Source organism: Macaca mulatta, chromosome 1 (genome assembly GCF_049350105.2).
Source record: "Macaca mulatta isolate MMU2019108-1 chromosome 1, T2T-MMU8v2.0, whole genome shotgun sequence".
Classification (NCBI taxonomy): domain Eukaryota; kingdom Metazoa; phylum Chordata; class Mammalia; order Primates; family Cercopithecidae; genus Macaca; species Macaca mulatta.
Window position 1 is genome coordinate 231,295,238 of NC_133406.1, and position 70,683 is coordinate 231,365,920.

The 70,683-nt window shown below is 50.1% G+C and overlaps 3 long non-coding RNA genes across 5 annotated transcripts; 2 read left to right on the plus strand and 1 right to left on the minus strand.

The window, feature by feature from the left end:
- Positions 1-25,506: 25,506 nt before the first annotated feature.
- On the minus strand, positions 25,507-40,241 carry LOC107000153 (uncharacterized). Of its 3 annotated transcripts, XR_013408460.1 has the most exons (6): positions 39,549-40,241; positions 37,178-37,307; positions 34,990-35,067; positions 30,128-30,570; positions 28,125-28,687; positions 25,507-26,051 (listed from the first exon to the last, which is right to left on the minus strand). It is a non-coding gene; the product is annotated as an uncharacterized LOC107000153 (long non-coding RNA). The 3 variants fall into 3 exon arrangements; XR_001447141.3 differs by lacking the exon at positions 25,507-26,051 and having other exon boundaries at positions 27,030-28,687; XR_013408461.1 differs by lacking the exons at positions 25,507-26,051; positions 30,128-30,570 and adding an exon at positions 32,007-32,914 and having other exon boundaries at positions 27,030-28,211.
- On the plus strand, positions 30,600-32,106 carry LOC144336577 (uncharacterized). Its single transcript, XR_013408469.1, has 3 exons — positions 30,600-30,864; positions 31,228-31,432; positions 31,801-32,106. It is a non-coding gene; the product is annotated as an uncharacterized LOC144336577 (long non-coding RNA).
- Positions 39,771-40,719, plus strand: LOC144336571 (uncharacterized). Its single transcript, XR_013408462.1, has 2 exons — positions 39,771-39,820; positions 40,342-40,719. It is a non-coding gene; the product is annotated as an uncharacterized LOC144336571 (long non-coding RNA).
- Positions 40,720-70,683: the final 29,964 nt, after the last annotated feature.

Sequence of the window (70,683 nt, forward strand, 5' to 3'; positions counted from 1 at the left end):
TGCTTCCTGGTTCCAGGATGGGCCTGGGGCATCATGTAAGCCTTGGTGATGTTTGCATGTTGGCTTCAAGTTGCGATGGTAAAATAAATAAGCAAGAGCCTTGGGGAGCTCCAACCGGTCCTGCCAGCTGTTCCCAGATTCCCATTCAAAGCCACAAAGGTGACTTAAGTATTGTGAAGCCTGGAACTCTCACCTGGGGAGCACAGGGGACAGGGGGCAAGTTAGGGGCTGGACGTGGCCTGGCTCCTGGACTCTAGACACAGCTCTGTTTTCTTTGCCCTTACCTTCTGAAGGCAAGCACGTCTCCTGACAGCAGAATTGTAGCTCTCGAACTCCCTCAGTGCCCATCCAGCCTTTGCAGGTTGAGCAAACTTCCCCATGCTCAGGATTTGCATTCCTGGCTGCTACGCTGCCAGAAAACCGAGCTAGGATTTTAGGAGAGTCTATTCAGAGCGGACATCTGCAGCCAGCATGGATCCCTGAGCATCCAGGACACATCCTGCTCCTAACCTGTCCCGCGTCCACCCAGGTGAGAGTTCCAGGCTTCACAGTACTTGAGGCACCTTTGTGGTTTTGAATGGCGACCTGGGAACAGCGGGCAGGGCCGGTTGGAGCTCCCCAAGCCTCTTGCTTATTTATTTTACCATCACAACTTGAAGCCAATATTTAAGCATCACCAAGGCAACGGCCCAAATCTCCCGGCCCTTGGCCCCCATCCAGCCCCACATGGTGGGGATGAGGGCAGGGCGAGGGGAGTAGGGAAAATGAGTCAACCACCCCCTGCCCCGCAACCACCTGGGAAAACAGTGACCCAAAAATCGAATCCCGGCTTCTCTTGCAGGGTCATTGCTCTTTTTTTGGGGTCCCTACAATGGCGCGCTTTTAACACAGCAGGAGTCTCACAAGACCTCGGTGCTAATATTTTATTTTTGCGTGTAGTTAGAGCCTACAGGTTTTAAAAACTTCTTATTGAAGTTTGATATCCATGTACAAAGTGTACAAACCATAAGCATACACCTTTCACCAACTGTGCAATTTTTGCAAACGGAACACGCCCAGATCAAGGGTAGGCACACAGCCAGCCCCCAGGAGTCCTCCTTACTCCCCAGTCCTTGTCACTCCACCCCCAAAGTGAGTGCCATTCTAACTTCTCACGGCGCTGGTTGCTGGTCAGTTTGTTTTCTGTTTCTTTTTTAACTTGAAGTTCTGGGATACATGTGCGGGATGTGTAGGTTTGTTACGTAGGTGAGTGGGTGCTGTGTTGGTTTGCTGCACAGATCATGCCGTCTCCTCATTGGCTACTTTTGCTTGTTTTTGTGCTTTCTATAAATGGAATCATACACTCTGTTCTCTTTTGGGTTGAAGCCAGTGGGATTTTTAGGCTTGAGTTGGTCTCCTCACCTCCAGCACCGGCGAGGAGAGAATAAAGGAAATAGAAAGCACTTTCTTATTTATTTATTTATTTGAGCTGGAGTCTTGCTCAGTTGCCCAGGCTGGAGTGCAGTGGCACGATCTCCGCTCACAGCAACTTTTGCCTCCTGGGTTCAAGTGATTCTCCTGCCTCAGCCTCCCAAGTAACTGGGATTACAGGTGACAGCCTCCACAGCCAGCTAATTTTTGTATTTTTAGTAGAGATGGGGTTTCACTGTGTTGACCAGGCTGGTCTCAAACTCCTGACCTCAGGTGGTCTGCCTGCCTCAGTCTCCCTAAGTGCTGGGATTATAGGCGCAAGCCACTGTGCGCAGCCTGAAGGCACTTTCCCTGTGCCCACAGGCCATGGTCTTGACTATTTTAAAAGGCCCAGCATCATTTTCCCTTGCACCTTGTAACTGGGGTTTGTATCCGCCTGGTGTCAGTTTGGGGGACGGAGAGTAGTACCGTATCACTAACAAGCCTGAGGCAGGTTGAGGGGTCTCTGGAACCCTGGTCCCCAAAGTCCTCATTTCTCCTGGCAGGATGCTGGGGGCAGCTCCATAGTCTTTGCAGTCAGGGCATCCCTCCACTGCAGGGCGGGCTCCAGTCACTCCTTTTTTTTTTTTTTTTTTTTGAGACGGAGTCTGGCTCTGTCACCCAGGCTGGAGTGCAGTGGCGCGATCTCGGCTCACTGCAAGCTCCGCCTCCCGGGTTTACGCCATTCTCCTGCCTCAGCCTCCCGAGTAGCTGGGACTATAGGCGCCCGCCACCTCGCCCGGCTAGTTTTTTGTATTTTTTAGTAGAGACGGGGTTTCACCGTGTTAGCCAGGATGGTCTCGATCTCCTGACCTCGTGATCCGCCCGTCTCAGCCTCCCAAAGTGCTGGGATTACAGGCTTGAGCCACTGCGCCCGGCCTTTTTTTTTTTTTTCGAGACGGAGTCTCACTTTGTTGCCCAGGTTGGAGTGCAGTGGCACGATCTTGGCTTGCTGCAACCTCTGCCTCCCAGTTTCAAGGGATTCTCCTGCCTCAGCCCCCTGAGTAGCTGGGATTACAGGCATGCACCACCAGGCCCAGATAATTTTTGTATTTTTAGTAAAGACGGGGTTTCACCATGTTGCCCAGGCTGGTCTCAAACTCCTGAGCTCAGACGATTTGCCGGCTTTGGCCTCCCAAAGTGTTGGTATTACAGGTGTGAGCCACTGCACATGGCCAGCCTGCCTGCCTGCCTTCCTTCCTTCCTTCCTTCCTTCCTTCCTTCCTTCCTTCCTTCCTTCCTTCCTTCCTTCCTTCCTTTTCTTTCTTTCATTTTTTTTGAGATGGAGTTTCGCTCTTATTGCCCAGGCTGGAGTGCAATGGTGCAATCTCAGCTCACTGCAACCTCTGCCTCTCAGGTTCAGGCAATTCTCCTGCCTCAGCCTGCCAAGTAGCTGGGATTACAGGTGTGCGCCACCATGCCTGGCTAATTTTATATATTTTTTAGTAGAGACGGGGTTTCACCATGTTGGTCAGGCTGGTCTCAAACTCCTGATCTCAAGTGATCCACCCTCCTCGGCCTCCCAAAGTGCTGGGATTACAGGTGTGAGTCACCATGCCCAGCCCCTATTTTTTATTTCTTTATGTTTTGAGACGGAGTCTCTCTCTATTGCCTAGGCTAGAGTGCAGTGGCGCAACCTCAGTTTACTGCAATCTCAGTCTCCCAGGTTCAAGCGATTATCCTGTCTCAGCCTCCCGAGTAGCTGGGCCTAAAGGCATGCACCACCACTCCTGGCCAATTTTTATATTTTTAGTACAGACGGGGTTTCACCACGTTGGCCAGGCTGGCCTCGAACTCTTGACCTCAAATGATCCGCCCACCTTGGCTTCCCAAAGTGTTGGGATTACAGGCGTGAGCCACCATGCCTGGCCTTTATTTCTTTTTTGAGGTAGGCTCTCACTCTGTCGCCTAGGCTGGAGTGCAGTGGCACAATCACAGCTCATCACAGCTTCAACCTCCTGGGCTTAACTGATCCTCCCCTGTGCCAGCCTCCCGAGTAGCTGCGATTATAGGTGTGTGTCACCACACCCGCTAATATTTTGATTTTTTTGTAGAGACGGGGTCTTGGTATGTTGCCCAGGCTGGTCTTGAACTCCTGGGCTCAACTGATTATCTTGCCTTGGCCTCCCAAAGTGCTAGGATTACACATGTGAACCACTGCACCCATCCTGCATATGACATTTCAAAAAATATAAGCAGAACAAACATGACGAGGGGAAAAAGGTATCTAAACGTTTCTAAGCGCTTACTCTTGATTTCTTTTTTTTTTTTCTTTTTTTGAGATGGAGTCTCACTTTGTCGCCCAGGCTGGAGTGCAGTAACATGATCTCTGCTCACTACAACCTCCGCCTCCCAAGTTCAAGTGATTCTTCTGCCTCAGCCTCCCAGCTGCCTAGCTGGGATTACAGGCACCTGCCATCATGCCTGGCTAATTTTTTGTGTATTTTTAGTAGAGATGGGGTTTCGCCATGTTGGCCAGGCTGGTCTAGAACTCCTGACCTCAGGTGATCCACCCGCCTTGGCCTCCCAAAGTGCTGGGATTACAGGTGTGAACCATCGCACCCGGCCAACTAACTCTTGATTTCTATACTTACACTGTGGCAGACTAGCAGCAAACCATCAGCCAACCAGGAGCAGTTCTGGGGGCCACACTTGGAGGCCACTGCCTTGGACCAGCCCTCTGCCCATGGCTGACCTGGAAGGACTGCAGTTCCATCTGCCCTGCGGGCTCCTTCCCGGCTCCTTGGTGTCCCCATCTTCATTCTGATTCTGTCTTTGTTGCTTTAGCTGAAGTGAAAGAGACAGAAACCTCTGCCCACCTCTTGTGGAGTCCTGGCCCCAAGGCCCCAAGCACCCAGGCCTTGCTGTCTTAAGTTTCTTCTAGATGCTCAGGGGTCACACGTGGCTTCTTTTGGCCTCTTGTGGCTTCTTGCTCTCTGATGTGGGACAAGTTCCCTCAGTAGCTGGATAGGACCACAATACAGGTTGACGAGGACCATGTCCCTGCCGATCCTCTCTTCCCCCCATGTCTTGCACAGAATCTTGTACCCAGTTTCTCTCCTTGGGGGCTGCTAGAGGCGAGGGAAGCGGCTGTCTCTGGAGGGTGGAAGAAGTATCTTTGCCCCCTCCTTGCTCAAGCATCTTAGTCCTGTGGTTCAATCCCAGGCCCATCCGTCCTGTAGTCTCTTAGGACTGGTGTGAGCCAGCAGCCTCATTCAGCCAAGGTCGCTGCCAGGTGCATAACCGAGCCCCCAGCGCCCTGGCTGCCCTCTCTATTCTTGCAGGAAATTCATAGCCGGGGTGCCTCTTCCTCCAGAGAGACCTGTAAGCTTCCTGTCCTCCCTCCCTGTCTACCTCTGTGGCCATCCACAGCCTCTTCTGGGGTCAACCTTCAGTCCCTTCCTCTGGCTCCAGGTACCACCAAACTCATCTTACCAGCATGTCACAAGTATGTGTGGGACAGAATATAGGAAGTGGGCTGGTGAGAGGAGGGAGTGCGTTTTCCATGTGAGATTGGACTTCTTGGGGGCTTCTTTTGGGACAGACCACCACACAGAGAGACACACACACAGGACCAGGGGCGTTTGGATTGGCGAGCTGTCAGCGTCCTTGCTGTTATACAAGCCTTCTTGCTTTTTCCTTTCCTCTCCTCATTCTTCTGCTTGCTTGCTTTTTTTCTTTTTAATAACCCTGACTGCATATTTTCTCTAACCCAAACCATCTGTTTACTAGCTTTTATAAGCAGTAATAAAAACAGTGAGGACCCGAGAGCTGTTTGGGTCCAAGGTACTTTCTCCGGCTGTCTCTCCGGGCAGCCTGAGGAAGAGGTTAAGTGCCGCAGTGCGGGCCTAGAGGTGACACTTCCAGCAGGGTCCTTTCCTTCCACCTGAAGTTGCCTGTGCAAAGCCGGTCTCTTTGGAGAGGCTCGGCAGAGCCGTGGCTGCCTTTCATTCGCTCCCTTTTCTGCCGTTCCAGCGGAGGACCTTAGGGTCACCTGCCTGCGGCAAGCTGCCTGCTGCGGAGGGAGCTGGCGTGGAGGAGCTGGGAAATGAGGTGGCTGTGCAAACTCGGGCTTCGGAGGTGCCAAGAGATCACTCGGAGGGAATGTACTGAGCTGTGAGGACGGGCGAGCCCGGGAAAACAATTCGACAACAATGCCGAGCGCCTAGGTGACAGGGAAAAAAAGGGAGTCTGTTTGGGAACGGATTTCAGCCTCCACTTCCAAAGCATTAGTAATTCAAGCAGCAGTGAGTGTAATATTTACTTGGGAAACTATGAAAAGTCATATAACAATGTTCTTTTAACAGCTTTCATCATCGGCTTGCTGGGTTCCGAGTGTAGTCTGCCACCTAATCATAAACAGAGGCTCGCGCTGCCATCTGGCAGGAGGCGTCCGTGCGCTGCTGTCGGCTGGGACTTGGGGCCCATCCTATGCGAGGCACAGAGTCGGGCGCTGGGCCCCAGGAGGTCACTGCGGTGAAGGACGGCACAACTCACCTCTTCCACCATGAAGAAATCAGAGATGGTGGCGTTGGCAGCTTCCGTGTCTAGCCTAGCAAGCAGGCCAGAGAGGAGATGAAATCTTAGTTCAACAAAACTCTGCTTTTTAATTAAATTACTTTTTTTTTTTTTGACAGAGTCTTGCTCTGTTGTCCAGACTGGAGTACAGCTGCCCAATCTCGGCTCACTACAGACTGTGCCTTCTGCATTCAAGTGATTCTTGTGCCTCCTGAGTAGCTGGGATTACAGGGGTGCCACCACGCCTGGGTAACTTTTGTAGTTTTAGTAGAAACGGGGTTTCGCCATATTGGTCAAGCTGGTCTTGAACACTTGGCTTCAAGTGATCTGCCTACCTCGGCCTCCCAAAGTGCTGGGATTACAGGTGTGAGCCACCGCACCCTGCCTAAATTACAATTTGTTTTATCTTATTTTATTTTTTGGTGGGGGAGAAGGGTAGGGAGTGAACGGTCTTGTGGCCAAACATCCCGCTTTGCCTGGGACTGGGAGGGTTCCAGGGCTACAGGACTTTCTGTACACAAACCCAGCGACTAAGTAAACCAGACTGAGTTGGTCACTGTGGAGGGAGGGGACGTCCACAGAGCGGGAAGAAGCACAGGCTTCAGGGTCAGCGTGCACGGTTTGTCCCAGGAAAATTAGGGAACCTCTCCAGGGTTTATCTCTGAAAGGCATATTTTTTGGGGTGGTGGAGGCAGGGGACAGGGCAGACATTAGGGTGTTGGGGCTCTGTGTGGGTGGCAGGCACCAAGGGGACCTGTGGGAGAGGCTCCTCCACCCTGCACAGCCCACCATCGCCAGGAGGGATGTGGACCCGGGCTGCCAGATGGCTGATTTTTAAAAAAATGTTTGTGAAAGCTACCAAATTCTGAAACGTTGGCTCACGCCTTCAGGACATCCTGTATAGGCCACACAAACACATCTGATTGCCAAGTTGGCCTCTGGGCAGCCGGTTTGCAACCTCTGCACTGTACCATTTCTAAGTTTCCTGTCAGTTCTAGAGTTCAGCGACTGTCTAAACTCCAGCCAGCCACACTCCCAGGCAATATGCGGTGTACTGTGAGGAAGAACGACAAATACACGTGCTTTAAAAGCTGATATCGGGCCGGCTGTGGTGGCTCCCGCCTGTGATCCCAGCACTTTGGGAGGCATGAGCCACCATGCCCAGCCTAAATTGTACATTTTAAAGTGGTGAATTTTATGGTATATAAATTATATCTTGACTTAAAAATATACCGTGGCTCACGCCTGTAATCCCAGCATTTTGGGAGGCCGAGGCTGGTGGATCACCTGAGGTCAGGAATTTGAGACCAGCCTGGCCAACATGGCGAAACCCCATCTCTACTAAAAATACAAAAAATTAGCCAGGCTGGTGGCGCATGCCTGTGGTCCCAGTCACTCAGGAGGCTGAGCCAAGAGAATCGCTTGAACCTGGGAGGTGGAGGTTGCAGTGAGCCAAGATCGTGCCATTGCACTCCAGCCTGGGTGACAGAGCGAGACTCCGTCTCAAAAAAAACCCAAAAAAACAAAAAAAAAAAATCATAAAAAACAAAAACAAAAATATACCGTTAGGATATTAATTCTCTCCAAAATTTCACTCCAAGTTGATCTACAGATATGTAACCCCAATTTCAGCAAGATTTTTTTCTGTAGAAATGAACAAAATTGAGCCGGGCGTGGTGGCTCACTCCTGGAATCCCAGCATTTTGGGAAGCTGAGGCGGGCGGATCACCTGAGGTCGAAAGTTTGAGACCAGCCTGGCCAATATGGTGAAATCCCATCTCTACTAAAAATACAAAAATTAGCCAGGCATGGTGGCGCATGCCTGTAATCCCAGCTAGTTGGGAGGCTGAGGCAGGAGAATCACTTGAACCTGGGAGGCAGATGTTGCAGTGAGTTGAGACCGTGCTATTGTACTCCAGCCTAGGTGACAAAGCCAGACTCTGTCTCAAAAAAAAAAAAAAAAAGAAATGGACAAAATTGATTTCAAAATTCGAATGGAAATGCACAGGACATAGAATTGCCAAAACAACTTCAGTAAACAACAAAGTAGGAGGGCTTATACCATCTGATTTCCGGTCTTATTATATAGCTATGATAATCAAGGCAGTACTGATGTAAAGACAAATAGATCAACGGAACAGAATAGAGAACCCGGAAATAGACCCACATTAAAAAAAAAAAAAAACAGATTTTCAACAAAGGTTCAAAGGCAATTCAGTGAGGCCGGGCGCAGTGGCTCACGCCTGTAATTCCAGAACTTTGGGAGGCTGAGGTGGGCAGGTGACTTGAGGTCAGGAGTTTGAGACCACCCTGGCCAACATGGAGAAACCCCGTCTCTACGGAAAATACAAAAATCAGCCAGGCATGCCTGTAATCCCACCTACTCGGGTGCCTGTAACTCCAGCTACTTGGGTGGCTGAGGCAGGAGAATCGCTCAAAACCAAGAGGCAGAGGTGGTAGAGCCGAGATTGCGCCATTGCACTCCAGCCTGGGCGACAGAGCAAAACTCTGTCTCAAAAACAGACAACAAACAAAAAACAAAGGCAATTGAGTAGGAAAAGTACGGTCATTTCAACAAATGTGCTAGAACAACTGAATATCCATATGTGAAAAAATGAGCCTTGATTCACACCCTGTACCATATACAAATATTAATTCAAAGTAGACCTAAATATAAGACTTAAAAGCACAAAACTTCCGGAAGAAAACATAGGAAAAAACTTTATAACCTTGAGTTAGGCAAAGGTTCCTTAGATACAGTAGCAAAAGTATGATCCATTAAAGAACAAATAGAATTGGACTTAACGAAAAGTTAAAACTTTTTTTTTTTTTTTTTTTTTTTTGAGACAGAGTTTTGCTCTGTCACCCAGGCTGGAGTGCAGTGGTGTGATTTCGGCTCATTGCAACCTCTGCTTCCTGGGTTTAAGCGATTCTCTTGCCTCAGCCTCCTGAGTAGCTGGGATTATAGGCACGTGCCACCATGTCTGGCTAATTTTTGTGTTTTTAGTAGAGACGAGGTTTCACCATATTGGTCAGGCTGGTCTCAAACTCCTGACCTCGTGAGCCATGGCGCCTGGCTGCTTTGTGTTTTTTTAAAGACAGTGTGAAGAGAGTGACAAGAAAATATTTGTAAGTCATATATCTGATAAAGGATTTGTATTAAAAATGTATAAAGGACTCTCAAAAGTTGGTAAGAAAACAGCCCATTTAAAAAATGGACAGGTTGGGCATGGTGACTCACACCTGAAATCCCAGCACTTTGGGAGGCCGAGGGATCGCTTGAGCCCAGGAGTTCAAGACCAGCCTGGGTAACATAGTGACCCCTTGTATCTACAAAAAGTCAAAAAATTAGCTTGGCATGGTGGCACATACCTACAGTCCCAGCTACTTGGGAGGATCATTTGAGCCAGGAGGTCGAGGCTGCAGTGAGCTGTGATGATGCCACTGCACTCCAGTTTGCGTGACAGAGCGAGACACTGTCTCAAAAAATAAAAATAAAAATGGACAAAATGTTTGAATAAACAACTACTTCTTTATTTAATAAGCCTATATTTTGCTTATTGGAAGGCCAATTAGCATATGAGAAGGTACTAAAATCATTAGTCATTAGAGAAATGCAAATTAAAGCCACAAAGTGATACTGCTATACATCTATTGGAATGGCTAAAATGGAAAAGAATGACCATACTAAGCACTGGTGAAGATGTGGAGAAACTGGAACTCTCATTCTTTGCTGGTGGGAATGGAAAATAGTAGGACCACTTTCAAGAACAGTTCAGCAGTTTTTTTAAAAAGTTAAACATAGCTGGGCGCGGTGGCTCCCAGCACTTTGGGAGGCTGAGGTGGGCAGATCACCCGAGGTTGGGAGTTCTCGACCAGCCTGACCAAGATGGAGAAACCCTGTCTCTGCTAAAAATCCAAAAAAATTAGCCGGGCGTGGTGGTGCGTGCCTGCAGTCCCAGCTACTTGGGAGGGTGAGGCAGGAGAATCACTTGAACCCAGGAAGTGGAGGTTGGGGTGAGCCGAGATCACGCCATTGTACTCCAGCCTGGGCAACAAGAGCAAAACTCTGTCTCAAAAAAAAAAAAAAAAAAAAAGTTAAACACACACCTGCCTTATGACCTAGGCATTCTACTCCTAGGTACTTACCTCATCGTAAGTACTTACCTAAGAGAAAAGGAAATACATGTCCACATGAAGACTTGTACACGGATGCGCACAGCAGTGTTACTTGTAACAAGCAAAAACTGGAAACAAGTTGAATGTCCATTAGCAGGTGAATGGATAAACAAATTGTGGCATATCTGTACACTGGACTATTAATAAAGAAAAAAAGAGTTACGGATGCATATGACAACATGGATGAATTTCAAAATACGCTGAATGAAAGAAGTCAGGCAGAAGGAAGTACATACCTGTGTTCGTTTGCTAGGGCTGCCAAAAGGAAGCACTGCCGACAGGGTAGCTTAAACAACAGAAGTTTCTTTTCTCACAATTATAGGGGCTGGAAGTCTGAGATAGCGGCGTCAAGAGGCTTGGTTTTCCGAGGCCCCTGTCTTCAGGATGTAAATGGGCCTTCTGGTGGCCTCACATCACTGTCCCTCCACTTGTCTGTGTTCCAATTTCCTCCTGTTTTTCTTCTTCTCCTCCTCCTTCCTCTTCTCCTCCTCCTTCCTCCTCTCCTCCTCCTCCTCCTTCTTCTTCTTCTTTTTCTTCTTCCTCTTCTCCTTCTCCTTCTTCTTTTTAATAGATTATGTTTTGCCTTTTTTTTTTTGAGACAGGGTCTCACTTTGTCATCCAGGCTGCAGTGCGGTGATATAAACACTGCTCACTGAAGCCTCGACCTCCTGGGCTCCAAAGTGATCCTCCCACCTCAGCCCACCAAGTAGCTGGGACTACAGGCACGCATCACCACACCAGGCTAATTTCTGTAATTTTTGTAGATACAGGGTCTTACTATGTTGCCCAGGCTTGTCTCGAACTTCTGGGATCCCAAGTGCTGAGACAGCCGGCATGAGCCACTGCACCTGGCCAATTTCCTCTTCTTTTTTTTTTTTGAGACGGAGTCTCGCTCTGTCGCCCAGGCTGGAGTGCAGTGGCCGGATCTCAGCTCACTGCAAGCTCCGCCTCACGGGTTTGCGCCATTCTCCTGCCTCAGCCTCCCGAGTAGCTGGGACTACAGGCGCCCGCCACCTCGCCCGGCTAGTTTTTTGTATTTTTTTTTAGTAGAGACGGGGTTTCACTGCATTAGCCAGGTTGGTCTGGATCTCCTGACCTTGTGATCCGCCCGTCTCCGCCTCCCAAAGTGCTGGGATTACAGGCTTGAGCCACCGCGCCCGGCAATTTCCTCTTCTTATAAGGACATCAATCATATTGGGTTGGGGCCCACCCTAATGACCTCATTTTAGCTTAATTACCTTTTTAAAGACACTATCCTTAAATACAGTCACATGCCGAGGTACTGGGGATTAGGACTTCAACGTATGAATTTCAGGGTGACATAAGTCAGCTCATGGCAATACCATATGATGCATTTACATCAAACTCTAGAAAATGCAAACTACTCTACCGTGAGAGGAAGGAGACCCCGGTTTCCTCAAAAGGGAGGAGCACGGGAGATGGAGGAAGGGATGACAGTGGGACTTGAGGTGACTTTTGGGAGTGCTGGAGGTCTCCATTATCTTGACTGTGGACATGTCTTCACAGGTGCACACCTAAGTCAAGAGTTATCAACTGTACGCTTTAAATATGTGCTGTTTATTGCATGTCAATTATTCATTATATATTATACCTTAATCGAACTAGATTTATTTATTTATTTATTTTTAATTTTTGCAGTGGAGTCTCACTCTGTTGCCCAGGCTGGAGTGCAGTGGCATGATCTTGGCTCACTGCAACCTCTGCTTCCCAGGTTCAAGCAATCCTCCTGCCTCAGCCTCCTGAGTAGCTGGGACTACAGGTATGCGCCACCACACCCGGCTAATTTTTGTATTTTTAGTAGAGACAGGGTTTCACTGCGTTGACCAGGCTGGTCTCGAACTCCTGGTCTCAAGTGATCTGCCTGCTTTAGCCTCCCAAAGTGCTGGGATTACAGGCATAAGCCACCATGCCCAGCCAATCAAGCTATTTTTAAAAAGCAGGATTTTGAGGTCTAATTCTAGAGAGTGGTCTCTGCTGAGTGCCCTGGGCCTGGGACCCTTCTGGCTCTGCCCTGTCCACAGCTGTCTCCCAGGGCCTCCATGGGTGAGGGGGTCTCCTCTGCCCGCTCACCCACCTCAGGCCACGCTGCCCATTGCTCACTGTCCTGCAGTCCAGGGGCCTTTCATTGCCTCACACAGACCTAGCCTCTTCCTCCTCCAGGGAGGATGCTGGCCCCTCTCTCTGGGCTGTTTCTCCTCCCATGGTCACGCCCTCATGGCTGCATTATGGCTTATGACATGGTTAACCTTAAGACTGGAAGATGGAGATCATCCTGCCGGCCAAAGCTAATTGCACGAGACTGTGAAGCAGAGAGCAGTTTTTGGCTGGTGTAGAGGAGGAAGCCAGAGAAATTCAAAGCGAGAGACAGACCCGAGGTGCCACTGCTGCTTTGAGGATGGAGGAAGGAGAATGCTCCCGAGTAGCTGAGGGCAACCCTCGTTGGTGGCCATTCCTGATCCCTCCAGGAAACTGTAGAAAGTTTGGAAGGAACCCCCCACATACGGCGCAGACAGGAATTCCTTCTGGATCCCCAGTGGCTCCAGGTTCACGCCCGGCGCGCCCCTTATCAATGCTGCAGAGCTACAGATGTGATTTATGGGAATCAAATCACCCAGCCTTGGATGAAAATCTCAGCCTGAGACCTGGAACTATCAGGCATGTAAGTCTGAGCTTGGAGAGATTTCTTGAAGCATTAGTGTCCCGTCCAGAACTCCCTACAACTTCCTTTAGGCTTTGAGTCGGGGCCTGGGAAGGACGGAACCCTCTTCTTTGGCCTTTCAAAACATTTCCACCAGACCCAGAGGGAAAGTCCTGGTGTTGGGCTGTCCCGAGACCATGCCCTTTCACAAGCCTTAGAACTCGTTTTTTATTTTCCCTGAGATTCTGGACAATCATGTTTGACAAGTACTTTTATTCCACATGAGAGATGCTTGGGTCAATTTGGAGGCTGCCTGATGTCTGCTCAGTCTTAACCTGGAGACAGGTTCTGCTGCTGCAATGATGGCTGGGTAAGATGGCATTATGGCCTCTTTTCCTGGGGCAGCACCTGGGGCCAGGGGGTCTAAGCCCCATTGGCCTTCCGGCTTTGGGTTGCTCTCAGCCCTTTGCAGGCCTGTGCATCTCCAGCTGGGATAAACACCTCTCTCCTAACGTGGCTGGAATCTAAATGAGCTCTTCCAACGTGCAACCACATCAGCTCCATGTGGCCCAAAGGTGCAGACTCCGTGCAAAGCTCTGGGCTGTGCACCACGGGGTCTTTACTGCAGAGGGACACCCAGGCCGGGCTCCCGGGAGGGACTCAGTCCCACTCTCGCCAGAGGGCGCCACACTCCTCCTTTATCACCATCCTGGCCTCGCTTCCGAGTTTCAGAGGCTCAGGAGAGGGGTCAGGCAGCCCTTCCAGGGAAGATTCTCACAGTTGCACCACTCTGCAAACGACTCCTAGGCGCTGCAGTTTCCTATCGGGTCACTGAGTGATTTTATGAGGGAAAAACAGCTGACCTGGCCATGGTTCTTCTTCCATAAAATAATCGATTTTTGTATTTAGCAACAGCAGACCACAAACTGAGTTTCTTCCTTGGCTTCCATTCCAGTTTATGAGTCAAAAATAATTTTCCCCTTTTGCAAGTCCAGCATCGATCCCACTTGGAAGCCGTGGTGGTCAAGAGATTCCTCAGAAATGAACCTGACAAAATGGAGCTGGTGACAGTTTTCCTTTCTCTAAAAAAGATCTACTGAAACAGACCCTATTAATTGCGGGTGCAGATACTATTCCAAGAAACTGCATGAAGACATTTTTTTTCTTTCTCAGTAGCTGTTCATCTCCGCGAGGGAGACAATGACAGAGGTTCCTAACCCAAGCACTGGGCTACGCAACCCCCTCCACGCTGCACGAGACGAGATTGGCCCAGGCACAGAATTTCCACGGCCCTAGCTGTCGCTGCGCATGGGGTTCATGAGTGAAAGCTGCTCGGAGCACTTTTTTTGAGGGAGCCCACAGCTCAGGAGTCCTGTGGGGTGAGTGGTGAAGCCAGAGACAGGGTTTCACCATGTTGGCCAGGCTGGTCTTGAACTCCTGACCTCAAGTGATCCACTTGCCTTGGCCTCCCAAAGTGCTGGGATTACAGGCATGAGCTACTGTGCCTGGCCTGGAATTCCATTTTAAAAGGCCAGAGGTTTAGGGTTTTTGGTTTGAAACGGCACATGAATGCGTATACTTCACCCTTCCTGTAAGCTCCATTAAAATAACAGTAAAGGAATTTTTAAAAACTGTAATCCTACGACAGCAGAGATTAGCAGAGGAGGTTAACCAATTTAATTTTGTTTTGTTTTGTTTTGTTTTGTTTTGTTTTTTGAGACGGAGTCTTGCTCTGTTGACTAGGCTGGAGTGCAGTGGTGAGATCTCGGCTCACTGCAACCTCCACCTCTCGGGTTTAAGCAATTCTCGTGCCTCAGCAGAAAGGTAGCGAGCTTGATTCCCTGACCAAGTGACTAAGAGGTAGGGGGTTGTGCCACAAAATATATGTGCCTATGAGCATGTGTGCATGTGTTTGAGTGTGTGGTGTGAGTGCACATGTGAGTGCATGTGTGTTAAAGTCGCATGGATGCAAATCAGGGGTTGCCCTTCTCCTAGCAACTGCCTGGAGGTGTGGGAGTTCACACACATGGGCAGTCTCCATTCTTGGCTCTTGGGCCTGTGTCTTTTGTAAATTTCCTGAAGGCGGTTGGTCTCACTGCACCTCTCCCTGTAGATGATGCCACCAGGGACAGGGGTCTGGCCCCACTGTGCTCTCCCACCCATGCGCCCAGGAAGCTATGGATGTCGGGCAGGGCAGCCCGGGAGGCCTCACAAGCTAGGTGTTTTGCTTGCAGGAGTTCCCAGGCCACTCCTGGAACAGCCTGGGTCCCTGGACCTCAAAAGCAGCGCTTGCATCCTTGAGGGTGTCTAAGGCTCAGCTTGGCCCCTTTGTCCTCTGGGGACCCGTGTTTTGGCCACCACTGCCCCGAATGGCACTGGCCTCTGTGCACACCATGCCCCTTGGCATGGTTTAAGCAAGTTTTTGTCCTTTGACATTTTTACAACAGAGATTTCATTTGGCGGTGGGAGTGGGGGAGGGCTATGGGGAGGAGATGGAGTTGGAGGCAGAACAACTCATTCCTCATCCTAGGCCTTCCTCCTGAAGCCCTCTCTGTAAGCTGCCCTGCTCATTTTATAAAAGAGAGGAGAGCTTAGCTCTTCCCATGGGATTACTTAATTTCAGAATAGATGACCACCAGATGGCCTTTAACTGGATGGACTACGTTTAGTTTGATGAGAAACCTCCTACCTCTGTCCTGTTCCTTCTCATCTCACTACACATCTGTGAATGTGTCCTCAGGCCCGGCGTGCCCTGCAGACCTGGGACCTCTCTCCCATGCACCCTCCCTCCTCCACCTCTGGGCTGTGTCCACCTCTGGTAGCACTTGGCATTGCTTTTTTGAAAGTTCACATGAATAACAACCTTTCCGTATCTCTGTACGCTTGTTCTAGTGCATTGCTCTGGTGCCACCAAACTGCTCTGTGGCTCTTTTGAGAACGTATGTGTGAGTGCATATGTGTGTGTGCATGTGTGTGTATATGTGCACATATGTGTATGCATGTATGTGTGTGCCTATGTGTGCACATATGTGTATGTATGTGTGCACACGTGTGTGCACACACGTGCATGTGTGTATGTGTGTATGTGCACATATGTGTATGGGTGTGCATGTGCGTGTGTATGTGCACATATTTGTATGCATGTGTGCATGAATGTGCATAAATGCATGTGTGCACACTTGTGTGCATGTGTATGCACGTGTGTGTGCGTGTAATTGTGCACACATGTGTATGCATGTGTGTGTGCATGTGTGTGTGCACACGTGCACGTGGCTGCTCCCTCTAGCCCAGCAGCATCCAGCTGTCTGCCTCCCGGCTTCCTCCACGAACCCCTGACCAAGCCAAATGGCTATGTGACAAAGAACATACCAAGTTAGTGGGAAGAATAATCTAGATTACCTGGAAAGCCTTCAAAGCATGCCAAGAAGAAACAGAGAATTTGAACCAAACACCTGTTAAAAGAAAATCCTTAGACAAATTATATTTAATAGAGGTTAATTGAGCAAAGAACGATTCACGAATTGGACAGCCCCTAGACCAGAGTAGGCTCAGAGAGACTCCAGTGTAGCCATGTGGTGGGAGACGATTTATGGACAGAAAAAGGAAAGTGATGTACAAAAAACAAAATTAGGTACATAAACAGTCGGATTGGTTACAGCTGGATGTTCACCTTATTTGAACCAGGTTTGAACAGTTGACTGCTTTTGATTGGCCAAAACTTGGTGATTGGCACTAGAGTAGGTTGCAGTCTGTTTACACATTCAGTGAAGTGACAGTTTACTATGCACGGAGAAACCTTTAGGCTGAACTTAGAATATGCAAGGAGGCAGAGTTAGGCTACACTTAATTGAACATACCTAAGGGTCACCAGTACACCAGGGCTTTCCAGCAAGTTCCTGATCCCTGTAGAAAGACAAGGTCCACCAGGAACTTGACAGCAACTCAGGGCCAAGGTTGGAGGGCTCTGCTGGTGGAAACACTGCTGTCTGCCAAGTACAGCCCAGACCCACCCGTCCAGAGCTCCTTCCGCTGTCCTGTCCTTGGCTGTGCTAGGCTCTGCTTGTTCAGAGCTCACAGACAATCGCAACCTTGCATGGGAGCCTCTCCAACTCTGTTTCCTCCTCTCAATGCATTTAAACTCCATTTATTTTCTGCTTCTCTTTCCATCTTCCTGATTTTGTCATTGTACTCTCCTATCCTCCCTATCCCTGAAGCTTAGCCAAGAGCCTTTCTTCTACTACCTCCATCATCTCCTTCTCTGAAAGCTGATAAATTGCCCAGGAGTGTTTTTGTTTTCGTTTGGTTTTTTTTGAGACAGGATCTCACTCTATGACCCAGGCTGGAGTGCAGTGGCTGGATGATGGCTCACTGCAGCCTGCACCTCCTGGACTTAAATGATCCTCCTGCCTCAGCCTTCCAAGTAGTTGGGACTACAGGCATGTACCACCACGCCTGGCTAATTTTTGTATTTTTTGTAGAGATGGGATCTCTCACTATGTCGCCTAGGCTGGTCTCGAACTCCTGGGCTCAAGCAATCTTCCTGCCTGGGCCTCCCAAAGTGCTGGGATTACAGGTGTGGGCCATAGCGCCCGGCCCTCCGGAGTATTTACCCTTCCCTTGTAAGGTCATTGAAATAGCTTCTTTCCTGTCCCCTAGGCTCCAGCCTGCACAGATGGGTCTCTTTCTTTGCCTTGGTACATATATATAGTTGTAACCACCCAGCTTAGTGAGTGATTAAATTCATGGGCCCCAATGATAGGACTTAGTTTTCTGAGATGAAGCTGCAGGCACAGGCTCAGACAGGATCAGAGTGGGGACAGGGGCAGGGGCTGGGCTCCGAGGCAGGTGGCAGCCAGGAGAAGAAGCCTTGGGGAGGCTTGGACCTGTCGCAGGGTCTGGGTGCGCTTGAACCCCTCTGGAAGGAGATAATGCCTACAGCTGCTGTCAGGCATGCAGCAATCTGCTTGGACCTGTTTCGGGGTCGGGGCCCTGAGGAAGGCCTGCCACACTTAGTGATCTTAGTGACTGTCTCATCTCATGGACAGTCTGGAGACAGAGATGCCACATGTGGGTCTGCTCCTTCTACAAGCACTTATGGAGCAATGGCCGTGCCAGGCACAGTGCCGCAGGGCATGGGGACACAGGGAGAAACCTGCTCACAGATCCACAGTTCTCATTGTTTCCTAGAATAAGAATCCCTTTCCTCCCTAGAAACCTTTACCAGCTCCTCCCGCCTAAAGCTGAAGTCTACCAAAGTCCACATTTGTGAGTGTGGAAGGTGACCCTTTGCAGCCTGGCCCCAGCTCACCTGTTCAGCCTCCTCCTCTGACACCCTCAGGAAAGCCCCTGCCTTCTGGCCCCATCTAATGCGTCTTGATGTCCCCAGAATGCATCGGGTAGGCAGCAAAGCCTCTGTTCCCTCTGCCCTTCTCACCTGGACCTCCCCCACCCATCCTTCAAAGCCAGGTGAGCCATCACTGGCCGTGTGGCTCACCTTGACCACTCCTTCCCTCTTGCCACCCCACCACCGTCCCCAGGCCCAGCAGCTGCCACCATGTGGCTGTCACCGGGCTGTCACGGGGTCTTGGCCTGTAGGGATGGAGTGGGTCAACACAAGTGGTTTTCCTGCACCATCGTAAGAGGTGGGCCTTGTCTTATTTATCTCAGTGCCCACTCAGTGCCTGGCACACAGGCCGCATCTGCTGGGTTGAGCTGTCCAGGCAGCGAGGATGGGGAACACGCTCATGTAAGGACGTGGGGTACCTTCCCCAGTGTTGAGAGGCCAGCAACATCAGTTATGGCTGCGGCTTCCTTTCTGGCTAATTTTCATCCAGCTCCCAGGAGAAATAGCTCCCTTTGCCCATATCAGAAAACCTCTGCTCCTACTAGCTGCCCAGTCATGTACCAACACTATAAATATCCTGGCTGGGTCTCCCCTGCCTTGGCAAAAGGGCAAAGTGAACTTGGAAAGAGTGAGCCCCAAGCGAGATGAGGGTGGCGGGTGTGAAGGAGCAGAAATTGCCCAAGGCACAGGCTGACAGTACTTCCCACGTGGGTTCAGAACCCCCCTCCCCCGCAGGATTCCTGGGAATTCGACAGAGACAGATAAGCATCAGCTGCTTTTGGTCTGGTGATTTTCAACATGATTGTCTGGTGCAAAGACCCACCTCATCTCTCAACAGCCAAGACATAGCCTGGAACTTAGTCTGAGCCAATCTTCCCAATTCCAGCAGGACGCCTGCAGGATGGAAAATGACAGGGGAAAAGAGTTGCTTTTCGTGCACATTTGAAAAGGAACTATGTAATTCTAGGCTCCTTGAAGCTACTTCTTATTTAATAAACTGGAGACCTAAATTCCACATCATATTTTGCTCTAGAACTTGCACAGATCTCCGAGGAGGTTAGCGTTTGGGAGAAGAGACCAGATAAACACTCAGGTTTCATCTAAAAATACAACTGTTCCCCGCACCCCGTGGGGATCACACGCCATGTTTATGAAACTGGCGAGTGACACAGGCAGGTTTGCGGCTACAGCAGAAGGAAACCTTTTCTTAATTCTCCAGGGAACGTTCAACACTAACACTGCTGGGTGGGGTGGGGGCTGCTTTGCCCCCAGTCCTAAGATGAAATCTCTCACAGCCACGTGACCTTCCCAGCAGCTCTTGGATAAGAAAAATCCTCCGGTCACTTCGAATCCACAGTGCTCTGTTTGTGACAGGGATCCCTTGAAATTAAAGTTCTTCCCAGCCAGCAAGCCGTTCTGTCTGCTGGCCTCCCTCCCACTCCCTGGGCTGCCTGGACTCCTGGAGGGTGAAGTGGGAGGAGGGGGCGGCACCCCTGTCAACCCCCACCATTGTTTCCTTTGGCTGTGTAAATATTTCAAGCAAATGTTTCTCCTGTGAGGGGCTGTAGGGTTCCTTGGAGACTTCCTGGAAGCTGGGGGTGAGGACATCTTCAGCAGATGCCTGGGTTCCCTGGCTCAGCCTTTTCTCCTGGTGGCCCCCCTGGGCAGTTCCTTCTCAGGGTCCATATCCGGTCCATGGGAAACACTCATGCATCCTTTGTCCCAAGGGGTCAGACTCTCCCCAGGGAAGCCACCTTTCCTTGTTCTATTTTTTTTTTTTTTTTTTGAGATGGAGTCTCGCTCTGCTGCCCAGGCTGAAGCACAGTAGTGCGATCTCGGTTCACTGCAACCTCCGCCTCCTGGGTTCAAGCGATCCTCATGCCTCAGCCTTCCTCGTAGCTGAGACTGCAGGCATGCACTGCCACACCCGGCTAATTTTTGTATTTTTGTAGAGACAAGGTTTCGCTATGTTGACCAGGCTGGTCTTGAACTCCTGGGTTCAAGCGATCTTCTCACCTGGGCCTCCCAAAGTGCTGGGATTATAGGTGTGAGTCACTGCACCCAGCCTCACCTTTCCTTGTTTTGACTTCAGGGCTTCTTGCCTTTAGGATTTCTTAGGCAGGTGACAGACACCAGTTGTCAGGTCCCCAAGCTCTTGGGTACCTCTGACAGCTCTCTGAAGGGTCTCCTTGAGGTTCTTCTTGCTAGGCGTCCCCTCTTTCATCCACAGCAGGGTCGGGATGGGGAAGAAATGTGCCCCAGCATCCAAGCACTCTCTTGAAAGAAGTCATCTCTCGGCCGGGCACAGCGGCTCACGCCTGTAATCTCAGCACTTTGGGAGGCTGAGATGGGTGGATCACCTGTCATGAGGTCAGGAGTTCGAGACCAGCCTGGCCAACATGGTGAAACCTCATCTCTACTAAAAATACAATAGTCGGGCATGGTGGCGGGCACCTGTGATCCCAGCTACTCAGGAGACTGAGGCGGGAGAATCACTCAAACCTCAGAGGTGGAGGCTGCGGTGAGCTGAAATAGACGTCACTGCACTCCAGCCTAGGCGATAAGAATGAAACTCCATCTCAAAAAACAAAACAAAACAAAACAACTCGTCTCTCATTCTAACCTCTCTTGGCCTGGCCACCTTCTGCCCTGGGGGTGGTCACAAGTTCCCAGAAGCCTCTTTGCAGGCCCCAGTGAGCTGGTTCAGCACCTCACTTTGGAACATTGGAGGAGTTGGCACCTACTGGTTTGTTTTCCTCCTCAGGAGTTTTGCCAGAATTGAAACAGTATCTTTTTTATTTTTATTTTTTGAGACAGAGTCTTGCTCTGTCATCCAGGCTGGAGTGCAGTGGCTCGATCTCAGCTCACTGCAACCTCTGCTCCCTGGGTTCAAGCAATTCTCCTGCCTCAGCCTCCCAAGTAGCTGAGTTTACAGGCATGTGCCACCACACCTGGCTCATGTTTGTATTTTAGCAGAGACAAGGTTTTGCCCTGTTGCCAGACTGGTCTCGAACTCCTGACCTTGGGTGATCCGCCTGCTTTGGCCTCCGGAAGTGCTGGGATTACAGGTGTAAGCCACTGTGCCCAGCCAAAACAGAATCATTTTTAACACCTTGTTCCATTTCTATTTGCTGAAGGTAGCAGGACCAGGAGATAGTTTTAATAGCATAGCTGGTCGTCTTTGGTTTATTGATATTCTAGGTATTTCCAGTGTCCTACAATTACTGCAGTAATTGTAGGCTACTAGTGGCTTCAAAAGTTGCTGGTTACCTCATGGTCATAAATGGCTGCTGCTGCTCTAGGAATTACGCCCAGAGTCAAGGTAGGAAGAAGGGGAAGGGGCATTTCTAGTCCTATCCATCTCTTATTGAAGAAGAGCAAGACCTCTCCTAGAGGGCCTTTGGAAGGCATGCACGTGTGTGTCCTTTGGTAGAAATGGGCCAGGTGCATCCGGCTTTCCCAGCCTCCTGAGTGGAGATGGCAAGAAGGGGGTTGGGAACAGTGATATGTTAGTCAACCTATAGCATCAGCATCACTGGGCAGCTCACATGAACCAAGGTGCTGGCTGTTCCCCGGGAATGCCTTTCCCATCCTTCCCATCCTCCTCCTCATTACCAAATACTATTAACGGACTCACATGAATGACACTGTGTAGATAACACTTTGAATACAGGAAATCAGGCTCCATTCTCAACAGGCTCATCCTAATTCGAGTAGAGTCCCTACACAGACATTCAGGCAAACATCACACTTTTTACTACCGTGGTCCGTATCATCGAAGTGGAATTTAAACCTTGACTCAGGAAAATTCAGATATTACAAAGTGAGCTGGGTGTACTGGGATGCACCTCAAGGCTTGAAAACGTGTCTCAGCGAGGCATGATGGCTCATGCCTATAACCCCAGCACTGTGGGAGGCCGAGGTGGGCGAATCAACCGAGGTCAGGAGTTCAAGACTAGCCTGACCAACATGGTGAAACCCCATCTCCACTAAAAATATTTTTTAAAATTAGCTGGGTGTGGTGGTGTGTGCTTGTAATCCCAGCTGCTTGGGAGTCTGAGGCATGATAATTGCTTGAACCCAGGAGGCAGAGGTTGTGGTGAGCCGAAATTGTGCCACTGCACTCCCGCCTGGGCGACAGAGCGAGACTGTCTTTAAAAAAAAAAAAAAAGAAAAAAAGAAAAGAAAAAAAAAGAAAACGAAAACGTGTCTCAAACCATTAGGACAGAAGTGGGGGTGGGGGCGGGTCTCTGTAACACTTCATCAAAAATTAGATGCTGCTTTAATGCTTTTTATGGAAATTTAGCTTCATTTGTATTTGGTTGTGTGTAGACCTTTTCTACAGAGAATGGTATGAACTCAACTACTGAATTGTATGAATTCAACTACTACGTTGAATTTCTGGTCTAAAATTAGTTTTTGAGTCAGATTTCTCTCAGAGCTCAAAGGATCCCCTGAAAGTAGATTAGGTACACTTTCTTTCTAGTTCAGTGCTTTTTTCTTTCCTTTATTTTTATATTTCTATTTATTTGTTTATCATTCATTTCTTTTTTGAGATGGAGTCTCACTCTGCCACCCAGGCTGGAGTGCAGTTATATGATCTTGGCTCTCTGCAACCACCACCTCCCAGGTTCAACAGATTCTCTTGCCTCAGCCTCCTAAGTAGCTGGGACTACAGGAGCGTGCCACCACGCCCAGCTAATTTTTGTATTTTTAGTAGAGATGGGGTTTCACCATGTTGACCAGGCTGGTCTCGAACTACTGACCTTAAGTGATCCGCCCGCCTCGACCTCCCACAGTGCTGGGATTACAGGCCTGAGCCACCACATCAGCCCCTTCTGTTTTTCCTGTGGCCCTTACATCACTGACCTATCTGCTGTGGGTAAATCAGGGTCGCTCTGTGCTTCAGTTTACTTAACGCAACCAGAAGGATAAAAATAGCCTCAGTATTCAGAGGGTTGACATATGGTTGTTTCATTTAAGCCATGCATTTCTTTTATTGTAAGTTTAATTATAATACTAGTTATTAACAAATTATGTCACCCCATGAAAGAGTCTGTCTTCTTAAAAATATATGAAAATGGCTACATCTAGACCATGGAATATTATTCAGTGGAAATGAGCTATCAAGCTGTTAAAAAACATGGAGGAAACGTAAATGCATATTATTAAGTGAAAGAAGCCACTCTGAAAAGGCTATGTTCCATACCATTCCAACTATGTGACACTCTGGAAAAAGCAAAGCCTTGGGGACCAGGGGTTGGGGGAGGGAGGGGTTAGCAGGCGGAGCACGGAGGATTATCAGGCACCGAAATTATTCTGTATGACACCGCAATGGCAGGTACACGTCACTGTACATTTGTCAAAACCCACAGAATGTACGACACCAAGAGTCTGTAATGTCGATGATGGACTTTGGGTGATAATGATGTGTGAATATCGTTTCATCGACTGAAGATGAATCGGCTGCAGGGTGTTGACAGAGCAGGAGGCCCTGGGTATGCTGGGTAAGGAAGTCTATGGCACCTCTGCATTTTCTGCTCAAATTTGCTGTGAACTAAAACTGCCTAAAACATAAAGTCTGTTTAAATAAATAAATATGTATGTATGTATGAAAGAATGAAAATTGGTGGAATAGAGAGGCCTGGGTATATCTTTTCTTAGAAGTCCAGCCCATTTGAGTCCAAAGATCTGCCAACAGATCCTTCCTCCATGTCTGAAAAGATGTTGCGTCAGGCAGAGGCGCACAGCCCCAACTGTCTCCAGTGCAGACATTTCTTCAGGCCACTTCACCTTCCTTTGCTTACAGCTCCCTCCAGGCAGCCGCGAGGCCTGCCTGTGCTCATCCTGCAGGCAGAGAACATTGCCAGGTCAGCAGTATACACCGTCCCCTTAGACACAAGGAGTATTATTTAGTCTAGAAACTCTCAAAGGAAATATCCGCTTGCACGTGAAAAATCTCTGGAATTTCTGTGTTCCTCTCTGTCCAACGTCCTTGTATCTGCAAAGCCTCCTTGAAAAGCTCCTGTGCACAACTGCTGCCTTGTTCGGGCCTGACTGCTTCAGACCTGACCCCAGGGCACTGCTGTCCCAGCCAGTGTCATTCAGAGCGGTTCCTGCTCCTCCAAGACGGGTTGTGCCCAGGGTGAAGGAAGGAGGAGGGGTAGTGGGAGAAGAAGGAGGTGGGGGATGAGGTGAAGAAGAGAGAGGGAGGAGGAGGGAGAGGAAGGGGAGGACCCTCTGAAGGTCAGAAGTGAGATGCTTTACAATTTTTTTTTTTTTTGAGACAGAGTCTCAATATGCCACCCAGGCTGGAGTGCAGTGGCGCAATCTCGGCTTACTGCAACCTCTGTCTCCTGGGTTCAAGTGATTCTCATACCTCAGCCTCCTGAGTAGCTGGGATTATAGGCACACGCCACCATGCCTGGCTAATTTTCGTATTTTGAGTAGAGAAGGGGTTTCACCATGTTGGCCAGGCTGGTCTCGAACTCCCGACCTCAGGTGATCCACCTGTCTCGGCCTCCCAAAGTGCTGGGATTACAGGCATGAGGCCCCACGCCCAGCCCATTTTACAACCTTAAATTCCCAGTCCTTGATTATTTTAGCCTTGTCATTTCTCAGTCTATAATTAAGGTGATGAAGATGTGTTTGGATGTAGAGGATTAAAAAGAAAAAAACTATGGGCTCGTTTCCTGACATCCCCGTCTTAGTCTTGGTCTCTTCCTTAAATTGTTTTTGCTGTGTGTCCCCTATTTCCCCGTTTCTAGCCTTTCTTTACCCCACTTCTAAATTCTCCTTCCTTTCTTGAGCCCCTCTCCCTAGAGACAACTGATGGTGACAGATCTGGAATTTGATGGGATCTTGCTATGTTGCCCAGCTGGCCTCAAACTCCTGGGCTCAAGTGGTCCTCCTACCTCAGCTTCCTGAGTAGCTGGGACTACAGGCACCACCATCACGCCTGGCTCAGATCTGGAGTTTTTGATTGGGCATGCCGGGATCCAGTGGAGTGTCCAAGGGCCTCACCCAAATTGTCTAGGAAGGTACATGGCCTTGAGCACTTGCCTTTGCCTTCTGTGTACCATGAAGACAGGGAAACCTGCTTTCCTCCTGTCGCCCTGGCCAGTCCATGCTCCTCACTCCCAGCATTGTTTCTCAGGCCATCTTGTATCTACCCAAGCCGTTTCAGCAGCAAAGACAAAAAGACCACTACCTCCCTACTCCTTTTATAAATGGCTTTTATAACTGTCCTTCTCTTCATGCCAGCAGGCTGAGATAAACCGGACTAAACCAGAAAAGGAGAAGGTGGAAAAAATCCGAGGGAAAGAGGGTGCCCTTTGGAAAACAAGCACTACTCAAGTGCCAGGTGTGAAGGTTTTAAATAGAAACCTGCTTACATTGCACTTAGAACAACAGCAGCTGGCACAGCGAGGTCCCAGTTCTTTTCAGAAGATGAACATTGAACTTCCAGATAATTCTGGGGCAGTCACATGAGTTCACCGTAGCAAATGCTATAGCTTGGTGACCCATTCTGCCTGTGCATCTCAAACTTCCACTTTAGGAGTTTATCTTCCACATTATAGGCTAACCCTCTCACCTTCCAAAACATACACGACGACTGTTTTTCAAAATGTGGTCATACGTGGGAATTTCATGACATCACACCCTTGAAAATGTGAAGCTTCGGTCTTAAAATACTCAATGGGGCAAATAATAAACCTCTTGATTGACAGTTACTTTGCTTAAGGGGTTGGTTTGTATGTTTGTTTGTTTTGAGACAGGGCCTCACTGTCACCCAGGCTGGAGTGCAGTGGATCACGGCTCACTGCAGCCTTGACCTCCCAGACTTAACCAATCCTCCCACCCCAAGTGATTTTCCCACCTCAGTGTCCCAAGTAGCTAGCACTACAGGTGTGCACCAGCATACTGGCTAATTAAAAAAAAAATTTTTTTTTTTTTTCAGAGACAGAGTCTCACCATGTTGCCCAGGCTGGTCTTGAACTCCTGAGCTAAGTGATCCTCCCGTCTTGACCTTCCAAAGTGCTAGGATTACAGGCGTGAGCCCCCACACCCAGCCAGGGATCATTTCTGAAACTGACTGGCACATGCTCAAGAGACTGCGTTCAGGAGGCATAATCAAGTATTCATATAGGCCAAGGCTTGGCGCTGCAGTCTCTCTGATCTGGAAATATTTTCCCTTCCAACAGGAATAGAGAGGTTACTTTGGGGTCACTTGCTAGCTCACAAAAGACTTTTTCAAATGAGACGAAAGAAAAGTTCCAATTTGTTGGGAGAACACTCGTGAGTGTTGGGATCACAAAGCCTGGTGAGCCTCCAGCCCTGCTGTATCTCTGGGCAGGGAGGGTAGTGAGCCCCCAGGGCGGGTGGGTGAGCACCACGGGTTCTAGTTGGTGGAGGAGGTGCTGGAGGCCCCTGCTTCCTCCAGGTGTCCCTTACACACACTTTCCAGTCAGACTCTTGGCTGAGGCGCCGGCCCTTTCCCGTGGCGTGGGCATCAGCTCTCCAGCCCTCTCTGCAAAGCCGGTGCGATGGCTGCCTGCCTGCCTGTGGTTGCCTCGCTGACAACTCCGCCAGTTCAACAGCTCTGTTAATGATCAGGGGAGGGTGACAGCATTTCAGATGCATTTCCTCCTAGGAGCTCAGAAAAAGTCAGGAGCAATTGGCCCCAGTGGAGCAAACACCTGGGTTCCTAAGTCCTGGAAGGCTCTGCCTTTCCTGGGAATGACCCCACTTTCCCACGTCTGTTGGGAAAGCTGATATATGAAGTCAGAGGGGCAGCCGGGTGGAGGGAGACAGCAAAGTGACATTGCGTCTGCCCAGCTCCTCAAACCTCTCGGAGGAATCAGAAGACACAACGGTTCCTTTGAGTTTAAAGAATTTTAGTTCTTCAATCACTGGAGAAACATTTGCAAAAGCATCCAAGACTAGGGCCTGGTGTGCAGTGGGCACGGCACTCAGTAAATGCTGCAGGGTGGACATGCCTGGCACTGTGCTGGCACCAGGCTGTGGCAGTAGGCGAGAGTCAAAAATCCCTGCCAGGCAGAGTTGGCACTCTAGAGGGGGAGGCAGATAAGGAACAAGTAACATGTGCTATTTCAGATGGGGCTAGAAGCCGGGGGAATCACGTGTGGAAGAACATGCATGCAAGATCCAGGGGAGGGGGCATGTGAGTCAAGATGGAAAAGAAGGGAGGGAGCTGTGGGGATGGCCTGGCAAGTGTTTCAGCTGGAGGGAAGGGCATGTGCCAAGATCCTGAGGTGGGTGTGTGTCTGGTGTCGATGGGCATCAGCAGGGCGGCCAGTGCAGCTGTGCCCAGTGGGTAGAGACGCCAGAGAGGGGGAAGGAAAGACCTTGGTTTAGTGCCTGCTATGGTTTGAATGTGTCCCTCAACATCCATATGCTGGAAACTTGATCCCCAATACAGAGATGTTGGGAGGCAGGACCTTTCAGAGGTGTTTAATGGACGATGGATTAATGCCATTATTTCAGGAGTGGGTTCCTTATAAAGGAATGAGTTCAGCCCCCTTTGGTCTGTCTTTCTGTCCCACCCACTCCTGCCCATCCGCCTTCTGCCATGGGATGATGCAGTAAATAGGCCCTTGCCAGATGCTGGCGCCTTGATCTTGGATTTCTCAGCCTTCAGAACTGTGAGAAATAAATTTTTGTTCATTATGAATTACCCAGTCCCAGGCATTCTGTTAGAGCAGCACAAAACACGCTAAGTCAGAGCCATATCTTCAAAAACTTTCCAAAGAATATTCAAGGGAAAAAATAATTTTAAAAGATTATAAAATGAGGTTGGGTGTGGTGTCTTATGCCTGTGAGCCCAGCACTTTGGGAGACCAGGAAGGTCAGACTGCTTGAGCTCAGGAGTTCGAGACCAGCCTGGGCAACATGGCAAAACTCCATCTCTACAAAAAATACAAAAAAAAATCAGCTGAGGGTGGTGGTGCGCACCTGTAGTTACAGCTAACTTGGGAGGCTGAGGTGTGAGGATCACCTGAGCCTGGGAGCTGGAGGCTGCAGTGAGCTGTGATCCCACCACTGCACTCCAGCCTGGATGACAGACTCTGTCTCAAAAACAAACAAACAAACAAACAAACATTATAAGATATGACAATAACAATGTTGATAAAACAGGGTACAGAACTGATGGCAAACAACCCGTGTTTGAGTCAGGAACAGGAGCAGACACAAGGAACATCTTGGGGCTGAGACGGGTAGTGTGAGCTCCTGAGGAAAGCCAGTAGGAGAAGTGATCTGGGACTGCGACTGTCCAGCGGGCCCCATGGACTGTACAGCATGTCGACCCTCAAGTGAGGACAGTTGTTCCGAAATCTCCTATGGCAGTTGGACCGACCCTTAGGATGAGACAGTGAGTCTGCATCCTAGGCTGACAACCCTCTCCTTCTGTTGAGGCCACAGGGAGAGACAGCTCCCCTCTTTACACCTGGGACTGTGTCTCCTCTATGTTGTTGATTCTTGTGTTCACATCAATTGCCTTCGGTCACATTGTTCTCCTGTTGGGAAAGCATGGGGTGTGGCCGTCAGTCTGGTTGTCAACATTGGGGCAGAGGAAGTTTCTTCTTGAATCTGCCTTTGCCTCCAATGCCTAAACCATCTCCCACTCTAGATTCTTTTTCTCCATGGCACTTTTCAGATTTTCTTAGGCAAAAATAATCACATCTTACGATGGGCACGATTATTTTGAGATCCAAACCAAATCACTATTGCTTGGCCTCCTCCTAGCTTACCTCGCTCAGGGAGGGAGCCTCCTCCTAGCTTACCTCGCTCAGGGAGGGAGCCTCCTCCTAGCTTACCTCGCTCAGGTAGGGAGCCTCCTCCTAGCTTACCTCGCTCAGGGAGGGAGCCTCCTCCTAGCTTACCTCGCTCAGGGAGGGAGCCTCCTCCTAGCTTACCTCGCTCAGGGAGGGAGCCTCCTCCTAGCTTACCTCGCTCAGGGAGGGAGCCTCCTCCTAGCTTACCTCGCTCAGGGAGAGAAACTGCTGCCAGGGCAGAGACAGCTGCTTCAGACTTGGACCATGGACTTTTGTGCTGCCGCTATCCTATGGCAATAGCTCAGGACTTGGACAAACAGGTCAGTGACACTCCAGCCCTTTGCCACTTCGAGCCAGCGGGAGCTAGACCCCTGGCATTGTTGTGCGGTGCCGCCCTTCCCTTCTGCCCCGAGTCTCCCCAGGAACTCTGTGAACTCACAGATGGCCACTCCATGAATGTGTGTTCTTCCAGAGTGTTCTGAGCACTTGTGACTTGTTTTTGTTTTCATCAGTGTGGGGAGCTGGCTGAAAGGACACTCTGACCTGTGGGACATCATTACCTTTGGAGGTGGCTTCCATGGCACTCTGAGTCACTCTCACACCACACACGTGGAACCATCCTGGGATAAATATTTCTTAAAACCCTACCGTTTCCTGGCAGCATGAAGCTCATGGTGTGCGGGGGTTGTCCAGGAGCGAGGTGTTGCAATACCAAGGGGGCAGGTTGCAGAATGAACCGCTGTGCCAGGGGAAGCTTGGATGTGACCTCATCATGTCAAGGCTGGGTCTGCTTCTACAGGGAGAGGAGCTGGGCCCCAGACAATGCTAGGGAGAGCAGCTGACCTGGGGGAGCTGGGGGAAGGTTGCCCTGGAAGTTGTGACAAACGCCGGTCAGATTCTAGTGGGAATGCTGTCTGCTGACTCCTTTGCTGAAACCCCAGCTGTGCTGGGAACTGACCTCATTCATGAAGTAAACATTGAATCAGATACCAGCAGCCCTAACCCTGGTTGAGTGGAAATAACATGGACGTTTCCATAATTATGAAGCTGCCAATTGGATTTGGCAAGAGAATCTCCAAATATGTCAATCGGAATGAGAGCATTACCTCTTCTTGCCAACTTAATCAGAAGCCAATTGCCTTGTTGCGGTTGAAATTATTTGTATGAAAATGCTTTACTTACATTTTAGTTTTTATATTCCAAATAATGTACTGGAAAGCAGCGTAGTCTAGCAACTGGAAGACAATATTGGGAATCCGTCGATTGGCACCCAGTCCTGGCTACATCTGTGGCTCGCTGTGCCAGCAGTAACCGCACTGAGCCTCGTAATCCTGTTATTGGGAGGCGGGGGCTGGGCGGCGAGGTCCTGTCTCATGACACGATCTTGGTGAGAATCTTGAGGCCTGGTGTTTGTGTGTTCTGCCTCGTGGCCATAGACACTGACTGCAGGTTCACACGGTTCACTTGGGATTACTTAGAGGCTGTGCATCCAAGTCACAGGTTCTTCAGGTTCCGGGTGTCCCTTCTCTCCTCACTCCTTCCTTTGCACACAGTTCTTCCAGATGAAAGAGCTGTTTGTTACTCCTTAGTAGCTGAGACCACTGTTTGCAATGCAGTTTCACAGTCTGGGGGAGAAATCATTTCCAATTACTCCTTTCTTATCCTCATTTATTTATAGAAGCAGCAGAACATTACCATTCGGAGCCTGAACCACGGAGTCAGACAGCCTGAGTTCAAACCCCAGCTCTACCCTTTAGAAGAGGGGTGGCCTGTCTGCAGCCATTGAACCCTGAATGGGCCAGATCTTGCCTCATCTTGGAAGCTAAGCAGGGTCGGGCCTTGGATGGGAGGAGGGTGAACTGAGGCAGGTTACTTAGCCTCTCTCCTGTGCCTCCATTTCCTCATCTATAAAAAAAGGAGTGAAGCCAGTACCTACCTCAAGGGCGTGTGAGAGGAAACAGTTCATTTCTGCAAAGCACTGAGAACGTGGTAAGGGCTCGATAAGGATCACCAGCCTTTGTATTAGCCCATCTGTGCTGCTCTAACAAAATACCACAGACTGGGTTATTTATCGACAATAGAAGTTCATTTCTCAGAGCTCTGGGAGAGGCCAAGATGAAGGTGCCAGCATTTGGTGTCTGGCGAGGGCCTTCTTGCTGCATCCTCAGGTGGCAGAAAGTGGGAGGGCGAGAGGTCTGAACTCACTCCCTCAGGCTCTTTTATAAAGGCCCCACCTCTCAGTACCACTGCTATGGGGATCGGCTTCAGCATGAGTTGTGGAGTGGATACCAACATTCAAACCATAGCAACCTTGGCCGGGTGCAGTGGCTTACGCCTATAATCCCAGCACTTTGAGAGGTTGAGGCAGGCAGATCACTTGAGATCAGGAGTTTGAGACCAGCCTGGTCAACATGGCAAAATGCCATCTCTGCTAAAAATACAAAAATTAGCCAGGCATGGTGGCACCCAGCTACTCGGGAGGCTGAGGCAGAAGAATTGCTTGAACCTGAGAGGCGAGGTTGCAGTGAGCCAAATCGCACCACTGCACTCCAGACTGGGTGACAGAGCTAGACTCTGTCTCAAAAAAACAAACAAGCAAAAATAAACAAACAAACCACAGCAGCCTTTATCATTATTACTATTTTATATATATATTATATAATATATATTATCTATCTATCTATCTATCTATTTTTTTTTTTTTTTGGGACGGAGTCTCGCTGTGTCGCCCAGGCTGGAGTGCAGTGGCGTGATCTCGGCTCACTGCAAGCTCTGCCTCCCAGGTTTACACCATTCTCCTGCCTCAGCCTCCTGAGTAGCTGGGACTACAGGCGCCCGCCACCGTGCCCGGCTAGTTTTTTGTATTTTTTAGTAGAGACGGGGTTTCACCATGTTAGCCAGGATGGTCTCGATCTCCTGACCTCGTGATCCGCCCGTCTCGGCCTCCCAAAGTGCAGGGATTACAGGCTTGAGCCACTGCGCCTGGCCCTATCTATCTTTTTTGAGCCAGGATCTCGCTCTGTCGCCCAGGCTAGAGTGCAGTGGTGTGAACCTAGCTCACTGCAGCCTTGACCTCCCAGGCTCAAGCGATCCTGCTGCCTCAGCCTCCCATGTAGTTGGGACCACAGGAGTGCGCCACCATGCTCAGCTAATTTTTAAATTTTATATAGAGACAGGATCGTGCCATGTTGCCCAGGTTGGTCTCAAACTCCTAGACTCAAGCAATCCTCCTGCCTCCGCCTCCCAAAGTGCTGGGATTATAGGTGTGAGCCACTGTGCCTGGCATATTATCGTGATTACTATTAGTCTGAATAAACAGACAGTACGGAGTGGCCACTTGTACATCGTGTACTGAGAAATTTACAAGGTGTAAATCAGTAACTACATTCCAGGCATGATAAGAAGCCATGTCACCAGAGTTATGACGGATTCCCTGTGTCACTTAAACCAGTTATCTAATTTCTCTTTTAGTCTTTTATCTGTTACATGGGGTTAATGTTTACTGCTCCCTCCTTAGAATAGTCTTGTTTGATTTTGATGTTGAAGGAAAGAAAGGTGACATAATGTGCCATCATTTCACTTGGAGATGATACTGCTGATGCTTATTTTCTTGATGAAGCTCAGGGCTGGAGAGAATGATGCATAACCAGAGGTCCCTCTGGCAGGGCCATGGAAGCTGTTTCTTCAGCTCATGACTTGGGCAGATGCCATGTGTCAGTCTCACAAAGCCCCTTTTCCGCCAAACTAAGCATTTTCCTCATTTCCTTTCAATGCTGCCACAGCTGTGAATGAACTCTGGCCCTCTGTCCATGCCTGGAGGAGAGGTGGCCCTCCCACCTTGCTCCTTCCTGATATGAAAGAAAACTGAACCAGGGCGACAGAACCAACAAGCCCTGGTAGGGAGTGCTGAGCACTTCTGACGTCTTAGGGTGCTGTGAGGAATCATGGAGAATTGAGGAGGCCAAAACCCTGTATTAAAAAAAAAAAAGTGTGAATTGGATAAACTGAAGGCCTGTTGAGCCTCATGTTGATCATGGGCAAAATTCTGGGGCAGAAAATCAAACAAATGGTTGACCAGCACATAGGAAGGGTGATCCCAGAGGTCAATATCCATGACAAAGGGTTGTCATTATGTTGCTTCCACTAAATTAGAAAATGGGGTGAATACTTTGTGACAGTGCCATGACTTCTGACAACAATTTGACCGTTTCTCATGAAATTCTTATGGACAGAATACTGAGAAAAAGGCTGCTAGAGCTCAAAAGTACATCTCAGTAAGAGACGACAGCACTTTCTCAAGGCCACGCAACTAATCAGGGCCAGGGCTGGAATCTGTGCGCAGGCCCTGTGTCCCAGGTGAAGGCTCCTAACACAGCCATGACTCCCAGGCATGGTGAGGTTGAACTGTCACAGCAGATGGGACGGTATCATCCCAAGGCTTTCTCTAGTGGAATGCCAAGCAGTTCTGTCCTTGGCCCTACACTCATTAACATTCTGTCAACAGCTTGGATAAGTCCAAAGATAACTGCTTATCAACTGTGCAAATAACACCAGACTGGGAAGGAAGGCCAACACGCTGGGACTGCAGAGTCAGGTCCAAAATTATCTCAACAGGAAGGAATGATTGGTTGAATCCAACAAGATAAAATTTAACTGGAATACATGTAAGGTCCTGCACTGAGCTACAAAACTCGACTGCAAAAGTATAGGATGTGGTTGGAAAACATGTCCAATCTCATAATCAAAGAAACGAAAATTAAGGCAACCATGAAATAATCATTTCCCCTTATCAGATTGGTAATGATTAAAAGAATGAAAACTCCCCATGTTGGCGGGTAAGGTGTGGGGAAACAGGTTCTCTTGTAAATTGCTGGTGGGCGTACAAGCAAAAATCATCCATTCTGGAGGCTAATCTGGAAATAGAGAGCACAAACTATAAAATGCGCCATTTGTCTCAGAAGTTTCATTTATAGAAATATATCCAAAGGCAAGTATGAAGAGATTTATGTAGAAGAATTTTCATAAAAGCATCGTTAAGAAAACAAAAAAACCACCTTTTTTGTTGGGGTAAGGTGTTCAGTTTGTGAACAGAAGACTTGGAGGCCTTATAAGGGTGGCCTAGAGCCCAGGGCTATCGCCAAATATTTAATGCCGTAAAGAGGAGCTGAGTCTGTGCAGCTCCTGAAGGCCAGACCGGGACTTACAAGAGATATATTTGGCCTAGGGTTACAAAGCAGATTCTAACAATTAATTCTGTCCAAAATGAGGATGGACTGTCTAGTGCATTCCCAATCACTGGCAGATGGCCCTCTGTCAAGGGTGTGGAGGAGGACAGTCAGAGTTTTTTAGCCATTGGGATAAAATGCTTGTCTTGGTTCCTTCCAAGACAAAGAGCAGTCTTTGTTGCATTAAATCATCAAAACGTACAGTCACATAAGCTGTGTGTGGTGATGCATGCCTGTAGTCCCAGCTACAGGCTAAGGTGGGGGCATTACTTGAGACCAGGAGTTCCAGGCTGCAGTGAACTATGACTGCTCCTGTGAATAGCCACTGCACCCAGCCTGAGCGACAGACCCTAGCTCTTAAAAAACAAAAGAAAGCCAGGCACAGTGGCTCATGCCTGTAATCCCAGCACTTTGGGGGGCCAAGGTGGAAGGATTGCTTGAGCCCAGGAGGCCGAGACCAGCCAGGGCAACATAGTGAGACCACATCTCTACAAGGAATAAAAAAATTAGCTGGGGGTGGTGTGGCATGTCAGTAGTCCCAATACTAGGGAGTCTGAGGCGGGAGGATCACTTGAGCCCAGGAGGTGGAGGCTGCAGTGAGCTGCAATTGCACCACTGCACTCCAGCCTGGGTGACCGAGCAAGACTCTGTCTCAAAAGAAAAGAAGAAAAGGTAGAATCACCACTCAAGTTGAAAGGAGATAGAAGCTCACATCAGGTTCCACTTCTGGACCCTGAATTCCAGGAATGAAATGAGAAACCTTCCCGCTGCCCAACAGTACTCTTACTGAGCGCCTGCAGGAGAACTCCCATCCCTTACCTGTACCCTCAATCTTCTAGGAGTAGCTCTGTGTATCAGCACCCTGACAGTAAACTTAAGGGGAGCTTTCAGTTGAATCTGAAGAAAAGAAATAAAAGATGAGTGCTCCTTCTCTCAGACCGTTTCCACTGTACTTGGGCTTCTGGAGGACGACACATGGTCAGTGACTCCCTGCTCCAGTCGCTTCTTTCCTCTTTTGCATGAGTTGCATCTAAAACCTTCCAGGACAAGTAGCGATCACATCTGATTAAACTACACCATATCCAGCGCCACCAAATACAGACTCTTTGGTACTTTTGGATGCTTATGCTGGTTTCTCCTTATCACTTATTAAGCCCTTTTTGGCCTCTTTTTCATTCAGTCCTCCCATCAACCGTGTCAGGTGGCCATTATGAAAAATATTAACCAGTAACCCTCTACGGAGCCCTTACTATGAGATGCCATGCAGTGTGTCACCATCACAGTAGCTCTGGAGCTAAGGGGAGCCTCCCTCCAACCCATCTGTGGCCAGAGTAACCTTCCCATTAGAGCAGCAGTCCCAAACCCCCGGCACACAGACCAGAAGCAGTCCATAGCCTGTTAGGAACTGGGCCTCACAGCAGGAGGCGAGCGTGATCACCTGAGCTCCACCTCCTGTCAGATCAGCAACAGCCTCAGATTCTCATAGGGGCATGAACCCTATTGTGAACTGTGCATACCAGGATCTAAGCTGCACACTCCTTATGAGAATCTAATGCCTGATGATCTGAGGTGGACCAGCTTCATTCCAAAACCAACCTCCCCGGTCCCGGTCCGTGGAAGAATTGTTTTCTATGAAACCAGTCCCCGGTGCCAAAAAGATTGGGGAACGCTGCATTACAGAATTCTTACCACATCACTACCAATCACTCCCAACAACGGTTCTAGGTGGCTCCTCACCCTCAACTCCCAGTGTAACTCCCACCAAGACCCCTCACTCTGAGCTCAAGCCACATGGGCCTTCCACAGCCACAGGGTTTCTGCACGTTCGTTTCTTTCCCTGAAAGTTTCCTCTTGCTCCACGGCTCCTTTCTATGCATCCTTTGCATTTTAAATAATGTCATGGGCTGAACTGAGTGCCCCACCACTCATACGTTGAAGCCTAACCCCCAGGACTTCAGAAAGTGACTGTATTTGGCCTTTAACAAAATAATTATGTTCAAATGAGGCCACTGGAGTGGGCCCTAATCCAGTCTGACTGATGTCCTTACAAGTGCTTAGGACACTGGGCTGGACACGGTGCTCACACCTGTAATCCCAGCACTTTGGGAGGCTGAGGTGGGTGGATCACCTGAGGTCAGGAGTTCAAGACCAGCCTGACCAACATGGTGAAACCCCATCTCTACTAAAAATGCAAAAATGAGTCGGGTGTGGTGGCATGCACCTGTAATCCCAGCTACTTGGGAGGGAGGCAGGAGAATCACTTGAACCTGGGAGATGGAGGTTGCAGTGAGCCAAGATCCCACCACTGCACTCCAGCCTAGGCAACAGAGTGAGACTCCGTCTCAAAAAAAAAAAAAAAAAAAAAAAAAAAAAAAAAAATGGCCAGGTGCGGTGGCTCACGCCTGTAATCCCAGCACTTTGGGAGGCCAAGGTAGGGGGATCATGGGGTAAGGAATTTGAGACCAGCCTGATCAACATGGTGAAACCCCATCTCTACTAAGAATACAAAAATTAGCCAGGCATAGTGGCATGCCTGTAGTCCCAGCTACTCGGGAGGCTGAGGCAGAAGAATTGCTTGAACCTGGGAGGCGGAGCGTGCAGTTAGCTGAGATCACGCCACTGTACTCCAGCCTGGGCAACAGAGTGAGACTCTGTCTCCAAAAAAAAAAAAAAAAGAAAGAAAGAAATTAGGACACTGGAGACCCCAGCATCAGGAGTGTGCAGGCACACATAGAGAAGATCATGTATGTGAGGACACAGAGAGAAGGTGGCCATCTGCAAGTCAAGAAGAGAGGCTTCAGGAAAAACCAAACCTGCTGACACCTTCAGCTTGGATTTCTGCCCTCCAGAACCATGAGCAGACAAATGTCTGCTGTTTAAATGCCCCCATCTGTGGCATTTTGTTCTGGCAGCCTAAGTGGACTTGGACAGTGAAGTTGCCCTCTAAGGGAAGTTCTTTCCCAGCCTGCCTCTTCAGCACCAACTGCTTTTCCTTCATCACACTTACCACAATTCATGAAGAATGTCTTATTTGGGTGAGTGCATGGCTATTGTCTGTAGCCCCTTCCTCAGCATACAGACTCCAGGGGAGCGAGGGGACATTCAGGTTCTCCATTGCGTCTCCAGGAGCTGGTCACCTAGGGGTGTTCAGTATTGTCAAATGAAAGCCTTAGGTATTATTTTGTCCACAATAGAAATGAGGAAACTGAGGCTCAGGAAGGTTAAATAAATTTCTTAAAGACCATAAGGTATGGCCAGGTGCAGTGGCTCACATCTGCAATCCCAGCACTTTTTTTTTTTTTTTTTTTGAGATGGAGTCTCGCTCTGTTGCCCAGGCTGCAGTGCAGTGGTGTGATCTCAGCTCACTGCCACCTCTGCCTCCCAGGTTCAAGCGATTCTCCTGCCTCAGCCTCCTGAGTAGCTGGGACTATAGGCACCCACCACCATGCTCGGCTAATTTTAGTATTTTTAGTAGAGATGGGGTTTCACCACATTGGCCAGGGTGGTCTCAAACTCCTGACCTCAGGTGATCCACTTGCCTCAGTTTCCCAAAGAATCCCAGCACTCTGAGAGACCAAAGTGGGTGAACCACCTGAGGTCAGGAGTTCAAACCAGCCTGGTTAACATAGCAAAACCCCGTTTCTATTAAAAATACAAAAATTAGCCAGGTGTGGGGGCGGGCGCCTATAGTCCCAGGCTACTCTTGGGAGGCTGAGGCAGGAGAATCACTTGAACCTGGGAGGCAGAGGTTGCAGTGAGCTGAGATGGGGCCACTGCACTGTAGCCTGGGCCACAGAGCGAGACTCTATCTCAAACAAACAAACAAACAAAAAAACCCACAAAGCAGCTAAGTGGTAAAGGGAGCCTGGAACGCAAGCCTCTAAAGCTCCAGCTCCTAACCATGCCTTAACCCTTGGATTCTGCAATGCACCCATTCTCCCCACGGACCTGTACTGAGCATCTGTCATGTGCCACACACTCTGTCTCAGAATTGGGGATGGAGCAATGATGAAACAAATTCCTGTCTTCATGCGGAGAGGGACATCAAATAAGATAAAGAACTAAATTAAATGGTTTATTAGAAGGTTTATTAAATTAAATGCAATGGAGCAAAAGGGAAGAGAATGGGAATGCGGGCTTGGGGGAGTCTAATTTGCAATGTAAAACCAGGAGGTTGGTGAAAGCCTTTCTCATTGAGGAACATTTGAGCCAAGTCTTGGAGGAGGTAAGGGAGAGCGCCCTGGGGATAAGTGAGGACGAGTTCCCGGCAGAGGTAAAGGCAAGTTCAGGATCCCAGAGGCAGAAGCAAGCCTGGCAAAATGGCCAATGTGGCTAGTATTAAGTGAGCAAGGGAGACAAGAAAAGAAAGGTCTAGAATAGAGGCCTGGTCGTGTGGAACATTTCTAGCCATGGTAAAGCTTTGGCTTTTACTCTGGTAGTTTTTGCACAGAGGAGCCACATGATACGACTTTTAACAGAATAACTGAGGTTGTTATGTAAATATAGACTGACGGGGTAGGGATAGAAGAGGGACCAGTTAGGCAATTACAATAATCCAGGTGAGAGATGGGGGCTTGGTCTAAGATGGTGTCAGTGGAGACCGGATTCTGGGGAAAGAAGAAAAGCCAATAGGATCTGCTGACAGATTTGACACAGGATGAAGAACTCAAAGTTTACAGCCCGAGAAGCCAGAAGGATTTTTCTAGGCTGGAGCTATACGGATGGGAGTCATCAGCACATAGTCTTTAAAGCCATGAAACCCGATGAAATCATCAAGGGATTAAGTGAAAAGAGAGAGAAGTCCAAGGAGCCAGTGCTGGGGGCACTGCTACATTTAGAGGTCAGGAAAAAGAGGAGAGGCTAGTAAAAGAAACAGAGAAGGTGGGGCTGGGATGGAGGAAAAAAACAAGTGTGTGCACTGCCAAAAGCCAAGGGAAGAAAGTTTTGCGGAGGAGAGGGTGATAAACTGTATCAAAAATTGCTGATAGAGCAGGTAAGAGGAGGACTGGGGAGAGACCGAGTTTGCCTGGAGGGAGTTCAACAAAGTGGGAGGAGAGAGCTGGACAAAGAATATACACTCTTCCAAGGAGTTACGATATTCAGAAAGCGAGGGGATGGGATGGGAGCTGGAGCCACGACAGGGTTCTCAGGAACGGGGAAATCACATGTTTATATGCTGATGGGAAAGATCCCTTCGAGAAGAAATTAAGGCTCAAAAAGGTCAGGTTATCCCGGCGCTAGTCTGGTCCAAACTCTTCTTCCCACCCCTAAGCTACTGAAGTGATACATTTAAGTCTTCCCAGCCCTCCGGCCTTATATGAAATCCCATTAGGGCAGTTTGCATTTTTACTTTAACGGAGCCATGTGATATTTAGTACCTTCGGTCAAGACGCCCCTCAAATCAGTTTTCGGGCTCTGAGTCCCAGCACGGCCTACCGCGCGCTTTCGAAACGCCACCCTTGTCAGCTGACCAGTTCTCCTCCAATCCCGCCTCGGGGGCGGGACTCGGCGCATGGTCTCTACAGCAACGCCTTAGCCAGACGGTGCTCAGGGTTTCGGGACCGCGCGTGGCGCTCTCAGATGACGTACACAGCCGCGGCGCTTGCGTGACGTAAGCCCTGCTCAGGAAGAAGACTCCGCAGGTCCGCAGGTATGAAAAGGAGCACGACCTCGCACACTGCGCATGCGCCACCTCGGGTGGCCTCAAGGTTGCTGTCGGGAGTTGGGTTTGAGGTCGGCACCGTCTGGCTGCTGTCTCTTTAACCTGAACCGGAGAAATCCTCCGCGATGCTGCAGTTTCCGGCTGGCTTTCTCGGAGCCACCTTGCGGGCAGATATCTGAGAATCACAGTTCATTCTCTTCATCTTGCCCATCTCTTATCTCTGCTGGCGAGTTCTTCGTGGCATCCCAGTCTGAAAGTGTTAGTCCAACTCCCAATTTGCTGTTGCCCGCAAGCTTCCTCTAGCAGGCTATCTCCCTTCGAAACAGATGCTTTCAAATCTTGTGTCCTGGAAAGATCATTAACCGTGCTCTTTAGCCCTGGTGTTTGTAAGGGTAACCAGGCTACGACTGAGGACCTGAGAATTTCGGCTTTGAATCAAGTACTTGAACTTTTACCCGTGACTTTTGTTGACTGCTTGTGACTCTTTCTGTCTTCTTTCACATTTTTAGCCAGGATCCAAACAGCTAGCCTTGCTAAGTAAATGACCTCCAGAAAAACGAAGTATCGGCCGGGCGTGGTGGCTCACACCTGTTACCCAGCACTTTGGGAGGCCGAGTTGGGCGGATCACTTGAGGCCAGCCTGGCCAACATGATGAAACCCCGTCTCTACTAAAAATACAAAAATTAGCCGGGCATGGTGGTGCGCGCCTGTAATCCCAGCTGCTGCGGAGGCTGAGGCAGGAGAATCGCTTGAACCCTAGAGGTGGAGGTTGCAGTGAGCCGAATTTTCACCACTAGACTCCTACCTGATTGACAGTGAGACTCCGGCTCAAAAGAAACAAAAACAAACAAACAACAAGCAAAAATAAAGTATCGCTGTTCTAAAACTTGGAATTCCTTTACGTATTCATTTGCTGACATTGATTAAGCACCCTTTTTTTTTTTTTTTTTTTCATGAGATGGAGTCTTGCTCTGTCACCCAGGCTGGAGTGCAATGGCGCCATCTCGGCTCACTGCAACCTCTGCCTCCCGGGTTCAAGCAATTCTCCTGCCTCAGCCTCCCAATTAGCTGGGACTACAAGCACCTATTCTTTCCTGGATACCGTGCTGAGCCTGGGGGCTACAGTGAGGATGACATCTGTCTCTGACATCATGGCACATTTAGGTGATTAATTCAAGAAACATTGAAGTCCCAACTGTTTGCTAGGTACAGTTTAGTTTATAAATGCTCATTGACAGAATGAAGTGTGAACTAAGATCTAGCATGAGGCTGGGATTCGGTTTGAATTGAACCTTGGCCCTGCTCGTTAGGCGCTGTATTAGCTGGAGTGACTTCTGAACCCTGCTGCACATCTATTTCATGATTCATAAAAATGGGCATAATAATGCCTACTTCCTTAACGTATCATGAGAGTTAAACCTCATGCTATGGTTTGGGGAGCCTTTTGTTTCCACTTCCTTATGATTCTTCCCTTCAGAAAAATGAAAAATTAAAAACTCTGTTTTCTCCTTACGCAGAGAACACCACCACTAATAAACTGCCTCCTGACCAGCACATGGCCTTAGCGTTCATCCACAGATGCTCCTCAAATTGTTTTAAAAACAGCTTTTTTTAAAGCTGTTTGTCTGTGAAGATTAAATGAGTTAATAATGTATGCAAAGCACTTAGCATGGCTACTGGGCACAGTGGCTCACGCCTGTAATTCCAGCACCTTGGGAGGCCGAAGCGGGTGGATCACCTGAGATCAGGAGTTTGAGACCAGCCTGACCAACATGGCAAAACCCTGTCTCTAGTAAAAATACAAAAAAATTAGCCGGGCGTGGTGGCCCATGCTTGTAGTCCCAGCTACTTGGGAGGCTGAGGCAGGAGAATCACTTGAACCTGGGAGGCAGAGGTTGCAGTGAGACAAGATCTTGCCATTGCACTCCAGCCTGGGTGACAGAGCAAGACTCTGTCTCAAAAACAAAAAGCAAAAAACAAAAGCAGCTTTTGTCCAGAGGCTGCTTTTTGTGGGTCTGTATGCTGAGGCCAAGTTATATGTAAGCAGAGCCCTCCCACCTCACCTCCAGACAATGTCTCTAAACCATCACAATTTGAAAGGAAAAGAAATCCCTTTCTTCAAATGCATGGTGACCTGAAGCTAGCCAAGGGCCTGCGAGACTGGGTCGGATCCCCGGTTACTGTCTGAGGAGGGACGCCGTGCTGTAAGGGTTGGGGAGCCAGTGTCTGGCTTCCTTGTCACCACAAGACCTGTGGTTTCCAGCTCTGTCTGCATCCAGGTCCCACTAACCAACGGCAGGAGAGAAAACAGTCGTGCACACAGGCGGACATGCACACACACACCCGGCGCCCCAGACGTGCACAGCCCTCAGAGGAAGTGGAGCACCAGATGTTCCGGGTTTCCTGTTCGACGCTTCCACAGCTGGTCGAGTCTGTGGTTGTGGTTTGTCTGTCTCGCGCTCATGTGAGAGACAAAAGCTGGGCTGACGGGAAACCTCTTCTCTCGGCCCCCACTCCCCAGCTCTGACTGATCAGGAAACCTGGCAGGTCAGAAATTTCCTGAAACACCCAGAGCTGGATTCTCCCACGAAGAAGCTGAACCCCTGACTCCCATCCCTGAGGAGCAGCCCCTGGGCTGATGATCAGGCCTTCCAGAAACTGGGGCGATGAAAACCTCTGCAAATATCCTGTTGAGAAAGATCACCAGTCCTGCTGAACAGAATGAAACGGAGGCCAGGTTGCTATGGTCTCTACTCCAATGCCTGGCATCGAGCCGCTGCTGCAAAACACTCAGCATATGAAGGAATGAATGAGGAACAGAGAACTTCACCTTTGGGGGTTGGGTGTAAAAGCCCCAGCAGAGCCCCAAATCCCATAAACAGCTTTGGATTCCAGTAGACAAGCATTTGATGCAGCCAGGTGCTGCCGACTTGCTCTGTGACTTGGAGCAAGTCATTTAGCCTCTCTGGGCCTGGCGTCCTCATCCGCAGAATGAGGACAATAATATTTACTTCACAAAGGTGTGAAGGCCCCGTGAGACACCGCACGTGGATTTCGTTGTTTGCCCATCGTAACTGCTCCAAAGAGGCTGCGCTCCCTTTTCTCCTTGCAACACTGCCGTTTGTTTCAGGAGATACTCTCAAAGGGAAGCAAGACAAAACGAGGAACAACCAAAAACACTGATCCCGGGACAACTGCCCGGTGAACAGCAGAGCAAGGGTACTGGTGCTCTTCGCTGGGTGAATGTTGGGAGAAGGGGCTGGAGCCGTCCCACGGTCTCTAAGCTCTGGAAGGGAGCACCCCATGTCCTCCTCTGGGTGTGGAATAGGGTGAGTGTCTTGGGGGTGGAGGGAGAACAGGCAGAGTGCGCTCTCACCCCTTAGCTCTGTAGTGATCTTAATGATTAAGGCTACTGTTCAGTCTGATTTGAACCTGAGCAACAGGGACCCCTGCCCAGAGGTCCATCCTTCAGCAGGTTGCACTCTGGCCCCCACCACTGCAGCCGTCTCTGTGAGATGAAGCATCTGCCGCTGAGCGTAGCCATCAGGGCCACTGCCCCTGAAATATGACCGACTAGATTCAAATGTTGACTCTGACACTTAGAAGCTGTGCCACCTTGGGGCAAGTTACTTCACCTCTCTGTGCCTCACTTTCTTCCTTTATAAAATGGGTAAAATAATAACCACACCATTGGTTGTCTATGAAGATTAAATGAGTTAATAATATATGCAAAGCACTTAGCATGGCTACTGCCACAAGGGTCAGTAAATGTTAACTGTTCCACACGTGAATGTGTTTGATTCTTACAATGCCCCCATAGGTAGGTTCTGTTATTAGCCGTGTTTTACACATGAGAAAACTTAGGCACAGGAGGTAAAGTATCATTTGCAAGGTCACACCGATAAGTAGCAAGGCTGAGGCTTTACTCCAGTTCTTTTTTTTTTTTTTTTTGGAGGCATCTGTCACCAGGCTGGAGTGCAGTGGCACGATCTCGGCTCACTGCAACCTCTGCCTCCCAGGCTCAAGCGATTCTCCGGCCTCAGTCTCCCGAGTAGCTGGGACTACAGGTATGCACCACCATGCCTGGCTAATTTTTGTATTTTTAGTAGAGATGGCGTTTCATCATGTTGGTGAGGCTGGTCTCGAACTGACCTCAGGCGATCCACCTGCCTTGGCCTCCCAAAGTACTGGGATTACAGGCATGAGCCACTACACCTGGCCTCCAGTTCTTTCTGACTCTGGTGTGTGTGGCTTCACTACCTCCCCCAGTTGCATTTTTTTTCTCTCCTGGGAGTCCTTCACCTTCACCCCCACTGCCACTCTCACCCCCCCTCCCCACCCCATACTACCCCCACCCCATTGATGCTCAGCGTCTCCCTGCTGTCCAGGATCTCACCACCTGCAACCTCCAGCTGGATTTGCCTTTTCAGATCAAGGTCTTGACTGATGTTTCCCCGCAAAAGCTGACCTTGCAGAGTGACTTCGTACAAGCCATTGTTCCTGGCTGGGAATCACCTGAGTTCATTCATGAGAAGGTCCCGAGTGATCTAGGACTGTTTGTATTTTAACCCAAAGAAATGAGTCTTTTGGGATAATTTCGGGCACAAAGAGCAGTCTGGCAGGGGACACGTTTTTCATTCGTTGCTTTGGTTAGGGAGGTAATCCTTTGGTTCACCCCTAAAATCCCACCGCTCCCCTCCCGCTGTAGAAAGCTGACCAGATGGGAGGAGGCAATGTGGGGCAAGGATTCTCAAACTCAGCATAATTATGGCCTGAGAAACTTAAAAAATGCACATTCCCAGGTCCTGGCTTTCGGTCTCTGAACTACATTTTTTTTTTTTTTTTTTTTTGAGACAGAGTCTCATTCTGTTAACCAGGCTGGAGTGCAGTGGCGTGATCTCCAGCTCACTGCAACCTCTGCCTCCCAGTTTCAAGCGACTCTTGTGCCTCAGCCTCCTACGTAGCTGGGGCTACAGGTATGCACTATCACGCCTGGCTAACTTTTCTATTTTTAGTAGAGATGGGGATTTCATCATGTTGGCCAGGCTGGTGTTGAACTTCTGGCCTCAAGTGATCTGCCTGCCTCGGCCTCCCAAGGTGTTGGAATTACAGGTGTGAGCCACCGTACCTGGCCAGAACTACATTTTGAGAAATATTGGTTTTGGGGCAAGAGACACAGACCTAGGCTCAAGTACTTTAATTAGCTGTGTGACCTTGAATGTGACCCTTCTGAGCTGCAACGCTCTTAGCTTTAAAACGGGAATTAGGGCTATCTCCTTCACCTCATGGGAGATCATCAGCAAATGTGCTTCATGCCTGTTAAATGCCCTGGCATGTGGAAAAGTGCCATTTTTATACTAGTGCCAACCATGTGTAAAGGAAGGCGCAGACCTGGGCCCAAGCTCAGAGAGAAGTTCCTTAAATCTTTGGGGCTGGATGTAAACTCATCAGCACTATTTTGGGTGATGCCTATTGGCCAGAGTGGAAGGAAGTGTTTTCTATCTCATGCATGCTGGTGCCTCCCGGTGAACAACATGGCAAAGTCTGCAGAGCGTGTCAGGAGCTTGAGTCAGGTGTGCCAGGCAATGGTGCAGTAACAAACAGTCCCTGGGTCTCAGTGGCTGAGCCCAACAAAAGCTTACTTCTTGCTCACGTTGTCTGTCCCAGCAGGTCGGCAGGCAGTTGCAGCTCTCCTCCACAGACTCACTCAGGGACCCAGGCTGACAGAAGTTCCATCAGCTGTAGCGGCGCCATCTGGAACACATGGCCTCCATGGCTGCGGCAGCTGGGAAACAGACCCTGGAGAAGGGCGCACCAGCTTTTTACTGCTTCAGCCTGGAAATGACACGTATCACTTCTGCTCAATTTCATCGGCCAAAGCTAGCCATATGGCACAGCTGGGAAATGCAGGGGAGCCAACGGCCTATGTAGTGAGCATTATTGTTTCTGCCACAGAAAACTTCCAAGAGTAGGGAGATGTGAGAGCTCGTGGTTCAGATTTCCAGTCTGGGCACAAAAACCCCAGAGAGAAAGGGATGGGAGACTCCTGTGTGGAGTGGCTCCTGTCCCCTATATCCCAGAGAGGCTCAGCTTTCTTGGCCGGTGGAGTGTAGTTTTATTTGTTTGAGAATATGGTTTTTTTTTTTTTTTTTTTTTTTACTTTTTCTCATCTTGCCTACCCTCAAAACATGGGAAGAAAAGCTATCTGACTCAAACAGCCAGCAGTCTGGTCCAGGCCCCCTAAGATGGAGAAGCGCCATTTCCCAGCAGGCCAAGAAATGCCCCGGGAACTCCAAGGGTTCTGTGGGTCCCGGCATGAGAGGCTGACACAGCCAAGAAGACCCGGGATGAGGCTGAGCAGAAGCTGAGGTGGCATGCCTGGCCGCCCACACTGTCATCCGTCCTAGCACTCTGTGCAGAGCACGGCTGAAAACTCCCCAAATATCTTTGGAAATGAAGAACACTGGGTTGGCACCCGGAAATTTGGGACAGCAGTTTTTCTGGAGCGCACAGCTTGGGAATTTGCCTGAAGAAATCTTTCATTCCTAGAGCATTGGTGGATAAATGGCACTTATTTGTTTAACCTCAAATCAAGCCACAGCCCCCATTTCTGGGGCTGCTTTGAGAGGGTTGTTTTAAAATAGCTGAACAAGCTGAAAATCATGGGTCTAGGTTGCTGGAATGGCTTTGCAGAGAGCAGCCAGGCTTAGGAAGTTCTTTAATTTTCCATAGAATGTGACTGGCAGTGGTTGGGAGTTGGGGTTGGGGGTAGCTGGAGGGAGGTGAGCTGTCAGAGGAGCAAAGCCTGGGCCGTTCTTCTAGAAGGGTCCATATTGGCTGAACAATCTCTGCAGTGGATTCAACCTGGTGTGGTCCCCTTGGGAGTTTGGGGCGGGATGTTATCCTGGAGGACTCCTTCCTGAGGTCTGCTGCAGGTGGCTTTGAATTCAACAGAGTGAAGTTCCTCGGTTATTCCTGTCTGATCAGGGTCCGTTTCCTCTTTTATTAACAGAACAGCTCTTTCCTCAGGAGAACCTGTTTCATAGATTTAGGTAGGACTGACTCAGTAGGGTACATAACTGTTTAATGGCCAGCTAGGGGCAGGCGGAGGGGACAGGGAGAAAAACCTTGATCTGTAGCATTTGCCAGTTTCCATGGTGTAAATACTCCCCCACTACCAGCTTCAAGCTACAAACATAACATCACAGAGACGTTACACTGACCTTGGACTCAGTAAGAGATGAGCACACCCAGCTCTCACAAGCACATCCCCGGTGCTGATTCTACCCCATCCAGGGCTGGGCACATGACCCAAAGCTGCCCTATGGGAGTTCCTCAGGGCCATCAGAGGAGACTGCTCCTTTTCTTAGGCATCGCTAAATAGAATGTTAGTCGGGGGATGCCAGCAGCCATCTTGCCAGCTCTAGGGAGAGAATTTGGTTGAGAGAAGGGTAGAAAGGGCATGACGTCTGCTGAACCCCTGAAGCCAGCCATACCTGAAGCTGGTGTATCCCTGGACTTTCCAACTACAAAAATCTGTATCTCCTCTTCTTTGCCTAAGTAGTGTGAGCTGAGTTCCTGCCACCTGCCAATAAAATGCCGTGAATAAAACAAATGGGTCACCCATTCAAGGAAGCCAATCTAATAGATCTGGCTTTATCTTGATTGCAGTGGTTTCCCAGGCACATACAACTGGTAACATTCACTGAGTTGTACTCATTCCGTTACTGCAGCTTACTGTAAGTAAATTCTATCTCAATAAAGCTGTTAAAAATATAAAAAAAAAATTGGGGAGTGTGTGGATTTTTCTATATCAGTTCCGCCAAACAGAGGGCCAGGTTGGAAAGTAAAATGAAAATAGAAGAACTGTTGTACCACCAACATCAACCACCAATATCTGCTTCAACCTATACTGAGATTTTTAACCACTCATGAACTTACCACCTAGGAGTTTTTTGTTGTTGTTGTTGTTGTTGTTGTTTTTGAGATGGAGTCTCGCTCTGTCACCCAGGTTGGAGTGCAGTGGTGCGATCTCAGCTCATTGCAACCTCTGCCTCCCAGGTTCATGCCATTCTCTTGCCTCAGCCTCCTGAGTAGCTGGGACTATAGGCACCTGCCACAATGCGTGGCTAATTTTTTTTTAATTTTTAGCAGAGACGGTTTCATCGTGTTAGCCAGGATGGTCTCAATCTCCTGAACTCGTGAGCCACCCGCCTCGGCCTCCCAAAGTGCTGGGATTACAGGTGTGAGCCACCCGCCTCGGCCTCCCAAAGTGCTGGGATTACAGGTGTGAGCCACCCGCCTCGGCCTCCCAAAGTGCTGGGATTACAGGTGTGAGCCACCCGCCTTGGCCTCCCAAAGTGCTGGGATTACAGGTGTGAGCCACCCGCCTCGGCCTCCCAAAGTGCTGGGATTACAGGTGTGAGCCACCGCGCCCGGCCGGCCACCTGGGACTTCTTAGAGAAGAAACAGATGAAGAAGGAAGGCAGTACCTCCCCTGGGAGTGGGAGAAGCAGAATCTTCCCAAGAGGCCGGGTGTCACTCCCCCTGCAAGCCTTGGAAACCAGCCAGAGTTACTGATATCCTTCATCCAATGAAGTCAGCCTCGAAGAGCAACAATACTGAACTGTGCAAAAGGGGCAGCCCAGCAAAGTTGCTGCAGCCTGGCTTTCTTTGAGAAGGTGATGAAACTAACCTGACATTAATCCATTCTCCCTTTCTATCTTTGGGGTCTGAGGAGAGGGTGGGCTGCAGGTTACAAAGAAGGGGAAAGGACCAGGCCTGATGGCTCACACTTGTAATCCCAGCACTTTGGGAGGCCAAGGCGGGTGGATCACCTGAGGTCAGGAGTTCAAGACCAGCCTGGCTAACCCCATGGGCAAAACCCTATCTCTACGAAAAATACAAAACTTAGCCAAGTGTGGTGGTGCGTGCTTGTAGTCTCAGCTACTTGGAAGGCTGAGAATAGTCTCAGCTACTTGAAAGGCATGAGAATCGCTTGAACCTGAGAGGTGGAGGTTGCAATGAGTCGAGATCGCACAACTGCACTCCAGCCTGGGTGACAGAGTGAGACTCTGTCTCAAAAAAAAAAACAAAAAACAGAGTGAGGGGTGGGCAGTCTACCTCAGGCTGAGTCCTCAGTTCCTACCTTTTCTGGTGCAGGGTTTGGAGGCTCCTGGCCTACTTTTCCCCTCCCCCAGAATTGCTTACGGGCATGCCTGGGTGCCCGGGACAGCATGGCATCTTCTCCTGCCAACTTAGTTCTCAATGGAGTTGTGAAATATTGACATGAGCAGCTGCTGCTTTCCTCTAAGACCACTGGAGCGTCTACCCCATGCCTGGCTTTACGAGCACGAGCTCAAAGGGGCTCTAGAGGTAATTCTAGAGGTAAGTCCCAATTCTAGAGGTGAGTTTTCTGGTAATCCCATCATACAGATGAGGCAGATGAGGTGCAGGGAAGTCAAGTTACTTGCCCAGGACCACACAGCTCAGAAGCGGCATTGCAGAGCCTCAAACTCAGGTCTATCTGGCCCCAAACCTGATTTTCCTGCTTGTATAGCATGTAAAGCAGAGAGAACTGCATTTATCTTTCTCACCCAGTGGCACTGAATTCATAATAATCAGTGCCAGCCGGGCGCGGTGGCTCACGCCTATAATCCTAGCACTTTGGGAGGCTGAGGCGGGTGGATCACCTGAGGTCAGGAGTTCAAGACCAGCCTGGCCAACATAACAAAACCCTGTCTCTACTAAAAATACAAAATCAGCCGAGTGTGGTGGTACATGCCTGTAATCCCAGCTACTCGGGAGGCTGAGGAAGGAGAATCACTTGAACCCGGGAGGTGGAGGTTGGAGTGAGCTGAGATCCTGCCACTGCGCTCCAGCCTGCACGACGGGAGTGAGACTCCATCTCAAAAAAAAAAAAAAACAAAAAACAAAATCCGTGCCACAAGTTCCAAGTAAGGTGAGCTCAGCAGGCAGAGTTTTAAACGCCTGTGGCCAGCGGAGGGGCACTTGAGCACCGTGGTCAGGGTGGAGTTTTCCCGCTAACTGCATAGATGCCCCCTTCATACTGTCCTCCCTTCAGCCCTTGGGAGACAGCTGGGGAACAGAGCTGGGCAGCCCAACTGCCATGGACCACATCACCTAGGGACCAGCCCACAGCTCTGCAGGGGCGGCCAGGTGTATGTGATGTCCTTGGCCGCAGGCACTACTCCCAGTGTGGCAAGAGCACTGGGCCAGACCAGGGCAGGGCCTCAGCCCAGTCTGCCCATGTGAACTTCTCAGATGCCTGCCTGGCCCCAAAGAGAGGAAGGCAGGACCATCAAGACATCACACTGCCGGGCATGGGCATGGTGGCTCATGCCTGTAATCCCAGCACTTTGTGAGACCGAGGTGGGCAGATCACCTGAGGTCGGGAGTTCGAGACCAGCCTGACCAACATGGAGAAATCCCATGTCTACTAAAAATACAAAATTAGCTGGGCATGGTGGTATATGCCTGTAATCCTAGCTACTTGAGAGGCTGAGGCAGGAGAATTGCTTGAACCCAGGAGGCGGAGGTTGTGGTGAGCCGAGATTGCGCCACTGTACTCCAGCCTGGAGCAATAAGAGCGAAACTCTATCTCAAAAAAAAAGAAAAAAAAAAAAAAAGACATCACACCACCATCTGGATCTCCTGTAGGATGGGCACAGGTGTGGCTCCTGTGCCTGAGTCACTCTGGTCATGCCCATTTCTGATATCCTGAAGATTCTGTGGGAATTTTCTGCTTTTCTACCTGCCAAGGGACTACTCCAGGAAAAGACCCTCTTTGGCCGAGATGTTAGCTGGATTCCCAGAGCACTGGTTTTGTCTGATTATGTGGACTGGTGGGGGCCAGGGGACCATTAGAGGAGGGGTCCTAGGAAGACACTGTACAGACAGGGGTGCCAGGGAGGGTGGGGCTGGCTCTGCTCCTAGACTGAAGGGATTGGGCTTAGTGGGAGAGGCGATCCTGAGGGCTGGGGAGAGAGATGCTGATGGGAAGAGGGAAAAGCACCAAAGTCACTCCATCAAAGAGCCAGAGCAAGAGAGTTACCACCAGGTGACACAGGTTATTAAACGACCCAGACGGCAGGAAGTCGACCAAGGCTGGTAGGTGGTGGGGTGAGGGAGGCGAGGGGTCCCAGGAAGCTGCCCCAGTTTGGGGATGAGTGTCTGGGTGTCTGTGACTGGCAGGAAGCGGAGCAGAACCTCCTCGGCCACTGGGTTGGGGCTTCTATGTCTGCAGGGTACAGACGGCAGCTGCAGGTTCCTGGGTTCCCGGGGCCCTGGAGGCTGTCCTGGTGGTGATGGGGTTGGGTGGAGAGCCAGGGTGACAGCTATTTCCCTAAGGGCACTTTTCTTAGTAAATGGAATTGTTGTATGGATGACTCTGGAACAAGAATCAACTCCGCGAGACTTCGTTCAGGCCTCTGGATGCCGAAGCGAGACGTCTGAGGGTCTCCAATAATGAGGCTACTGAAGCTCTTCCAGCGGTGAGGCGTTTAACATCTGTGAGACCTGCGTAGTGCTTAGCATGTCCAGCCCTTAGCATGTATTAGGTCACGTGGTCGTCCAGCACTCCCGTGATGGAGGCGCCACACCCGCACAGGGGGACACTGAGGTTCAGAATCCAGTCTGGGAGAAGGTGGTGGAGGGTGGAACCGGGATTTGGACCTGGGTCTTTCTTCTCAGATTACGTTCCTAAGCAGCCACCCTGCCCCCATGGAGGGGACGAGAGTTGCGGCAGGGTCTGCAGCCGCAGGGAGAGGTGGATGCCCGGGGCCCTCACCCTAGAAGTGGGGCAGTGGCTACCCCTCTGGCCAGGCCCTGAGTGTGTGTGGTGTGTATGAATGTGTGAGTGTGCATGTGTAGTGGGGAGTTCTGCTTCCTCTCTGGTCCAGCCAGGACACATAGCGGTCCTGGGGTTTGCGCTCGGGGCATGGCGGCCTTCCTGGGGTTGGGACAGATGACGGAGTCACTGCGGGAAAGTGGAAACTGGAGAGGGCATGGGAAGGAGGCTGTAGCTGAGGGAGCCGCAGGGAGCATGGGGTGGGAAATGGGTGTGGGAAAGATGAGGTACCCCGGAGACTTGCGGGGCAACCAAGAGGTGAGATGAACGAAAGGTCAAGAAACTTTGAAATCACTGAACAATAAAGAGGGAGGGAATCTTGTCTCATGTCCCCGGGGATGCACAGGGGACATGTTAAGCACGTGCCCTTCTGGAACTGTCCCCACCCACCCTCAGCCTGTGTCTCACTGCTTTCTGCCTTCCGGGTTACTCTGGATGTGGCCTTGCTGCCAAGCCGGGACACCGTGTCCCCTGCCCTGGCCCATGCCTTCCCTCACCCAGCTTGTCAAAACCCTGCGCATCTTTGAAGACGTGGTTTACACCTCACTTCCTTTGAGAAGCCATGCACAGTGTTTCTCCTGCCTGGTCCAAGCTGTTCATTTGCACAGATCTTGATTCTCAACTATACTGGGGAGTCTCTCATGACTTCACCTTCCTGTCCAACAGGGCCAGGCTAGGCTCCAGGTCAATACCATTGATGGTGAAAGTCATGTGTGTGGGTGGGACGTTGGGGGCAGGAGAAACCCCACCCCCTACCCTGTCCTCAGTGAAGCCTCATTCCTATTTTTCTTTAAATATAATAACATTTGGGGCTGGGCGCGGTGTCTCACGCCTGTAATCCCAGCACTTTGGGAGGTTGAGGCGGGTGGATCACCTAAGGACAGGAGTTTGAGACCAGCCTGGCCAACATGGTGAAACCCCGTCTCTACTAAAAATACAAAATTAGGTGAGCATGGTGACTGGCGCCTGTAATCCCAGCTACTTTCGAGGCTGAGGCAGGAAAATTGCTTGAATCTGGGAGGCAGAGGTTGCAGTGAGCTGAGATTGGGCCACTGCACTCCAGCCTGGGCGACAGAGCAAGATTCTGTTTTAAAAACAAACAAACAAACAAACAAACAAACAACAACAAAACCCACCACTACCACCATCACCAACAAAAACATTTGGCAGGATTAAAGATAGGGATTTTGGACTTAGACTAACTTGGGTTCAAGTTCACTCTCCTGCTTAGTGTGTGACAACCTTTCATGCTGTAATCCCACATCTGGAAATATGAGAATTTGACTTAAGAGAATCTAATCATCTCAAAAGATGAAAGAATGGCCAGGCACAGTGACTCATGCCTGTAATCCCAGCACTTTGGGAGGCCGAGGCAGACAGATCGCTTGAGGGAAGGAGTTCAAGACCAGCCTGGCCAACAGGGCAAAACCCTATCTCTACTAAAAATAAAAAAATTATCAGGGCGAGGTGGCAGGCACCTGTAATCCCAGCTACTTGGGAGACTGAGGCAGGAGAATCACTTGAACTCAGGAGGTGGAGGTTGCAGTGAGCTGAGATCACACCACTGCACTCCAGCCTGGGCAACAGAGCGAGACCCCATCTCAAAAAAAAAAAAAAAAAGAATGTTCCACATAAAGATGTTCACAACAGTATTATTTATAATAGCGAGGAACTGGAAACTATCTACCTATAGGTATACCTTCAAATGGGAGAATGGCTAAACGAATAATGGTGTTATCTACTGAATAAATATTAGAGTTCTTTTTTTTCTTTTTAAACAGAGTCTCTGTTGCCCAGGTTGGAGTGCAGTGTTGCAATTTCGGCTCACTGCAGCCTCCACCTCCCTTGTTCCAGTGATTCTTATGCCTCAGCCTCCCAAGTAGCTGGGATTACAGGCAAGTGTCACTACAACCGGCTGCTTTTTGTATTTTTAGTAGAGACAGGGTTTCACCATGTTGGCCAGGCTGGTCTCAAACTCCTGACCTCAAGTGATCCACCCACCTTGGCCTCCCAAAGTGTTGGAATTACATGCGTGAGCCACCGCACATGGCCTAGATAGATATTTTAAAAGATGGTTATGATGCCCTTCTGGTAACATATAAAGTTTTGAAATAATGTAAAATATAGCATGAGGCTGAGCACAGTGGCTGATGCCTATAAATTCCAGCACTTGGAGAGGCCAAGGCTGGAGCATTGCTTGAGCCCAGGAGTTCGAGATCAGCCTGGGCAACATAGGGAGACACCGTCTCACATACAAAAGTCAGCTGGGTGTAGTGGCATGTGCTTGTAGTCCCAGCTACTCAGGAGGTTGAGGTGGGAGGATTGCTTGAGGGTGATTGTGCCACTGCACTCCAGCCTGGGTGACAAAGCGAGACCCTGTCTCAAAAATAAAAAAAAAATACAGTGTGAACAACAACCTTACACCCAAATGTCTGCATAGGAGAAATAGCAAAAGAAAACACAGCAGGCCAGGCAAAGTCACTCACACATGTTATCCCAACACTTTGGGAGGCCAAGGCAGGTGGATCATTTGAGCCTAGGAGGAGGAGGTTGCAGTGAGCCAAGACTGCACCACCACACTCCAGACTGGGTGACAGAGTGAGACCCTGTCTCGAAAAAATAAAGAAAAGAAAAAAGACAGCCAAATGTTTGTGGTTAACAGCACTATGGTTAAGTTCAACTTTCCACTTTTCTCTAACAACATGAATAACATATCAAGATTAATTATACTTTAAAAATATCTTTTTTCTTATCTTGAAAGTCATGTTTATTTTTTGTAAAACAATATGAATAAGGAGAAGAAGAAAAACATGTTAACATTTCATGTATTTCCTTCCAGTCCTTTCTCCACGCATATTTCCACATCTATAAATAGATAGGCTTTTGACTGGGGAAGAAAAATCCCAAGGAATTTTGGAGGCATTCTCTCTGGGCTTGGAGGTCTCAGTTCCCTGGAAGTTCCCTGCAGCTCTGGGAAGCGTTGGGCGGCTAGCCCAGGCCTGTGGGGTGAGAGCTGCTCCCTGCCCAGGATCTCGGGCCAGGGTGAGCCCATCACCTCACCATCCTCCAGCAGGACGCTGCCCCTCATTGATCCCAGGCCCAACTTCTCCAGTCCAGCCTCTGGGCTCTGGTCCTGCCTCTTGCCTCCTTTTCCAGGGACGTCTGAGCTACCATGTGCGAATGAATCCTGACCTTTGCAACATCTGAAGCCTCTAACCCGTGGGAGACTTTTGCCTCTTTCAAGTGGTTTTGGCAGTTGTTGGCCACGGGTGGGGGATTTTCCGTTTCGGTTCCATGGGTTGGCCAATCAGCAGCAGATCTGGCCCCGGAGGTTTGGTGGGGCCGGGGCCTGCCGGGCCCTGCCCGGTCTTGCCCTGCTCAGGTGGGGTACTTGCCACCAGGCTTTGCCAGAGCTGACCGCCCTGGGCCCCTGGGAATCTGTCGGCAGCACTCAAGTGACCCTGCAGGGCTAGCGACTCATTCACCCCCACAGGCCAGGCCAGCTCACCCTTCCCAGGCTCAGGGGCTCTCTGCTCCTCCTAAGAAATGCCATGCACACTGTGGGGATAAGACTCCCTGTCCCCACCCCAGTCCCGTCCTAGCTTGTGGCCACATCTGTCCCCATGAATAAGATTCTGTGATTCAGAACTTCTCTATTCCCCCTATACCCACCCTCCTCCTCCCAGCCTCCGCCCCACCCCCACCATCCTGAGCTCTAGCAGCTTTCTGATAACCACAGCTGTGTTTCTTTCTTGGTCAAAGGTGAGTATGAGCCGAGAGTCACTGGGCTCTGCCCAGAGCTGACTTTCCCTTGCAGCTCAGCGGCTTGTTTCCACTTAGAAGGCAAAACAGGTCAGGCCAGCAGGGCCCTCCCTGCTGGGTCAGGGTGAGGACAGGGCTGGTGCGGGGCTGGGCTGGGGACCAGAGCAGGAGCAGGCGCCCAGGAGCTGCCCTTGTAAGTGTGCTCCAGTGCCCAGCACGGTGCCTGGCACACAAAAGGCCCATTGGAGGATTTACGGGACAGACGCTCTTCCCAAGCCCCAAGGGGACGCGGCATAGGGATGTGGTCACATTTTTATTTTGTGTTGATGGGAAGAATTATTTTTGTTTCATTGTCTAAAAACTTAAGTCTATCCGAAAAACATCTGCTAAACATCCACTGTGTGCGGAACACGTACTTTTTTTGGTCACCCCATCCCTCACCCGCCGCCTCAGACTTTGTTGCTGTCTCTCTCACGTCTAAAGCCCCAGCCCCACTGGGGAGGAGAACAACGTTTTGCAGACCTGGTCTCCTGACCGGGCTGGTGTGTTGGAATGTAAGACGACCTTGTTTAGCAATGTCCCCTTGAATCCATTAGACGTTTATTTTAGGTTGAGATGGTACTTTTAAAACCATTGTTAATGGTTTAAGGAGGTCTCAGACACCAAGGTGCCCCAGAATCGATGGCTGAACCCACAAACTGGCTGCTTGCCAAGGTGAACGCCTGAGCCACCCCTCCCATCCCCGGCCTTTTTTTTTTTTTTGAGAGTTTTGCTCTGTCAACCAGGCTGGAGTGTAGTGGCATCATCTTGGCTCACTGCAACCTCCACCTCCCGGGTTCAAGTGATTCTCGTGCCTCAGCCTCCTGAGTAACTGGGATTACAGGCGTGCACCACCACACCTGGCTAATTTTTGTATTTTTAGTAGAGATGAGGGTTCACCATGTTGGCCAGGCTGGTCTTGAACTCCTGACCTTGTGATTCACCCGCCTCGGTCTTCCAAAGTGCTGGGATTACAGGTGTGAGCCACCGTGCCTGGCCTATTTTAATGTTTAATATTAGAAGTTGTATTAGTCCATTTTCATGCTTCTGATAAAGACATACCCAAGACTGGGCAATTTACAGAAGAAAGAGGTTTAATTGGACTTACAGTTCCACATGGCTGGGGAGGCCTCACAGTCATGGCAGAAGGCAAGGAGTAGAATGTCTTATCTCACATGGATGGCAGCAGGCAAAAAGACAGTACTTGTGTAGGGGAACTCCTCTTTTTAAAACCATCAGATCTCATGAGACCCATCCACCATCGCGAGAATAGCACGAGAAAGACCTGCCCCATGATCCAATCACCTCCCACCGGGTCTCTCCCACAACACGCGGGAATCATAGGAGTTACAAGATGAGATTTGGGTGGGGACACAGAGCCAAGCTGTAGTTTGCCTGTTGTCCAGGCTACTTGGGAAGTGAGGTAGGAGGATCACTTGAGCCTGGGAGGCAGAGATTGCAGTGAGCTGAGATGGCACCACTGTACTCCAGCCTGGGCAACAGAGGAAGACCCTGTCTCAAAAAGAAAAGAAAAGGCCGGGTGCAGTGGCTCACGCCTGTAATCTCAGAACTTTGAGAGGCCAAGACAGGTAGATCACCTGAGGTTGGGAGTTCAAGACCAGCCTGACCAACATGGTGAAACCCCGTCTCTACTAAAAATACAAAATTAGCCAAGTGTGGTGGTGCATGTCTATAATCCCAGCTACTTGGGAGGCTGAGGCAGGAGAATCGCTTGAACCCAGGAGGCGGAGGTTGCAGCAAGCCAAGATCGTGCCATTGCACTCCAGCCTGGGCGACAAGAGCAAAACTCTGTCTCAAAGAAAAAAAAAAAAGAAAAGAAAAGAAAGAGAGAGGTGGACAGGTCTCTCCTACATTGTGTTGTGGTAGCGTGGTGTTGTGGTAGTGTAGTAGTGTGCTGTTGTGGTAGTGTGGTGTTGTGGTAGTGTGGTGTTGTGGTGTGGTAGTGTGGTGGTGTGGTGGTGTGGTAGCGTGGTGTGGTAGTGTGGTGTTGTGGTAGTGTGTTGTGGTAGTGTGGTGTGGTAGTGTGGTGGTGTGGTATTGTGGTAGTGTGGTGTTGTGGTGTTGTGGTAGTGTGGTGTTGTGGTGTGGTAGTGTGGTGTTGTGGTGTGGTAGTGTGGTGGTGTGGTGGTGTGGTAGTGTGTTGTGGTAGTGTGTTGTGGTAGTGTGGTGTTGTGTTGTGGTAGTGTGGTAGTGTGGTGTGGTAGTGTGGTGTTGTGGTAGTATGGTGTGGTAGTGTGGTGTGGTAGTGTGGTGTTGTGGTGTTGTGGTAGTGTGGTGTGGTAGTGTGGTGTTGTGTTGTGGTAGTGTGGTAGTGTGGTGTGGTAGTGTGGTGTTGTGGTGTTGTGGTAGTATGGTGTGGTAGTGTTGTGGTAGTGTGGTGTTGTGGTGTTGTGGTAGTGTGGTGTGGTAGTGTTGTGGTAGTGTGGTGTTGTGGTAGTGTGGTATGGTGTTGTGGTAGTGTGGTGTTGTGTTGTGTTGTGGTACTGTGGTGTGGTGTTGTGGTGTTGTGGTGTTGTGGTGTGTTGTGGTAGTGTGGTGTGGTGGCGTGGTAGTGTAGTGTGGTGGTGTGGTAGTGTGGTATTGTTGTGGTGTGGTGGTGTGGTGTTGTGGTGTGGTGGTGTGGTGTTGTGGTGTTGTGGTGGTGTGGTGGTGTGGTAGTGTGGTGTTGTGGTAATGTGGTGTGGTAGTGTTGTGTGGTAGTGTGGTGTTGTGGTAGTGTGGTGTTGTGGTGTTGTGGTAGTGTGGTGTTGTGGTGTTGTGGTAGTGTGGTGTTGTGGTAGTGTGGTAGTGTGGTGTTGTGTTGTGTTGTGGTACTGTGGTGTGGTGGTGTGTTGTGGTGTTATGTTGTGGTGTTGTGGTGTGTTGTGGTAGTGTGGTGTGGTGGTGTGGTAGTGTAGTGTGGTGGTGTGGTAGTGTGGTATTGTTGTAGTGTGGTGGTGTGGTGGTGTGGTGTGGTGGTGTGGTGGTGTGGTGTTGTGGTGGTGTGGTGTTGTGGTGTTGTGGTGTTGTGGTGTGGTAGTGTGGTGTTGTGTTGTGGTAGTGTGGTGTGGTGGTGTGGTGGTGTGGTAGTGTAGTGTGGTGGTGTGGTAGTGTGGTATTGTTGTAGTGTGGTGGTGTGGTGGTGTGGTGTTGTGGTGTGGTGTTGTGGTGTTGTGGTGGTGTGGTGGTGTGGTAGTGTGGTGTTGTGTTGTGGTAGTGTGGTGTGGTGTTGTGGTGGTGTGGTAGTGTGGCGTTGTGTTGTGGTAGTGTGGTGTGGTGGTGCGGTAGTGTCGTATGGTGGTGTGGTAGGGTGGTGTGGCGTTGTGGTGTGTTGTGGTAGTGTGGTGTGGTGGTGTAGTAGTGTGGTATTGTTGTAGTGTGGTGTTGGGGTGGTGTGGTGTTGTGGTAGTGTGGTAATGTCCTGGTCAAAGGGATTTCTGCCACTGTGTTATCTTCTTTTGCTGGTCGACTGTTGCAACTTTATTCTGGTAGACTATACGTGCAGGGACTGTGCTATCTGGAGGCCAGACCAGACTGGTGAAGTGTCTTAAGTGTTTCCTGACACCACAAATCCCTAAACACACTTGTGGTTCAGTTTCTGCTCACCCTACCCAACTCCAGTAACTTGTGCAGGACTCCAGTCATCTCAGCATTAAGCCCTCCTGCACTCAAGGCCTTGCTGTGTGGCCTTTGAGCCTCAGCTTCCTGAACTGGAAAATCGAGTTAGTAAGACCTTTCCTGTAGAGTTGCAGGGAAATGAGTTCACTGGCATGGTACCCAAGGGAGGGTCCTGAAACTAATGGGTCCAGATGGGACAACAAGGGCTCAGAGAAGGAAGGTAAGCGGCTGCCCAGTACAAGTGACTTGTACTGACTCAGGAGGGTTGATTGATGATTTTCAGAAATCGCTGGAGCCAGTTTGTAAATACAGCCATCATTAACAATTAAGTTCTATACACTTACGATTAAATAAATTATATTAAAAACAAAGCTCTAAAGACTCAAGACTCCTGGCTTCCTAATTATTTTACTACATTTTACCTGTGCCCTGAGGTTATTTATATCCATGGTCTCTGCCTGGTGGAAATACTAGTAGTGGTGGCTACTGAACACCTCTTCCCAACTCCACATTCAACAATGTCACACTGGGACCTCAAAATCAGCTGCTGGGAGTATTTCTACCACAGAAATGGACAAACGCTTTCAGTCAGGGCTTTCTTTACTGGTTTGTTGATTTTCTAGATTGAAGAAAGCAATGGAGAACATGTTAACATTGGCTGGGCACGGGAGCTCATACCTGTAATCTCAGCAGTTGGGAGGCTGAGGTGGACAGATCACCTGAGGTCAGGAGTTCAAGACCAGCCTGGCCAACATGATGAAACCGTGTCTCTACTAAAAATACAAAAATTACCTGGGCTTGGTGTCGCATACCTGTAACCCCAGCTACTTGGGAGGCTGAGGCAGGAGAATCACTTGAACTCAGGAGGTGGAGGTTGCACTGAGCCAAGATTGCGCCACTGCACTGCAGCTTGGGCCACAGTGTGAGACTCCAAAACAAAAAGTTAATATTGTAAATTAAACTTGAAAGTGAATTATACTTCTAGCAATAACATTGTGAATGGTACAAAAAAATAAGGAAATATTCTTCCAGTATTCAAAGCTGTTATCCAATTTAGCAAAAAAAAAAAAGGTAAAGTTCCAATACATAGTTGTCCCTTGGTGTACCAGACCCAGCCACCCAGGGTGGAAGAAGGAGCCCAGGATGGGGAGGACACAGAGCATTGGAGGTGTTAGGCCAGGCCTGTGAGGTTCAGAGCTGGACCTGAATAGGATGGGGCTTCCAACTCTATCCCTCTCACCTACCAAAGGGCAAGCTGGGCCCTGGCAAGCTGCAGGCCAAGAGAGGAAGCACAGGCTCCAGGTGTGAGTTCAAACACTCACCCTGACATTTATTTATTTATTTTTTTTGCGACGGAGTCTCACTCTGTCACCAGGCTGAAGTGCAGTGGCACGATCTAGGCTGACTGCAACCTCTGCCTCCCGGGTTCAAGAAATTCTCTTGCCTCAGCCTCCCAAGTAGCTGGGATTACAGGCACGCACCACCACACCTGGCTAATTTTGTATTTTTAGTAGAGACGGGGTTTCTCCATGTTGGTCAGGCTGGTCTTGAACTCCCGACTTCAGATCCTGACATTTATAAGCTTCAATCTTGGGCAGTCGCTTACCTTCCTTCTCTGAGCCCTTGTTGTCCCATCTGGACCCATTAGTTTCAGGACCCTCCCTTGGGTGCCAAAATCCACAAATGCTCAAATCCCTTATATAAATTGGTGTAGTAGTTGCATATAACCTACACATATCCTCTCATATATCTTAAATCATTTTTACATTACTTATAATACCTAATACGTAAATGCTGTGTAAATAGTTGTTATACTGTATTGTTTAGGAAATAATGACAAAAATAAGAAATCTCCACATGTTTGGTGCAGATGCAACCATCCATTTTTTTTTTGAATGAATATTTTAGATCCATGGTTGGTTGAATCCATGAATGTGAAATCCACAGATTTAAAGTGCCTGCCGAATGTCTTTTTTGTTTCACTCTTTCTTACTCATTGACATAAATGAAAATGCCAATCAACCCTCATATTAGAACCACACTCGTTCATCAATACTATGAGCTATTTCTGGGCCAGGCACGGTGGCTCACACTTGTAATCCCAGAACTTTGGGAGGCCGAGGTGGGTGGATCATGAGGTCAGGAGTTCGAGACCAGCCTGACCAACATGGTGAAACCCCGTCTCTACTGAAAATACAAAAATTAGCTGGGTGTGGTGTTGGGCGCCTGTCATCACAGCTACTCAGGAGGCTGAGGCAGGAGAATCGCTTGAACCTGGGAGGAGGTGGAGGTTGCAGTGAGCTGAGATCGCGCCACTGCACTCCAGCCTGGGTGACACAGCAAGACTCCATCTCAAAAAAAAAAAAAAAAAAAAAAAAAATGCTATGAGCTATTTGTTTTGTTGGTTGTTGGGCCGGGTAGTAATGAAGCACTTATTTGTGGTAGGATTTATACTCTCTATGTTCACATATGTATGCATACTCTCCCCCATCCCACCCTGCCCTCCGGATAGCTGGTTGTTCAGCATTTACCCAGCACAGCACAGAATGTGGCCATGGATGTGAAAATTCTTACCACAGAGACGGGGCTCCATGATGTCAGCTCAGTGATGGCCCTGTGGCTGGAGCCCTTTGGAAAGGCGGCATGTGTGTCTGAGTTGAGGTGGAAGCTAGTTTTGTTTTGTTTTGTTTTGTTTTGAGACAAAATCTTGCTCTGTCGCCCAGGCTGGAGTTCAGTGGCACGATCTCGGCTCACTGCAACCTCCTTCTCCCAAGTTCAAGCAATTCTTCTGCCTCAGCCTGTCGAGTAGCTGGGACTACAGGCACGCACCACCACGCCTGGCTAATTTTTGTATTTTTAGTAGAGACAGGGTTTCACCATATTGGCCAGGCTGGTCTTGAACTCCTGACCTCGTGATCCGCCTACCTTGGCCTCCAAAAGTGCTGGGATTACAGACGTGAGCCACTGTGCCCAGCTGGAACTAGTTCTTTTACTTTATTTATTTATTTGAGATGGAGTGTCACTCTATCACACAGGCTGGAGTGCCATGGGGCAATCTCAACTCACTGCAACCTCTGCCACCTGGACTCAATCAATCCTCCTGCCTCAGCTTCTCAAGCAGCTGGGACCACCGACATGCGCCACAATGCCTAGCTAATTTTTGTATTTTTGGTGGAGACGGGGTTTCACCATGTTGCCCAGGCTTGTCTCGAACTCCTGAGCTCAAGTGATTCTCTTGCCTTGGCCTGTCAAAGTGCTGGGATTACAGGCATGAACCACTGTGCCTGGCTGAGTTATTTTACTTTTTTTATTTACGTGTTTATTTATTTTGAGACACGGTCTCGCTACGTTGCCCAGGCTGATCTTGAACTCCTGGGCTCAAGCCATCCTCTCACCTCAGCCTCCCATGGTGCTGAGATTACAGGCATGAGCCACCACCCCTGACCAGAACTAGTTCTTGTAATCATGGCCTGGAGGTCCCACTGTCCCTTCCCATGAAGACACCTTGGATGGGCATGTTCTGGGCACAGGTGAGGTATCTGGGAACTCCAGCTGGGAGCCACCTGGTTAGGGCAGGTCCAGTGCTCACCCATCTTGGGAGCTGGTCCAGGAACCGCAGGTTAACCTGGACTGAACAGGTTGGAAGGGCACGATTGGGGCCTTGGTGACTTCTTGTGGTTGGGGTTCAGGGAGAGGCCTTGAGGTGCATACCCTGAGTGAGCCCAGCCCAGCAGACAAAATTTTGAGCTCTGGGTCATTTGCACTGAGTCATTTGTTCATTCATTCAAACAGCATTCAAGAAGCGTCCGGTCTGTACCAGCGCTGGGCTGGGTCATACAGCTCAGTTATTTTTTATTTTTATTTTTTGAGGTGGTGTCTTGCTCTGTTGCCCAGGCTGGAGTTCAGTAGTGCCATCTCGGCTCACTGCAACCTCTACCTCCCCGGTTCAAGCGATTCTCTTGTCTCAGCCTCCTGAGTAGCTGGGACTACAGGTGTGCACCACTAATTTTTGTATTTTTCGTAGAGACAGGGTTTCACCATGTTGGCCAGGCTGGTCTCCAACTCCTGACCCCAGGTGATCCACATGCCTCGGCCTCCCAAAGTGCTGGGATTACAGGCGTGAGTCACTACGCCCTGCCATTTATCTTTCTTGATACTTAATATAGACTATTGTTACCTTTGCTGATAGTTTATTGATATTGGAATGGATTGTTATGGATGATTACCATGTTCCATGCCCTGCTCTGTGGTGAACAAGGCTCTTGTGGAGCTTATAGTTTCCTGGGAGATAATGAAGTAACCAGGAAATTCCAACATCGACCTGGGGTCTATGAATGGGCTTGGAAGAGGGGTGTCTGTAAATCCTCTGCAGTGGGGATTGTGTGTGTGTCTCAGGAGGCGGTTCCCAGGCTAGGACCCTCCCAAAGTCCAGACACAACTACCACAGAGTGTAATCAGTGTGATGACAGGAAGTTCAGAGTGCAGCAGATGGGCTGGGGGTGCGGGAGGGCTCCCAGGAGAAAGGCAGAGTGGAGAGCAAGAATATTCTTGGCGAAAGAAACAGGCCCTGGAAACTTGAGAGGGCTGCTGGAGTTGGTGGTGATGGTTGTTGGGTGACAGCAGGTGCAGGAACAGACGCGCCCGATCAGGAAGATATGTAAATAGTGACTGTAAGCGCAGCATTCTAGTTAAGCACATAAGCACATGTTGGTTGAGTGAGAATGATCGGGAGACAGGAAGCTCACACCTGAATGTCTACAAGGGAGGCATGAAAGATTCTTCTTGAATATCTGAGGACACTCTTCCTGGAGCATTTCATCCAAACCCCCTTCTTATGCCCCCTCCTAGCTGAAATCCCCTCACAGTGTTCTGCACCCCCACCCCTTAGGTAGCTAGATTTAGCAAGTAGACAGGTCACTCAGTTACATTTCAATTTCAGATAATCCATAAATAACTTTTTTTTTTTGTTTGAGATAGAGTCTCCTTCTGTCACCCAGGCTGGAGTGCAGCGGCGCAATCTCAGCTCACTGGAACCCCTGCCTCCAGGGTTCAAGTAATTATCCTGCCTCAGCCTCCCGAGTAGCTGGGACTACAAGTATGCACCACTACACCCGGCTAATTTTTTGTATTGTTAGTAGACATGGGGTTTCCCCATGTTGGTCTGGCTCTTCTTAGACTCCTGACTTCAAGTGATCCGCCCACCTTGGCCTCCCAAAGTGCTGGGATTACAGGCGTGAGCCACTGCAACCACCCCACAAACAACTTCTTAGTGTATGTCCTGTACAACATCTGGTAACTACACTGCCAGCACTTGCCTGAGCTGGTCCCTTGGCCAGCGTTCCCTCTCTCCAGCCATCCCCCTGGGTGGGTTAGCTGCTGAGTGAGAGGGGCTGGGTGGGCTGAGCTCAGCATGAAAGCAGGAATCTGGGGTCAGAACCAGATGCAAGGAGGAGTCCAGGATGGGGAGGACACAGAGTAGTGGAGGTGTCAGGTCAGGCCTGTGAGGTTCAGAGCTGGACCTGAACAGGATGGGGCCTCCTACTCAATCACCCCCACCCACCAAAGGGCAAGCTGGGCCCTGGCAAGTTGCAGGCTGACAGTTTGGAAGTACAGGCTCCAGGTCTGAGTTCAAACCCTGACCCTGACTTATAAGCTGTGATCTTGGGTGGCCACTTACCTTCCTTCTTGAGCCCTTGTTGTCCCATCTGTCAAACGGTAATATTAATACTAAACATAGGTGGTTATGAAGATTACAGGGGAATGGGGCACTCAGCACAGTGTCTGGTGTATACTAAGAGCTCAATAAATGGTAGGCATGATCATCACGTATGTTATACATCTTTACACAATAATTATTTACAATGAGAAGTTATTATTCCTATAGACTGGACTTTTATTTCTGCTATCTTCCCAGCATCTAGAACGATGCCTAGAACACAGCAGGAGCTCAACAATTATGTGCTGAATGGCTACACGATGGCAGAGCGGGCTTCGCCTGCAGGGGCTGGTATGGGACCAGACGCCCAACATTCAGGAGGGTGGCCCATCCCACTCCCACAGACCAAGCCACCCAGATTGCCCCAGTGATAAATAAACAAGACACAAGGGGACATAGAAACCCAGGCTGAAATGTGTGGCCTCCTTTCAGCTGAGTTCTGGACAATCAGCTCCTTTCCAGCCTGTGACAGGAGGTGGGTGGCCACAGGGGGCAGCTCTGAATCCTGACTCATGTCAAGGGCCTGTGGGGTGAAGAGTCTTGATCTGTTCCTCTAAGGCAGACAGAGAGGAGCCTGCAAAACAAATGCAGGATGAGCAAGGCACAACTGGCTGTCCTCACCTGGCCCCACCTCTGCGGCATCCACCACGCCTGGCTGGCATGGCCACAAGACGTCCTCAACACCCATGCCTGAGGACAGAGTACTGGCTCCATGGTTATTTGGGCAAATACACCTTCAAATTCCTGGTACCCCATTGGAGATGCCCCACAGCCCCGGCATGTCTGGAACTGAGCCCTTGACCTTCTCCTGCTCCAACCCTGTTGCTCCCTGGGTCTTCCACCTCTGTGAGTGGCACCTTCCTTCTCCTGGTTCTGCTGCCAGACAGCATGAGTTCTCTCCCGTCCCATACCCTCTCTCCCCACATCCTGGCTGCTCCTGCAGATTCGACCCCCCAAATCCCTCCCAACTCCCTCCATGCCCATGGCCAACCTCCGGGTCCAAGCGTGCCTTCCCTGTCGCTTGATTACTCCCTGCCACGACCTGGCCCTGTCCCCAACCTCGTCTCCAGCAGCGGTTCCTGGGTGTGGGCCCCTGCTGGGCCACCCTCGGTCCTATGCACACTCTTCTCCCTGCTTTGCTAGGCTACTTCCCACTCAGCCCGCAGGAGTCTGCCTTCTGGAAGACCACCGAAATATTCGAAAGTCAGTTACAGACACAATGACACGGCCCTTCTCAATATTTCAGCAGGTACCTTCCAAAATCGAGGACAGTCTCCTGCAGGGCCAAAAGTCCATTTCCATGCTCAGGAATTTAGCTTTGATGCAGGGGATATTATGTAACATGCAATCCATCATTAAATTCTCCAAAACACCCTGAAAGCAGCTGCTGCTTTTGCTTTAATGCAAGTTCCAGTCAAGAATCACACACTGGGGCCAGGCACGGTGGCTCACGCCTGTAATGCCAGCACTTTGGGAGGCCGAGGTGGACAGATCACTTGAGGCCAGGAGTTCGAGACCACCCTGGCCAACATGGTGAAACCCCATCTCTACTAAAAATACAAAAAGTGGCCGGGCACAGTGGCTCACACCTGTAATCCCAGCACCTTGGGCGGCCAAGGTGGGTAGATCACCTGAGGTCGGGAGTTTGAGACCAGCCTGACCGACATGGAGAAACCCTGTCTCTATTAAAAATACAAAATTAGCCGGGCGTGGTGGCAAACACCTGTAATTCCAGCTACTAGGGAGGCTGGCGCAGGAGAATTGCTTGAACCCTGGAGGCGGAGGTTGCGGTGAGCCGAGATCGCACCATTGCACTCCAGCCTGGGCAACAGGAGTGAAACTCCGTCTAAAAAAATAAAAAATACAAGAATTAGCCAGGCATGGTGGTGCACACTTATAGTGCCAGCTACTCAGGAGGCTGAGGCAAGAGAATCACTTGAACCAGTTGCAGTGAGCTGAGATCGTGCCACTACACTCCAGCCTGGGTGACAGAGGGAGACTCCGTCTCAAAAAAGCCCAAAAAACCAAAAAAAACAAAACCCCCCAAAAAAGTCACACATTGCATTTGGTCGCACGTCCCTTTAGTCCCCGTGAGTCCCCCCGCAGCACCCACGCCCCTCGCTGAGGACCTGCAGTCCCCTGTGTACAACGGCTTCCTGCACCACCTGCCTTCCCTCTGGACTGCAAGCTCTTGAGAGCAGAGTCAAATCTGTCTTGAGTTTCGTGGCCTCCCCACCGCCCCAGAGTGCTTGATGTATAAAATATTCTTTGAAGTAGAATTGAGGAGATGACACAAATCCTGTGTGCTCATAACCGTTCTTTGCTTTCATGATAAAATCTGTCGTCCAGTAAAGAGGGCTACAGTTGAGGTTTGGTTTTTTTTTTTTTTGAGATGGAGTCTTGCTCTGTCACCCAGGCTGGAGTGTAGTGGCCCCATCTCGGTTCACTGCAACCTCCGCCTCCTAGGTTCAAGCGGTCCTCCCATTTCAGCCTCCCAAATAGCTGGGATTACAAGCATGCATCACCACGCCTGGCTAATTTTTGTATTTTTAGTAGATGGAGTTTTACCATGTTGGCCAGGCTGGTCTCAAACTCCTGACCTCAGGTGATCCACCCGTCTCAGCCTCCCAAAGTGCTGGGATCACAGGCATGAGACACTGTGCCCGGCCATGCTGCAGTTGAGTTTTAATTCAAACTCTCACTCGGCCTAAACTGTGGAAAGTGTGAGTGTGGAAGGAGGAAAGGCAGCTTATCATTGCCTGGCATGTTGTGTCGGCGTGAGATGCGACGTCCTTTCCTCGCATGGAGAAGGGACAAGACACCCAGGCAGAGTTGTAGGGGGAAGGGCAGGGGGGACCAAGGTGGCGGCTCCCTTCTGGCTCTTTCTGAGTCAGGGCCTCTGCTTTCGCCCATCCTTCTGCACTCAGGGTCATTCCCAGGAGGTCTGGGGAGTTCTGGTGAAAGGAGCATGTGAAGCTAGGAGACAGAAAATGCCTTCTGAGTTATCAGCCTGCGGGGGCCATTCGGTCCCCGCGGCCCTCTCACTGGCATGGAGCGCTACACGCTGGCTAGGAAAACAACAGCCTGGATGGGGTCTTTGGAGGGGCAGGAAGGCCCACACGGCCCTGCGAGACGGAGAGGTCATTAAGAGTCACCAATATTTATTGACACAGCCATGACTGTTCCTGGGACAGCTGTGAATCAGAGGAACTGCCGGGAATAGCATTCAAAGGCCAGACTCACACTGTCTGACCAGCCGCCTGCCGGCCTCCCTCCCTCCCCTCCGCCCCCCCCCACCAGGACGGGAACCTTGGCTGGGGCAGGTCCTGCCAGGCCCCGGGGAGTCCTGGGTCCTGTAGTAGGCATTGCAGACACAAGGTGAATGCAGCAGGCTGCCTGCTTTCTAGAACTCACTCCATGGGGCTGAAGACAAACTTCATTCCTTCTTGTGTTCAGCACATGGATTGTGAGCCTACTGTGTGCCAGCAAGGTTTCCAAGAACTAAGCTTGGTTATTCGCTCTGCATTCTTTGAGCATCTCCTGTGTGCTACGCATTGTCTAGACACTAGGCGTCGGTACTCATTCTTGGCTTATTTTATTTTATTTTGAAACAGAGTCTCGCTCTGTCGCCCAGGCTGGAGTGCAGTGGCATGATTTTGGCTCACTGCAACCTCCGCCCCCTTTGTCAACCTCCACCTCAACAATTATTGTTTCTCAGCCTCCTGAGTAGCTGGGACTACAGGTGTACACCACCACACTCGGCTAACTTTTTGTATTTTTAGTAGAGACGGGATTTCACCATGTTGGCCAGGCTGGTCTCAAACTCTTGTCCTCAAGTGATCCACCTGCCTCGGCCTCCCAAAGTGTTGGGATTACAGGCAGGAGCCACCGTCCCCAGCCTCCTTTTGTTTTAGAATGCTCACTCAGGGCAACCTGAGGTGGTGAGGAGAAGCACAGACCCAGCCTCTGTTCCCAGTCCCTTTGGGTTCTGGCAGCACTGACCCGGGCTGGGAGAGGGCAATTTGCCCCATGCTCTAGCAGGGATCTGTGTCCCCTGAGGTCCGTCTGGTAGTACGCAAGTACCTGGAGGGGACCGCATGTGTGAACCCAGGCTGAGTGGCTGGCTGCTGCCCATAATAGCTCCCAGGGTACCCTGCTCCCCATTGGAGTGGCCCCCGTTGCTGGGAGACGCTGTGCAAAACAGTTCTGGCTGCTCTACAAACTGGCAAAGCCCACAGGCCCCTGGGCTGCTGCAAGGAGCCCAGTCCCCTAATTAGAACCGGTCGGCTTGGCCTGCACCCTCCTCAGGCCTGAGCCGGACCTCACTGGCCATAAAACCTGCAAACTCTTTCCTGCACACTCCCCCGGGAGGCAGCCTGCAGGAGCCCCCGAGGCGAGTCACTTCCCCTGGCTGAGGGACGGGCAGGTGCAGCTGCGGCCACCCGCCTCTTGGACCACAGACTTAGCAGCTTTGGGGTGCAGAGCTGACCCTCCCAGGGCCTGGCATTCTGTGGGTGCTAGAAGGAGACTGCTAAAGAAAGAACCGCCACTGCCAGAGACCTGGTCCCCTGCCTCCCAGGCCTCTACAGCACTTTCACCACTTCCTGCAAAGCCAATCAGCTCAGCTCAGTCCCAGGCTGCTTCTCTGGGCCTCTGCCACATGGGCGCAGACACACTGTGTGGCCATTATTTTACCTGACTGCGAATTCCTCTAGGGTAGGGATTGAGTTTTGTCTATCTCTGTATCTTGGCACCTGCCCTGGGTTTGGCACAGAGCAGGGACCAGGGAGGTTTGCTGGGTAGCTGAATTAAAATCACCTGGCTCTGACAGGAGGGCGCCTACCTCCTTTTCCAGGAGCCAGAGATTTCTGAGCTGAACTTCTTTTCCCTGCAGACCCCATGAGTCTGGCGTGGCCTGGGCCGTCAAAGTCTCCGGCCAGGTGGGTTGGGCTGATTCCAGCTCGTAAGCCAGCTCTGGCTAAGCCGAGGCCGAGGTTTCCACTTGGAGAAGGTCCCCATGGTTGGGCTGGCGGAGGACACAACTCGGAACCTCTGACTAATCCCAGCTGTCCAACCTCTAGTCCCCGGTGCAAAGGGAGCAGCTGCCACTGAACTTCCTCTGCAGCCTCCCCTTAGCCCAGCCTGTGTGAGAGGTGGCCGGGACCTGGCTTCTAGGTTGAGGCCACCCTGATGTCTTCTGGCTCCATTGCAGCACCCAAAGTCCACGTCAGTTTGCAGAAAGCCATGGTCTCAGCCCCAGGAACCGTGTGCAGTGGCTCCCAGCAGCGCTGGGCTGGGCTGAATATTCAGGAAAGGTGGCTACACTTTTCTGAGCTTTGCGAGTGTTTGTCCATACCAGAGGCAGTGGGATTCCCTGGTGGGAGGCAAGAGGGGGAGGGCTGTCAACTGAGACAGGGACTTCAAAGGGCTCCCTGAGCCCCCTGCCCGGGCCTCCAGCTGCAGGATGGGCTGAGCTGCCAGCCGGCAGCTGGCAAAACACAGCTCTGCTTGCCCAAAGCACCAAATAGCAAACAAGGATGATGTGGAAGCAGTGGAAGGTCTGGATCTCAGTGACAGCGGGGATCCTGCTGGAAGTGGTGGTTTGAGGGCGGCCTCAGGCTGCAGCACAAGCAGGGTCTGCAGCAGCACCTCCCTGGGGCGGAGCAGGGCAGGGACCCCCCCCAACGTCAAGTGGCCCCAGCTGGTCCTCAGCTGCCTCTTCCAGGGGTGAACGACTCAGCTTTTGCTGATGATTTAGTTCCTAATTTGGGCCGGGTGTGGTGGCTCACACCTGTAATCCCAGCACTTTGGGAGGCCGAGGCAGGTGGATCACTTGAGGTCAGGAG